Genomic DNA, 72,089 nt, shown 5'->3' with positions numbered 1-72,089 from the left:
TTGCTTATTCCTCAACTTAGAATACTAGTACTCTAGCCACTCCACCTTCTGCTCAACTTATTAAAATGACTATCCAAAGAAAGCCTGCATCATGGAAGATAACCATTGTGAAGTTAGATAAACAAGGAGGCCGTCACGTGGCTCCCAGGCTGTGGCAGCTTACCTAAGCCAACCCAATTGTAAGCCTACAAAAATGCCTCCAGGTTACAAACTCAAGGCACCGAGGACAAGGGGTGACACACAGCCAAGGGGGCCTTGAAGCTTAGCTACTCAATCATTTCCTGAGTTTGCTTCCGCCTTTTCTCCTAACAGCCCCTCCCCGAGCTCCTGCTGGTGGAGCACTCCTGACTGCTTTCAGATTTTGCTCCAATGAAGTATTAAAATGTTGATCTTTGAACAGTTCTGATGTCAAAAGAGGAAACCGAAGGCGCACCCCGACAACCCCCAGGAGCACCGAGCAACTGGACACAGGTACCTGCTGAGCCCCTGAGCTCACTGTGTTCTTGGCCCCGGAGGTCACAGGGAAGGTCCTCGCAGGTCCTGGCGCCTGGCCTACAGCCTTCTCATCCCGAACCAGCTTTCAGGCTTCGATCCAGCATTTCTCCCTCCCACTGACTCCAAAGCGCACGTGGAGTTCACCCGGGCCCCACTTAGAAACCGGACAGGCCCAGGGTTCAACTAGGACTAGGTCCTATTTAGAAGCTGGACCTGGCCCAGGGTCCAGGTGGGTCCAATTCATTAACCAGAGCGGGTCCAGGATTAGATTGGTGTGCATGTGAGGCCTCAGGTGAATACAATTTTGTTTTAAGGCTGAACAAGCATGTGTACCTTATCAGAGATAATCTTGTTTTTTAAATCCTAGCCTGAGGATTCATTTTTTTTATCATTGAATTTTATTTTATTTTTTTAATCCTCATCCGAGGATATTTTTCCATTGATTTTTAGAGAGAGTGGGAGAGACAGGAAAAGACAGAAAGAAATATCGATGTGAGAGAAACACATCGATTGGTTGCCTCCTGCATTCACCCAGATCAAGGTCCAGGCCATGGAGGAGCCTGCGACAGAGAGAGGTATGTGCCCTTGACTGAAATGGAACCCTGGACCCTTTGGTCTGCAGGATGACACTCTATCCACTGAGCCAAACGGGCTAGGGCTCATTAATTTTAGAGAGAGAAAGCGACAGAAAGATCAATGTGAGAGAGAAACATTAATCAGTTGCCTCCCACACACTCCCTGGCCAGGGATGAAACTTGCAACCTAGGCACATGTCCTGACTAGGAATCAAACCCACAACTTGGTTATGTACCCTGACCAGGCAGGAATAGAACCCTCAAACTTTTGGTGTATAGGGTGATGCTCCAACCAACTGAGCCACGAGGCCAGGACACCAAACATAACCTTGAGTTACAGCAGGCACAGTGGACAAGTTTAAACCACCTCAGGTTAGCTTATCCATTTACCAGGTGCCGTCAGCCAGGTTCTCGCTATACAAGGTACATGGGAAATTACTGTTCCTCCTCTGGTTTCTGGTAAGCAGAATGAAACCCGATGGGAGACTCTATCCACTCCAGAGCCTGCAGATGGGATCCTGGGAAAACTGGCAGAAGCTGGCAAAAGGGTGAGAATTCTTACTAAAGTCAGTGCTTCCAAATTCAGACTGGCAGGCAGAAAACATTGAGTATCAACCATTTCTCTCTCTGGGATGGCTATTTGCCTCTTTTTTTTTTTATCTCATTTTGTATCCTGATAAGGTGGTTTGACAACCATCAGGTTGGGGGACCCCAAAATATAACCAGTCAGAAATGTGGGTTGCACCCCACTTGCAGCTAAGGGTCCTACTGAGAGTTGCCAGCTCTCAGGGGAATGGTCTGAGTCTTTCTTTTTATCTTTGGGAGTGGCTCAGAGTCTTGGAAAGGTAGTATCTTTTGCACCCTTGTGTCCATGGGGTTGTTCAATACTGCCAGGAGTACTTCCTGTTTGTCCTGGCTGAAACCTGAAAAAGGGATTCAAAAAGTTGTTTCTTTTTTTTAGTTTTGTTGTTGTTGACACTTGGAGTGCGGGTGAATTTCCCGCCAAAATATAAGATGGCTCTGTCTTTTGGTTTTGTTCCATCCACCAAAAGGGTGGATTACAAACAAATATTTGGTAATACGCAGTTACAATCGGCCCGAGTTTACACGTTTCCCGCACTCCACCGCAAATCAAATCTATATGAACCGAGTTAAAGACGGCTCCCGCGGAGTACTCGCAATTCACGCGAGCCGACTTAACTCGTTTCCCGCACTCCAAGTGTTAAGTAGCTCTATGGTCCAAGTTTGCCAAATTAGAAGCTGATATTCAGAACCTGGGTATCATTCGGGTCACTACCTGATTCCCTGAGAAATTAAACACACATGTACTTGTCTTACAACTCAAGTCTGCATGAGACTAGAAACTAGGGCTGTACAAGCAGTTCACAGCCCACCTGTCCTTTGTACCGACCCCCAAACCTCTTCTACTCAAAAGCTGCAGATATTGTAAAAGATCTGGATTTAGGAAACAAGATCCCTTCTTGGAAGAACTTACATTCTTTCTCTGTGCCTTTGAGATTTAAATGTTCTAACTGGTCTTCTCTAGGAACCCAGAGCCATCTACTGAAACGAAAACTTTAGGGAGAAAATTCTTATCAGGAAAAAAAGGGGTGGGGGCTATTTGGAAAGCCCGTGAATGAAAAACCTTAAAAGTCTTTTTCACAAATATTAGTAAAAAATTTAGCCATCTAAGCAGATAACTTACTTATTTATTTATTTATTTATTTATTTATTTATTTACTGTTAATCCTCACCCTAGGACAGTGGTCGCCAAACTCATTAGTCAACAGAGCCAAATATCAACAGTACTTCTTCAAAAGAGACTCGCCCAGGCCAAAAACCGACTTCTGCGCATGGGCCACGAAGTTTCAATCGCACTGTACGTGCGCCCGCATGTGGTATTTTGTGGAAGAGCCACACTCAAGGGGCCAAAAAGCTGCATGTGGCTCGTGAGCTGCAGTTTGCCGACCACGGCCCTAGGATATTTTCCCATTGATTTTTAGAGAGAGTGGAAGGGGGTGGGAGGGAGAGACACACAGAGAGAAACATTGATGTGAGAGAGACACATCGAGAGAGACACACCGATTGGTTGCCTTCCACCTGCTCTCTGACCAGGGCTGGGGATGGAGCCTGCAACACTGAGCAGGTAACTTGAAGTTTTACCTGCCAGAGACATAATTTGATCCAACTGTTCTTTTGTAAACAAGTGAGTTTACCAGATTATAATTCATCAGATCACATTCTTCATAATAAAACGTATGTTCTTCTCTAGAATAATCCCACATTTCTGCTTGTCTAATAAAGTTCAATCGGTGGGTGCGTATATGGACTAACAGATTGGACTAAAACATATGGTTCTTGACCCTCCTTAGCTGTGCAAACTTGAGGGAGACATTTAACTGCTTGGACTCATGGTTTACAGAATTAAAATGATTTTGTTTTATGGTTAAATTACTAATTTGTATTTAAAAGAAAAAATAATTTAAATGCGGTACATGGCATGTATTAATAACTATTCCTTTCTACTTTTTAGTCCCTTCATAATTGTTCTATTAAAACACCACATGCATCATATATTAATTCTGGTTCCATAAGTTCTATTTCATTCTTTAAATCACCAAGAAAATGTTTTGTGAAGTATGTAATATTGCATGGCTTTATGTGCGAGGCTGTGAAATATTTAAAGAAAACCTGTTGCGAATCTCACAATGTTAATAGGCAACTCAGGCATGTAGTGTAAGGGAAAAAGAATCTCAAAATGCACTCATCTTAAAGGTTAGCTGTTGAGTAGGAAAGGGTGTTTCTATGCTGGCAAAAAAGGAAAAGGGAGAAGGAGCTCAGTGTAATACTTGCAACACAGTGCTAATAATTCCAGGTCTTACACAGAAGTGGATTTTCAACCAGAGGGAAAAATGTGTTCTTCTCATTTTTTAAAGAGACTTGGTCACGTATATATTCAGCACATATTAATTGCTATGAGCTCTTTAAATGGGAAGGGAAGTGTAAAACAGCAACTTGTTTTCTACCGATGGGAAATTAAATCCACACTTCACCCCCTGAGGATGTGTTGCTGAAAACACAGACTTCGTATCAGTCTGTTGACATTCCCAAAATGTCTACCTAAAATAGGGTTTCATTTTAATATCAGAAATCACAAAGCCCTGTCTTAGCCCTTATCAAAGGCAATCTTTAGAAGTATCAGGTGTTTTTCCTGTGATTTTTAAGTCTCTTTCTCTTTTATCTTCATTGTTTAAATAATAAAAAGAATAACGAAAAAGCATATTTTTAGTGAAGGACAAAATCCCATCTTGCATTTTATTTTGGCCTGGTTGAAAACAGAAAAGAATGTCCTAGAACCCAACCTGGATTCAGAACAATGTTATACACAACTTCCAATTAAGCAAAAGAAGACCCTTGGGCATGTGGAAGGCCAGTCCCCGCTGGAAAAGCTGTGTGCCTCGGGATACTGCCTCTTATAGGCAAAGGGAACAGAATTAAAAACTTCAGGCATAAGCCTAAGTGGACAGGAAAAGCCAGAGAAGGTCTGGGAGGAAAGGAAAAACCTGGGCAAACACCGGCCTATGTGTATAAAGCCTCCTATCACTGGGCAGAGCCAGTGTCATTTATTCTATTAAAGTTGAAAAACGACACTCAGGTGAACAGCAGAGGGCAGAAGGCTTGCAGCGTCCTTTCAACACAGGTAGGTATTTCTTGAAAACAGGTTCAAGAGCGTGTAAAAGAGAATACCAACAGGTAGCACAAAGGACTTCAAACAGTTGATCGTTTTCTGCCAGCCAAGCCCCGCCCAAGGAAATGGCTTGTTATTTAGCCAAAATTGAAAACATATTTTGCTGCAATAGTAAATTACCAAAGTGTGGGCCCTAACTGAAGGACAACAAAGCATCATGAGAGCATTATGCTGGGAAACCCTAATAAATTTCAGGCCAGCATGTTAGGCAGATCACTGAGATCTGCATTTATGATGAAGCGATTTCCCACGACCACGTGGCCTCTTCTCTTTCTCTGCCCACATTGACGTGCTGTTCTCATTATTCTCTGCCTGTTTCCCTGATCCCCACGTACCAAAGACCTTCGATACCAGAAAACTGAATCGGAAGATTAAATTAGATGCTAAGATTAGAATTATGAGCAAGAAAGAGGGAAACCAGTGGGAAATTGTTGGATTATAAGGTCAGGAAACCCAGCTTTGAATCCACAACACAGCCCACCTCCTCCATGGCAGGCTTCCTTCTTCCAGGTCCTTCCCCAGCAAACTCACCTCCTCTAACTGTGCCATTTTCTAATCTGACACTTGCTGTCGGAGAGGACAGATGGGCTAGCATAGGATATGCCAGAATCTTAGGTCTGTTTCACCATACGCCCTCCTGTTTCTTCCAAAATTGACAACTCTACATTTATAATGGATTTCCTAAGCACGCGATGATATTTACTTAAGAACAAAAGCAATGATGGACTCACATTTCCAAGACAGAACCAGGGGATGCTTCTGGGAGAGGATGGCACCCGACCTGTGCATGAGCGACTTTGGAGTCAAAGGTGTGTTCTAACCAAGTCAAGCTTTCCTGGCACAATCCAGTTTGGATCTGACCCCCAAGACGCCAGAGACAGCTATGCTTCAGAGAAAGTGAAGGCGTTCTGAGCATGATTACATCAAATGCCTTTCTCAGAATCAAAGCCTAATCAAATCCAGAAAGAAGCCCCTAATAGGAGATTCTCCCCTCTCAGACCACATGCCTAAGGAAACATGGCGGCGGCCAAAAAAATGCAGACAGCTAGCTGTGATGGAGAGGTGGCTCTCAAACAGGTTGCCTGAACTTCAGTTTCTTCAACAGCAACATGGAGCTGGAGCAGCTCATAGCATTCATTCATCCCTGTGTGTCCAAGCACCAGGACAAGTACCTTATTGCAGCATCTACTTGAATTGTCAGAGCCTCAGGAGACTCCCATCCAGGCGTGGTAGTCTCTGCTCCATAAGTACTTTCTACACAGCCTGTTCCGAGCAGGCTGTCTGATTATTATATTAAGCCCACCCCCTTCATCAGGGTGTTCACATCATCACCCCTACCCTTAACGCCATTCCCACTATCTTGGCTACCTAGGACTTGCCCTTGACTCACTGCCTCATTTTGACAGAAAGCTTCTGCTAACAATCATTAATAAAGGGAAGAAAATTAATCCAGTAGCTTTTCCCTTTATCCACGTAATCACTTACGAGTCTTTGTTCTACCTCCTCTCAGACCTTATCCTTGGCCTCTCTATTCACATGACTGAAATAGGGCTGTCACAGATGTTTCAGCTCAGGCAGCTGCCCCATCTCCAAATCAGAATTGCATATTGCGCCAGTTGTCCTCACAGAACCTTTCCATTGTCCAGCCCAACATGAGCCATCTCGGTAGGATTTGACCTGTACAACTATGAAAGCAAGCTCTAAAAAGCATAAATCTAGAGAGGGGGGAAAAATAAAAAAGAATGTACGAGGCTCAAGAAAGAGACTTAGAAGGACATTTGATATATGGCACTAGATGCTGTAGAAATACACGGATAATTCCAGTTCAGAGGTAATAAGAGCAGAAAGGATTCTACCAGCAGCATCGGAGAGGCTTGCTGGCCTCCTTTTGGCCTTCTGCCTGCGCTGATTAACAACATTACACAGACCGAGGGGCCAAGCTTTTCCATCCAAAATGTCTTTACAGACTACAGTGAGATGCTATGGTCCAGCTAATCACAACCATCCCCTTTAATTTCCATGTGTACATAGCAAATAAGAAAAGTGTGGGAAATGAAGTATAGCAGCCAGAGGATAGGGAGGGGGCATGGGAGAGGGATCCATCCAGGTAGAGAAGAGGCAGGTGCCTGACTGAAGAATTGCAATCATTCAGTTGGGTTGGGAGGGGCAGGGGCAACCGCAGATTTTGGAGAGAGAAAATGACAGTGCAAATTACTTCTGTCCATAAGGAAAAAAAGGAAAAAAAAATCCAGCAAAACCCAGCTTTCCAACGCAGAGCTGGGAAAGCCCTATTTTGTGTGTTCCGTAGGAAAGAAAGCACTTAGGTCAGTGGTCGGCAAACTCATTAGTCAACAGAGTCAAATATCAACAGTACAACGATTGACATTTCTTTTGAGAGCCAAATTTTTTAAACTTAAACTATATAGGTAGGTACATTGTTATTAACTTAATTACGGTACTCCTAAGGCTTAGGAAGAGCCACACTCAAGGGGCCAAAGAGCCGCATGTGGCTCGCGAGCCGCAGTTTGCCGACCACGGACTTAGGTCAATAATGCAAACGTGGCTTGAGGCAGAGCAAAATACAGAATCGTAGCTGTGATTCCACTCACCAAAATGTGGATCTTCGATGTCCAATTCAATGCACGTTACTGGAGGGCTCCACAGCAAAGCCCTGTGATGAAGCAAGCGCCAGACTTTGTAGGCAATGAAACGCTGATGTGACTGCTGAAAAGACAAAAGAAAATAGATAAGATTCAAATGAGCACATAAAACAAACAAACAAAAGAATAAAAATGCAAATAAAAACCATACATCTTCAAAATGTAGAAACATCAGAATTAGAAGCTAAATAGCACACCTTACCCTTTAAAATTTCTTTCAATAGAAAAGTGTAAAATATGGTATAAAACATACTAATTAGTTCAGTCATTTTAACTATGGCACATAGTTACCATTAAGATCCAAAATTACCACAATAATAAATCCACTTTTTTATCCTTCAAATGTGACGCTGTTATAATATAAACACTGAAATACACAGTATTTGAATGGCAGAAGAGTTGAACTGCTCCTTTCTAGCAATATACAGTTTTTAAGGTTGCTCTGTGCATTTACAAATAATTTACTACATCTTAAAATTTACAGTTTGCTTCTCCAGTTTGAGCATTTATTTTGCCAACTTTTAAATTCAAATACGTGGAGTCAGCACCATGGTCAATAGGAGTTGGGAATATATCAGGGAAGTCCCACTAACCCCAACACAACTTGCTTTGGGCACATATCTTAAGCTTTAACATAAGCTTTTATCTAAAAACTGGGACATCATAGCACCTATTTCATAGAAATGTTGTGAAGATTAAACATCCAAGCCCATCAGAAGCAGGTAGTACAGTGCCTGACACACAGTCCTCCTTCAACACATGTCACCTGCCATCAGCATCGTTGTTACCATCATCCCGATGCCATATGTCTGAAATGTCCTCCACAGATTTGGGACTCATATCCTAATGATTAACTCTTTAGAAAAACGTAAACATCCCCTCTTTTCCTCAAAAGCCTAAATATTAAATGAATCCACAATAAGACATTTGCTATTCATTAGGTTCCCTTCTCTCCTGGCCAGAAGACTGGGACAGTGCCCAAGGCAAAGGGTGATTTCTTAAGTTGGCAAAGGGTTCGCTGTTAGTGCAAATAGAAGGTCGACAAAGAAGGAATGACAAAAACTGAAAACAAATGGCTCTAATTTCCCAGTTTTGCTCGTCATTCTTATCTCGGGCACTGAATGTGTACCTCCACATGTAAAGAAGAACTCCTTCCTCAAGCAGCATCTCCCAGCTGGTAGGGTGTGACATTCTCTGGTGCACTGGAGAGGTGTCAGTTTGGCTAAACCCATCTGCAGTTCCCATACATGTCACTGCCAGCTACCACACTCTAGGCCACACTCCGTGACGGGCAAGCAGTATTTTCAAACTGATGGCTCTATTCCACCTTACCAGGAATCTCTGGAAAGATTTTCTGCCCTCTACAAAGATTCCTCCTAACACAGAATAAATATTGGGTGCTAGTATCTTCCAGACAGTCAAAGGGCTTGTCACAATACAGAGGGAAGTATGGGATTTAAATCACAGCAGATGTGAATTTGAACTATGTCTCTATCACTAATAAGTAAAACCTCATGCAAGGCTCCTAAGACCCTCTGAACCTCAGTCTTCTTGTCTGAAAAATGGGAATGTGGCAAAACACCTACTACACAAGGATTGTGTAATAAGGGAATAAATATTTCTAGCACATAGTAGGCATCCAACAAAAGTGAATCACAATATCAGCTTTCTTTGCTCTGCTATCGTGCTTAGTATGGTACTTTAATAATCTGATTATAAGAGAATGATAGATATAGAATTGTCGTATCAGGAGTATGTGTCTTTAAAAGACAAATTGACAGAACTGGACAGCATTATTATAAGACCTCTTGAAAACTTGCTCTGTTTTTCTTTTGTTTTATATTTTTCAAGTTTTCAAGTGGTAATCAGAGCCCAGCAAAACAATAGGGTTCTTTGATTTCCACCTTAGAAAGTCTGCAGCCTTTATTGTCTTTATGTCGTACGACTTTAGCACTTAATTATATTCTACCTTGTAATCATTAGGTGTCCTTATAATCAAGTCTGTTTACTCACTTGTACAATTCTGATCCTTTAATCTCTCTAGAATATTAGTTTTAAATGCAATTAAGAGCCACAATTTAACAAGCTTATTACTAAATAAAGTTGCAAGAATATTTTGAAGAAGACTCACCATCTAAAACTTATTTTTTAAAATTAGGGCTAGTACAAAATCATAAAAGTAACCTCAACAGTAGAAGCACCTGGGGCTTATGCCTTCCCACTGACCACCTGTGTGGCCTCGAGCAAGTCACTAACCTTCATCTGTAGACCTGCAGCTGGGCTTGCTCTTGAGGCAGATACTTGTTTTAGCTAGATCTCACGTTCATTTTAAAAATTAAATTTTTTATATAATAAGAAAGCTGTAAATTTTAGGCAGCAGAAATGTTACTTGCTTTGTTATTATTTTCTATCATGTTAATTATATATTTAAAAGCCTGCTGCTAGAATGTAAAACAAGACAGGTATGGCCAGTATACATAGTGCACTCAATACAATGTAATGATTAAATCTCTGGGCTCCACAGTTAAACTGGTAGGTTTTAACACGGGATAACAACAATTATGTGATCTAAGACACTTCATAATCCTCTATATTCCTTAGGTTTTTCTTGGGTAAAATACGGATAAGAACAATATCTAACTCACAGGACTGCTGTAAAGACTACATAGATAATTCACTGAACCCAATGACTGGAACTTAGTAATTGTTAATTGTTATTGTTTATTTTTATTAGTGAAGTAGAATTATTAAAAATGCACTAATTTCCAAAGTATTTAACTCACCCCATATTTTATTATATGCATTATGAATATCTGTCAAATGAATACATGAAAATGATTTTTTAACCAGCATATTTCACTCATTAAATATTCAGTAACAAATGATACATGCTTTATTGCAATACATTTACCAAATGTTATTATTTATTATGTTTTCATCTGTATTAAGATACATCAGGTAAAGCCTATATGTTGATTGAAATTAAATACCATATTCATTAAATTATGATGAAGTTAAACAAATCAAACTTTATCTTTTTTTCTGAAACATACATTTCTGTTACATTTTACACATGGGATTTTATGTGAGATCTATATTTTCATATTTATTTTTAAATATTGTAAAATAAAATGGTATAGTTAATAAAAAGAAAGAAAGCAAAAGTCATCCAAGGGCACAGTGATAACCACTGCTTACATTTGGGTAAGCATCCTTCTAGACATCACTCTATAAATAAATTCACCTTGAGTAGACAAAATTGTGCATAAATAGGATGATGCCATCCATCTATTTTTATTCCAAACCCTTTTCTATAATAGAAAGGCACTTTCTAGATTATTGATGGCAGTTAATCTGGGTCTCCTTAAGATACAATCAAATTACTTTAACTTTTCATTTAATGTTTATAGGAAATATAAGAAATATAAATATCCTATTTAAAAGCATTATGAATGAACAATTTAAATGAATGAAAGAGTATTGACACCTAGGCAATAATTTAAGAATGTTTCACGTTGTGTCTTTTAGGTGGATTTTTCCACCATTGAACATATAAATTAAAAAAATAAGTAAATACCAGACTACATATTGTACACATATTCCACAAAACAAAGTGATATAGACAAACCTATAAAAAGCCAGACAATAGGGATAAAACTTACAAGATATCGTTATCTTCATTCAAGCTACCCGTTCCCTTAATGGAAATTAAGTTTATGGGCTTCAAAGAAATATTAACAATTTTCCCTTTAGATATAAAGAGAGTGCTATTACAGTATGAGGAATGGGAGATTAGTAAATGCAAATTAATTGACTTCTTTCTAATGAATAAAAATAAAGATTTCACAGACATAAAAATATGAGCTTATGAGTTTCATTCCACACAGCCGAAGAAGATGAAACGGCAAGTTCAACTGAATGAATTTCAGAATACTCAAGCCGTTTGCATTTCACTATTCATATAACTGTTTAGGAACTTCAACATTCTTTTTAAAAAAAGGAATATTCTAAGTCCAAATAAAAGCTACATATATTACTTAATAAGGAAATTTGATAAGGATCATTTGGACCTGCAATAAAATAATTTGCTGTATGTACTAGATCTAGTTAACTAGTATCATTCACTCATTTATTTGACAGGTATTTAATTGAGTAGTGATCATGTATCAGATATTACTTCAAGCTCTAGGTCTATGCTGTCCAATAGAATAGCCCCTAGCCCTTTATGGCTATTGGCTATTGAACACCTAAAATGTGGCTACTCTACACTGACATACGCCATCAATATAAAACCTGATTTCACAGATTTAGTGTAAAAATAAAAAAATCTCAATAATATATTTTTATATTGACTATATATTGGAAAAATAATGTTTGCTATATTGAGTTAAATAAAATACTTTAATAAAGTTAATTTCACCAACTTCCTTTTGTTCCTGATAATGTGCCTATAAAAAATTTTAAAATAACATCTGTGGCTTGCATTCTATTTCCATTGGACAGCCCTTCCCTAGGTGATGGTAGAAGGTAAGGAAACAGGTCTCTGCATTCATATTTGCATGTTTATGCTTAAGCAGTAATGCTGTTTCAAGACTCGTGTGAGATGCTGAGGAGGATGAATTAAACTATAAGCTTCAAGCCAACCACTAAAATTTGCAATCTAGGAATATGAATCAGAAAGACACACCACAGGAAAGGAGGAACCAAGATGGCAGCATAGGTAAAGGCCTATACTTGCTGACTCCCACAACCACATCAAATTTACAACTAAAATACAGAACAACCATCATCCAGAACCACCAGAAAGCTGGCTGAATGGAAGTATTACAACTAGAGAAGTAAAGAAGAAAGCACACTGAGACTGGTAGGAGGTGCGGAGGTGCGGAAGGGACTGGTCTGGCACTCACGTGTATTGCTTTTTAATCAGGAGGGAAATCGTCTCTGCAGAGGCTGTCCAGAAGAGCAAGGGGTCCCAGAACCACACCAGACCCCCAGCTTAGGGTCCCAGAGCTGGGAAAAGAATTCCCTATGGGCAGTAAGAACTACAGGCTGTAACAACAAGTGCGGATTGGGGCTCCGCAGAGGCTGCTGGAGACCAAGATATTCCTCTTAAAAGGCTGACACTATGAACTGAACTTACAAGGTCCTGCTTCCTCTGAGCTCTAGCACCAGGGCGAGGCTCTGGGGAGACAGACATATACAAGGAGGAATGGATTGTCTGGCATCAGGGCAGTAGCTTTCTCCCAGACAGAGGTGCTCCCAGGGATCATTGTTCCTATGCTGGGACCTCCCTGGTCCCAGGGCTGACTGGCAGCCATTTCTGTTTGCTCTGCCCTCATGATTCCCTAAGACCCTGCCCCATCCAATTTACAATCCCTGTGTGCAGTGGCTTTTGCATATGTATGGCCTATCCTTGCTCAGGCTAAATCTCTCAAACAAGCTGCAGCTGGGTCAGGGAGTTCCAAACCTATCAGTAAATGGCCCAAGACTGGCACCAGCACTAACCTACCTTGCTTCCTAGCTGGGACTTGTCTGGGCACTTCCAAACCCAATACAAAGAGAAGGAATCTGCAGACCTCTGTGTAAATCCTGCTGGGTGGCCCAGGCAGTGGCTGACTTTGCACCTCCCTGGAGACTCAAGAGCCAGTGTACCCAGTGCTCAGTGTCAGACCATACCAGATTACAACTCTACACATCCATAAGTGACATACTCAAGGGGCAGATTCAGTGAACACCGAAGCCACACTGAAGCAAGTCCTGCTCCACAGGGGTGTCTCCTGAACAGCAGCTCTCCACTATAGTCACAGGTAGTCCTTGCAGCCAATTGGCCTGGAGGTCAATTCCTCCCACTGACACCAACAGCAATCAAGTTTCAATTACAACAAGACTGTGCTCACAGCCCACAAAGGGGTTCACATAGAGCTCCCAGCTCAGGTGACTTGGGAGACTGAGCCACTGGGCCCTATAAAACATCTACTACACAAGGCCACTCTATCAACTCAATGAGACATAGCAGCTCTACCCAATACATAGAAACAAACACAGGGAAGCAGCCAAAATGAAGAGGCAAAGAAACATGTCACAAATGAAAGAAATGGAAGAAAGCAAACTACTGGATATAGAGTTAAAAACCATGGTTATAATGTTACTCAAGAATCTTTTAGAAACCTCCCAAAAAATGGAAAAGGACCAGTCAGAAATTAAGCATACACTGACTGAAATAAAGAATAATACGCAGGGATTCAACAGTAGAGTAGAAAAATCTGAGAATAAAATCAACAATTTGAAATATGAAAAAGCAAAAAACACCCAACCAGAAGAGCAAAAAGAAAAAGAGAATCTAAAAATATGAAGATAGTGTAAGGAGCCTTTGGGACATCTTCAAGCATTATGGGGGTGCCAGAAGAAAAGAGAAAGAGCAAGATATTGAAAACCTATTTGAAAAAATGATGACCAAACTTCCCCTACCTCATGAAAGAAATAGACTTACAAGTCCAGGAAGCACAGAGAGTCCCAAACAAGAGGGACCCAAAGAGGACCACACCAAGACACATCATAATTAAAATGCCAAGGGCTAAAGACAAAGAGAGAATCTTAAAAGCAGCAAGAGAAAAGCAGTTAGTTACCTACAAGGGAGCACCCATACGACTGTCAGCTAATTTCTCAACAGAAACTATGCAGGCCAGAAGGGAGTGGCAAGTGATGAACATCAAGGACCTACAACCAAGAGTACTCTACCCAGCAAAGCTATCCTTTAGAATTGAAGGTCAGATAAAGAGCTTCACAGACAAGAAAAAGCTAAAAGAGTTCATCACCACCAAACCAGCATTATATGAGATGTTGAAAAGTATTCTTTAAGAAGAGGAAGAAGATGAAAAAGATCAAAACTATGAACAACAAAATGGCAACAAATACATACCTATCAACAATTGAATCTAAAAATCAAAATAAACAAATAAGAAATCTAATGAACATAATAAACTGGTGAATAAAATAGAATCAGAGGCATGGAAATTGAACAGACTGACAATTCTCAGAAGGAAGGGGACTGGAGGATGGGAAGAGATTAAACAAAGATCATATATGTATATATGGATTACCAATGGACACAGACAATAGGGTGGTGAAGGCCTGGGATGGGTTGGGAACTGGGTGGAGGAGGGCAATGGGGGAGGGGGAAGAGGGACATCTGTAATAATCTCAACAATAAAGATTAAAAAAAGAAAGACACACCACACATCTCATGATAGCAAAGCTATAACATACAAATACCCTAAAATAGAACACTTTTATGCAAAGAAATCTAATACAATTATGGTTGTTCCATACGGCTCCCTTTTATATCATGAGGAGAAAATTAGGGCATGCTGCTGGGGTTGTGGATGTGTTCCTCAGGGTTCAGGGGGAGGGGTACTCAGGTTTCATTAATAGTAAATGTGTACAGTGGAACAAGGGAATGGCCTCATAACAAATGCTATTTGAAATGTATGATATCCCCAAGCTATAAAATTAGACCTTGGGAGAAGGGAGCCAGGAGAAATACTTTCAAAACATCCGGAGCTCCCAAAAGCATCCCTCAGAATCTGAAAGCCCACTATGGTTGAGACAAATGGATTAGAGAATAGATTGGGTTAGATGTTAATCAACAGACGATAATCTTTGGTGGCTCTGACCAACATAGCGAAGAAATTATGGGCAGCCAAAGTAACAACAAAGTATGCTTAGAATACATTAACAATAGCAAATTTCTACTTTTATAATATGTTTTATTCCCTCCAAAACCACTCTGGCTGAAGAAGTCTCTATTTCTCACTATACAGAATTTCTCAATTTTCACTCTTTAGAATAACATTTCAACTCATTTAAATCATCTTCTCTCTCACATAAAGATTTCCACAATAATCTGACAAATTCTGGCACAAATTTTCTCGGAATACATGGTTTCTATCACAAAGATGTGCCAAATCAATGAAAACAATGGCATTTTCAACATTGAAATGCAGGATCTGTGTTCCAACCGACTCAGTCAGTTTTGTATTAGAGTCATTATCAAATTTGACTTCTTTCCATGAGCAACTACTTAATTGTTAATCTGATCCCCTCACCTACTACAAAACCCCTCAAAGGACTACCTAGTTCTTGAATATGTTCAGTCCAGATATGGAGACAGCAGAACCTCTTTCCTGAATTCTCACCGCCCAGAGAGGGTTATTCAAGTGAGCAAGTGGACAAGTGATCAGGTGAGCCAACCACCTAAGATGTACACCAAGGAACAGGCATCCTTCCAGCTCTGGCCAGGTAGTCAGTTGGTTGAAGCGTCTTCCCTATATGCCAAGGTTGTGGGTTTGATCCTTGGTCATGGCACATAGGAGAATCAACCAATGAATGCATAAATAAGTGGAACAACAAATATCTCTCTCTCTCTCTCTCTCTCTCTCTCTCTCTCTCTCTCACACACACACACACACACACACACACAAAAAAAAACAATAAATAAATAAATAAATAAATAAATAAATAAATAAAAACAGAAAAGCAGTCATCCCTGGTGAGAGTATGCCCTGAATACAGAATAAACCTAGAATACAGAAGAACCTCAGCATTCTATCAAAAGCTATACAACAATATAATAAGCCAGAAAGAAAGCTTAGGACATTCCATTTAAAAGGAATTTGGTTGCCAAATATATGAACTGTGGCCAGTGCTGGTCTATGATACATTTTCAAAGTAAAGACAGAGTAGAAAATTTTTTTATAAATTAATAGAATTGATAGAGTTATTCATTCTGTGAAGCACTTTTGAATTTGCTTTATTCACACTCAATTTGAAATGATCAATTTGCAAAAATTCATAATTGATTCATATTTGCATTAAAAATAACTGCCAGTGGACTTCTGTTTACCAACACATTGCCAGCCATCGCTGTTTCACTTGCAGTTGAGTAAAATTCTATTCCTTTAAAAATTAATACATATCTCTCCCTTTCATTCACACTACTCACACATCAGTCTGTACACACATCCACATATTTTCTCCCTTACACAGATGTACAATTCAACTCAATACAGGCCACTAACATCTATGCAGATTGAACATTTCAGAATAAAAGTGGAGAAGGTGGTAGAGAAATGTGGAAATAATGTGTTCACAATATTTTGAAAATTAAATATTCCACATACCAAATGTCCTGTAGATATAATTATTCTTTTGGATTTTCTAAAAGTATACTCATTAAACAGATGAAGCTATTAGAATATTAAAATAAAAGGTGATGTTTTAAATGTCTTAAACACAAATAATGCCTATTTTAATCGTATTGCTGTCAGACCTAATGACATCAATAAAAGTTAAGGATACACATTCAAAATCAATTTCAGAGCTAAAATGAACTTACTGTATGAGGTGCTAGTAAAAATAATGCCTCTCTTCCAAAATAAGAAGTAAAAACCAACTGGTTTATTTACTGTGTTGGTCTCACCAATATGAACTCTACCCTTTAGAATATAAATTCTCCATTAAGAGTAAATAAAACCACACTCAAAACAAGAAATCAGTATGATTAATAAATATTCAAAATATTCCCAGAAAATTATATTAAGTAGCATGCAAATGCTTTCATCCCTTTCGTTAACCCTCTACTAATTAATTCAAGATTGGCACAGTCTAAGAACTAAATTTATTTTCAATTAAAATAAGAAGCCCGTATGTCATGATAATTTTTTGTTGTTGTTACTAGTATTTCTAATGTGCAAAACAAAGGTTTTCTGTTAGCATTTGAACACAGCAATCAAAACAAATCCTTTTGTTTTCAATGACAGTAAGGATACTTGAAGAGTTGTTCTCTGAGGAAGGTACTACCTCAATGGTTAATCCTATTAAGAACTGAGCCTCACACAGCCACTAAGTCCTCTGGGGAATTTGCAGAATCAAAGGCTTACTGCACACTCCCAAGGTAATGACTTTTGTAAAGGGCTCTATTTTATGAGGAACAAAAGAATACCACTTGCGTCCTTAAATATCATCTGCTTTTCCTTCCAAAAGACTCCATTTTTAAGTAAAGATATGTGATTTAAATGTATTTAGAGTTCAGCGTTGGCACCACTCTCGCTTCTGAGTGGAGCTGCCATCTGCGGGCCCCATGGCTCAGGCTTAATGATATGCTTACAAGCTGCTTCCCTTTTCTGCACAATGTACCCTTTTCACTTTAACATACATTTTCCATAAATTTTTGAATAACAAATTGGGCCCTGGAAGTTTGGTGAAACGGGACAAGGGAAATGCCTGTAGGCTAGAAAGAGGCGATTTTACTAAAGAAATTGGTGCAGTGGAAAAATATCCACTCCACCTGCACCCCCTCGCCCAACCTCTCCCCCACCCCCCAGGCCCCCGCCACTGCCGCATACCTATCTTGAGCTGTGATCCTTTAAAATTGCACAGGGAACTTCTCCCCTCCATACACTAGGTCTGTACATTAACTTGGGCAAAGAGCCCACATGCCTGCCATCCATTACACCTGCTGGGTGACAAACAGATGAGAGTCAGCACGCAGACTCCCAACGTTTGATCTCCTGATATTGCCAGATGTCCCCCATTTTCATTCAAACACAATCACGGTCATTAATGCAACTCGCCAGGCTGGCATTTAATAGGGGGAGAAAGTTGAATTCTAATCTAAAATCCTCGCTATTCAAAGCTTTCTGGAAGTGAATATGTGCACTATTAAATCTGCTTCTATTTGTCTGAGTTTCTGGCTATTAAGAGAACTAATTTCATTGTTCAGGTGGGAGTTGATGCCTACAGGCTGATTTTAACCATATTTCAAAAGGGAAGACCTGTATCTTACCCCATTTGGTTTCTGAATTTTGAATTTAAACAACAAAATGGACCTTCACTTTGTCTTCTGTATTCTTAGACAATAAGAATAGTCTTGACTGTTGGCTCCCATTCAAATACACCAGTTACTGAAAGTAAATTAGTAAACAAACAATAAAAGCCAAGGCAGCTATGAACAGAGTAAAGATTCTTAGTTTCTTCCTTGCTCCCTCCCCCGCGGTCGGCAAACTGCGGCTCGAGAGCCACATGCGGCTCTTTGGCCCCTTGAGTGTGGCTCTTCCTAAGCCTTAGGAGTACCGTAATTAAGTTAATAACAATGTACCTACCTATATAGTTTAAGTTTAAAAACTTTGGCTCTCAAAAGAAATTTCAATAGTTGTACTGTTGATATTTGGCTCTGTTGACTAATGAGTTTGCCGACCACTGCTAATAGCACTTACGAAACTGCTTACTGATGAATTTAATTGGACTCTATTATCCAACCAAAAGGTTGGTCATCAATGCATCCTTTGGATTGATTTATGACCAAAAGGGGGATGTGTGGACAAAAGGGGCCACATGCTAACCTGACAAGCTCAGGGAAGGCCTGCATGGAGGTCTTGCAAACTCAGAGACCTAAAGTAACCAAAAAGGGTGGTATGAAATTAAACTTTAATTAAAAGCAGTTAGGGTGAGTAGTTACATCCTAAGCTGGTATCTTCACTGACAAGGTCAACCTTTACCTTAACTGAGCCTATCTGTCTTTTTGCATCTATAATAACATATCCTTGAAATGTCTGGGTAACTTGTAACTTCCCTTTTTCTGGACCCCTTGGGGCACAACCTAAGGTGCCTGGGCGCCAGGACAGATACCACAAATTCCTTCATTGTTATCATGTTAATTGTTCCTGCACCCACCTAAGTATGTGTCTATCATTTTACTTTTTATCCAATCCCAGGGGTTTCCCCCTCACTTTGCTTTCTCCTGCCTCTCTAGTCTATCACCAATGGATTTCATGTAACTCACCTACATCCCTTCCTTTGACTGCAATGTATAAATACAGATGTAACCCGCCATTCTCCGGAGCATTATCTCAATCCGTTGAGGTTCTGCTTCCCTGCAATTCTCCACAATTTGGCTCAAATAAACTCACAATAATTCTTTACAGGTTTGAATGTTTTTATGTTAACAATTCTTTTGAAATTCATCCTAGACCTTGAATGTGGCAACTCCTGGAAGTATATGCAGGAACGATTCTTGAGAACATGATTTAACAGTTTGGCTTTTTGTCTTTCCTGTTCTTTTTTACACAGAAACATTTACAGTGTGTCTAGCCTGAGCCTGGCACTGGGCACTTGGTACACACAGAATCAGTAAGACTAAGGGTTTTCTCTCTGTAGAGTCAACATTTGACTCTAGGAATAGACAAAAATTGCCCAATATTATAAGGGCAGAGAGATTCTGATAAAAAACTAAAGGGATTGAAAAAGCCTTGAGATTCTTTCCAGAAAATCACAATGTCTCCATCAGTTGGATATTTCCAGAGGATTTGGGGAGGAGGATACCACTAGACCTCCTACAAAAGCTCATACCTATGCCTGGTGGGGCTCTGACTACTTTAGGGAAAATGCTGAATTTAAGGTTTAAGGAGGAAGCTAGAAAAGATCTTAGCTTCTTTCTGCATTCTTCCTCTATTGATACTTAAATCCATTTAAATTTTCTGCCTTCTTCTAGCTTCCTCTCCCTCTGGATTGAAAATACTTTCTCTTCAGAGGTGTCACTGAGCAGTTGCTCTGGACCCCCAGTCACTCTCCCACAATGGTGTGTCCTCTCTTCATCTCACTATTGCTATGTGAAATTATTGTGTTCTTTTGTTTATTCATCTTTTGTCTGTCTCCCTACTACAGAGCAGAGGCCTTGCCTGCCATTCACAGGTCCCCATGACTTAAAATAACATCTGACATGAAGAAGTGAGTATCCAATACATGGTGGATGAATAAATGGATAAGCCAAATAATTATAATTACTATTCCTTGATCTCTTCTATTACCAGACATAGATTTTTTCTTCTCAGTGTATCTTCTTGGATTCATTGTATTAATGAATTTTCCATTTGCAATCCAACCTGATTCTTTTTTTATGATTCTTTTGGCCTATCTGTTATCTAGCCCTCATTCACTGGGGATGCTTGCACTTGGACCCCACTCACTAGCTATGCGTTTTTATGCAAACCCAATACATTTGTGGCCCATCTCTCATTTTAACTTATATAATATCATATTGCCCCTCAGCAGGGACAGAATTCCAAACCTACTCCATACTTACATTCCATACTAAAGAAGAAGAACAATAAAATCCTCTCAGAGGAACAATACTTGAGCAATTTCTGTTTCAAGGTCAAGGCAAGAGAGGATAAATCCTGACTATCAACACATAAGAGGAATTAAGCCTTGAAATCATTGATTTAAGGCTTTTGGTATCACTGGCAAAACATTAAATTCGGCTTAAAATTACTAAGTACTATCGGGCTACTTTTATTTTAGTTTTTTCTCCAGCTGCTCAGCACATCCCTGCAATTTCATGGCACCTACTAATGGAAAGTGAGCTCAGATTCCATTGACGATTTCATGACAAGTCATACTTCACCTTCCATTGTCCAGTCTTCTTAGCTGCTCATTATCTTGACTGCTGTGCCTACCAGATAATGATACAGTCTGCTTCTACCCCTGACTGTAACACATTTTTGCTCCAGGGTTCCTTTTAATTGAAACACACTGTCTGTGTTTCCAGTGTTTTTTTGTTTTGTTTTTTGGTGTGTTTTTTTTGGTGCAAAAGTGAACACATTAACACAAGACTTCAGCTTGTATTTTGCTTCACCAATGGGAAGTGTGTAAAAAGGCACCTGCCCCCAGAAGAGGGACTGAATGATCCCTTTTTAGTTTTTTGGCTCACTTTCATTATCATTTGTCACTTCTGTGGATATGATAATTATCTCTGTGAAAAAAAATATTATGGCCATCCTTACCATTTCTCTAAGTGCCCCAAACCCATTTAGGATATATTGAGTAATGTTTCATTAACCCTTACGCATAAAATTGACTGAAAATACTTTAACTCTAAAAAAGGGGGTCCAATAAATTGTGCCTGTTAAATTATGTGTCCATTGTAAAGCCCATTAAGTAGCCACCAATTGACTAGAATAGAATTGCCCATCTTCAGGATTAGTGGCAGCTAAGCATGGCCAAAATGCTGCTCTGGCCTAACAGACATTCTCAGATTTGAACTCTTCCAATGAAAACAACTGAATTCATTCTGCTGACAAATACATTTGAAAAAATAAATACATGTGTAAGGAGCATTAAGGTTTATTTTCTCATTCATTGGCTGGCAAAAAAGAGAAAAAAAAGAAAAAGAAAGAATGACATGCTAATATACATACCATGTTAAGCACTGTGCCTATGTTCATTTTATCCCATTCAATTGTTACAATCATACCCGATTCTTAAATCTTAACATGCAGAAGAATCAGCCTGAAAATTTTTTAACTTTTAAATTTAATTTAAATTTTTTTTTTAAATTTCAGATCAGTAGACCCTTCCTCAGAGATTCTGATTTAATAAGTGTGGAATAAGATCGAAGAATATTAATTTTTAACAAGCAACAACAGGTGATTCTATTATAGGTAGTCTACACCTGTATTGTTCAATATAGTAGCCATTAAGCATTTAAAATATGGTTAGCTCTAGCTGGTTTGGCTCAGTGGATAGAGCATTGGCCTGTGGACTGAAGGGTCCCAGGTTTGAGTCTGGTCAAGGGCACATGCCCAAGTTGCAGTCTCAATCCCCAATAGGGAGTGTGCAAGAAGCAGCCAATCAATGATTCCCTCTCATCACTGATATTTCTATCTCTCTCTCCCTCTCCCTTCCTCTCTTGAATCAATAAAAAAAAATTAAAAATAAACAAATAAAATATGGCTAGTCCAAATTGAGGTGTACTGAATATAAAAATTCACATTAGATTTCAAAGACTCAGTATGAAAACACAAATATAAAACATAAATAATTCTTACACTGATTACATGTTGAAATGACAATATTTTAAATATATTGGGTTTAATAAAATGTATTCCTAAAGTTAACTTCATGTATTTTTTTTTACTTTTTAATGTGAGTTTTTAAAATAAACTATGACGTTTTACATTTTCTTATATTTTTATAAGCTATCAAGTCTAAATTACATATGTACTTCATATTGGTATTTCTATTGGACATAATATTTCTATGTGAATTTATTTTTCTTTTGAGCAACATTGGTTGACACTCTCATTCCAAGGCAAAAGAAGTAAAAGAATTCTAAGTTTAACCAGAACCAAGATGTGTATAATAAAAGTTTTAGTATGTAAGATATTTTTGAATACTTCTAAAGATTAGACAAAGATATATGCATTGACTAAATTGCCACATGCATAAATTACTATATCCAATTAAGTTTTTAATTAAAAAATCTTGAAATAGTAACAAACTATTCTTAACCAGCATTCAGTGATTTTTCAAATCCCATGTGTGGCTGGTACTTGCATTCGATTATGAATTCCCCTGGGCATGACACAGGTATGTATGCACGTTTGTATGTATGAACACTGTTTATAGAATCCAACATGAGTATGACTTTTCATTCAGTGCCTCACCTACAGATCAGTAGAAACATTAGGTAAGAAAACTTTTCAATATAATCCAGTATGGTTATAACTTGCATTAGCTATATAATGAGATAAATGGGTTTATATGGCTGGGTGGGATCATAAACATCCTTATTAATAATCTCTCAATTGACCATGGGCTATCTCCAGATTGACACTAAGCATAGATTACTCAATCAGTTGGTCAGGCAACAAGTACTTATAGAACGTATAGTATTATACAAATCTCTACTCTCAAATAGCTTCTGACATAGAGCTTCTAAAGTCAACATATTAGGAATTACTACTTATATTCCTAAGTTATCCATAATTCTACTAAAGTGAGGCTCATACTTTTATTTCATAGTATTCTGTATGCTTTAATAGTGAAGGGTAAATTTCAATCTTGACTTTCTTGACTCACATGCCATATATTGATATTTTGATGATGGGTTAAATCAGAGGTCCCAAACTTTCTCAGTTCATGACACCCTTAGTGTCTCAGCAATATTTTCATGGCGCCCCTACAGCAAATGGTTACGTAACAGTTCCAGCTATTTAAATAGTTAGGCATAAACAACTTAATAGTAGTAGTTTAAGCAAATGTTGCTGTTTTCCTTGAAATGTTTAAACTATATCTAGAGTTCCAAGTGAATGTGCTGAGGTTTGCACAGGTGCTTCAGCCCAGTTTGAGAAGCATAGAACTATATTTTCATAATGATCTAGAAAATAAAAGGCAACGTTTTGTGCATTCTAAGGGAAAGAACACACCTAACATCTATAGCTATTTAGAACTTCTGTTTCTTTTAACACATTTTAATAATCAGAGTTTATAAAAGTGATTATGTATTGTGCCCCCATGGACTATCTTCAGATTGACACTAAGCATAGATTGTATCAGTCAATCAGTTGGTCAGGCAACAAGTATTTATAGGATGTATAGTATTATACTGGTATATACAAATCTCTACTCTCAAATAGTTTATGTCCTATAAATAATCTACACATGTATATTTCCATCATGATTCTAAAGGAAACAATCCACATGCCTCAAATAGGGAGCTCAAATGGTTATTGTCACCTAAATTCTTCTATTTCTTATCTTTATTGATTGTGATTATTTTTATTAGCCTGTGATTATAAACTCTTGTGATGGCTGGGAAATCTTGTAAAACTCCGAAAATAAAGTACTTAAAAAAAGCGCGTTGCTCTCATTTTAAGCACACAGATAGGGATAAGGAGTCAAATAGTGACAGACTCAGCAAAAATTAAAAACTGACCCTCCACTGCCAGTTTTCTGCCTGGCATGTAAGTTGCTTAGAAGTCACCACTCTGTTCTAAAAACAAGTAAAATGCTGAAAAAACAGAAAAAATTACAACTTGTCCTAGATATGTCAGAGAAGCATGGTCAAAGGGCAAACCTCTGCCATCAGAAATGGGAGAGACTGGTGAATACAGAGAATTACAATTTACCAGAGCAAAATCCCATGATCAGAAACCTTCACAGAAATTAGTGTCACAGTAAGATCTAAGCTGTAATTAACAAATTACTGGAGATTCAATATGCACAAGTCTTGCAGTTAAAAACTCCCCGTTATAGGAAGTCCCCCATACTTTTGCGTTTTACCCCCAGGAACTCTTATCAGATTCTCACAGTAACTACAGGAGGAAAATTCCCTTGGTTTCTCGCAAGGAAGAGGAAAGAAAGCATTTTGAAATATACCAAGAGAACTCTGTGCTTCTTAATGAGATCTGACCTCAGGAGAAAATATTTTACCAGAACTTAACCTGGCAGGACTTACCAAGGCCTAACGTATTTGTGAGAAGGAAAATAGCAAATATCACTCTTAGGCTTCCATATGAGGGAAGTAAACTACGCAATTCCAGCCCCCTCCAGCCATCCTGTTGCATCTAATGGGGGAAAAGAAACTAAGAAATACTGGTGACATTCACAGTCCAAGTATACTGAGACCTAATCACAGGCTATAGAATATATACCCTCTCCACACCTTACCACGACATTACTAAAGACCGATTTACCACAATTCATTTTATTCAATACATCATGTCTGCCTATCAACAAAAAATTACAAGACATACTAAAGGGCAAAATGCATAGTTTGAAGAGATTGAACAAGCATGAGAACCAGAGTCAGACATGGCAGGAATATTCAAATTATTAGAATTTTATTAGAATTTTTCTAAGAAACAATGATTAACATGCTAAGAATTTTAATAAAAAGTGTAGACAACATGCAAGAATAGGTGGATGATATAAGTAGACAAATATAAATTCTAAGAAAGTATCAGAAAGAAATATTGGAAGTAAAAAATACTAGCATAAATAATATCATTGTTGAGTTTGTTAGTAAACTGGGCATGACAGGAAAGACTCTCTAAACTTGGGACCTTCACAACAGAATCTTCCACAGACACTGAACCACAGATCCAGGAAATTCAGAGAACACTAAGCAGAATAAAAATCAATCCAGGCTAACAAAGGAAAACAGAGAGAAAAACACAAATTACTAATATCTGAAAAACCATATTCAGATATATCATGTCTGAACTTCAGAAAATCAAAGATGAAGAAAAAATCTTGAAATAAGTTAGAGCAGTGGTCGGCAAACTCATTAGTCAACAGAGCCAAATATCAACAGTACAATGATTGAAATTTCTTTTGAGAGCCAAATTTTTTAAACTTAAACTATATAGGTAGGTACATTGTTATTAACTAAGGCTTAGGAAGAGCCATACTCAAGGGGCCAAAGAGCCACATGTGGCTCACGAGCCGCAGTTTGCTGACCACGGAGTTAGAGGAGAAAAAAAACAACAACACTTTACCTAAAAGGAGCAAAATAAAAATTACACCCACCTCTCAGCAAAAACCATGTTCAAAATATTTAACATTTTGAGAGGGGAAAAAAACCCCCACCAATCTATAATTTTATGCCATGAAAAAATATCCTTCAAAAGTGAAGAACTAAAGACTCTCAGATAAACAAAAATTAAGAGAATGTCACCAGTACACCTATTTTAAAAAGATTTTCAGAGAGATTAAATTGCACACTTCTAAATAAACATGGGTCAAGAAGAAATCTGAAATTTTAAAATATTTTAAGTTAAATGAAAAAAATACAACTTATCAAAATTTGTGAAATGCAGCAAAAGCAATGCTGTAGTAAAATTCCCAGTATTGTATGCATATATTAGAAAAGAGGAAAGATTTAAATTCAATAATCTAAGCTTCCACCATAGGAAACTTTAAAATTCAAAGCAAATAAAATTCTTAGAAGAAAATAAATAATAAAAATGATAGCAGATGACAATAATATTAAAAACAGAAAATCAATAAATAAAATCAACTAAACTAAAGTTTGTTCTTTACAATAAAAATCAATCCAGGCTAACAAAGAAAAAGAGAGAGAGAAAAACACAAATTACTAATATCAGACATAAGGGTAAGTGAGAAAGGAGGGGACATCACTACAGGTTTCAGCATGCTAGAAATCTTAGATAATGCAATAAGATAAGAAAAAGAAAGTTATACAGATTGAAAACAGAGAAATAAAGATGTCTTTTTTTCTACAGATGACATGATTATGTAGAAGATCTAAAAGAATTAAACAACAACAAAAAAACCCATCTGGAACTAATAGATTACAGCAAGGTTGTAGGATATATGGTTAACATAAAAAACTTGATCATTTTCCTCTATACCAACAATTAACAAGTGAAAATTGAAATTAGAAACACAATACCATTTACATTAGCACCCCCCCCAAAAAAATGAAATACTTAGGTAAAAATCTAACAAAATATGTATAAGAGCTTTATAAGGAAAACCACAAAGTTCTGATAAAATATATCAAAGAAGAACTTAATGCATGGAGAGATATTTCATATTCATGAATAAGAGCACTCAATATTGTCAAGACTATAGAATCATGCAATACCAGTCAAAATCTTATTAAGTTACAGTGCTCAAGACAGTGTGGTATTGATGAAAGAACAGACAATTAGATCAATAGAACAGAATAGAAAACCAATAAAGAGATTCACATAAACATAACCAATTAATCTTTAAGAAAGGACAAAGGTAATACAATAGAGCAAAGATAGTCTCTTCAACAAATGGTGCTGGAACAACTGGACATTACATGAAAAAAATTGTATCTAGGAATAGACCTATTCCCTTCAAAAATCAAAATGATCATAGAGCTAAAGGTGAAACACAAAACCCCTAGAGGGTAACATAAAGTAAAATTAGATCACCTTGGGTATGGCTATCACCTTTTAGATACGACACCAAAGGCATGATCCATGATAAGCTAGACTTCATTAAAATAAAATAAATAAAAACTTCTGCTCTATGAAAAACAAAGACAAGAGAATAATAAGACAAGTCACAAACTGGGAGAAAGCATTACAAAAGACACATCTAATAAAAGACTGCTATCCAAAATATACAAAGAACTCTTAAATCTCAACATACAAAACTAAACAACCCAATTTTAAAAAATTTGGCAAAGGACCTGAGCAGACACTTCACCAAAGAATATATACAGATATTCAACATCATATATCTTTAAGGAATTGCAAATTAAAACAATGAGATACCACTAGACACCTATTAGATGGCCACAATCCAAAACATTGACAATCTCAAATGCTTGTCAGGATTTGGCACAACAGGGGCCCTAATTCACTGCTAGTGCGAATGCAAAATGGGGCAGCCACTTCGGAAGACAGTTTGTCAGCTTCTTACAAAACTGAACATACATTCACCATAGGATCTAACATTCACACTCCTTGGTATTTACTCCAAAGAAGTGAAAACTATGTCAACATAAAAACCTGCCTATGAATGTTTCTAAAGCGTTATTCATGATTGCCCAAACTTGAAAGTAACCAGGATACTCTTTAGTAGGTAAGTGGATAAACGGTGGTACATCCAGACAATAGAATATTATTCAGCATTAAAAAGAAATGAGTCATCAAGTCTTGAAAAGACATAGAGGAATCTTAAATTCACTCTACAAAGGGAAAGAAGCCAGTATGAAAAAACTTCACACTGTATGGTTCCAAGTATAGGACATTCTGGAAAAGGCATAATTATGGAGACAATAATAAGACTAATGGTTGCCAGGGGTTAGAGGGGAAGTGGGGAGAGGAGATAGGCAGAGCACAGAGGATTTTAAGGCAGTGAAACTACTTTGTATGGTGGATACATTATATATTTGTCAAAATCCACAGAACATACACCACCAAGAGTGAGCCCCAAAGTGAACTATAGACTCTGGGTGGTAATGATATGTCAATGAAGGTTCCTGAATCATAACAAATGTACCACTGTGATATGGGAATTTGATAGTAAAGGAGATTGCATATGTGTAGGAACTCTGTACTTTTCACTCAGTTTTGTTTAACCCAAAATTTAGTCTTAAATATGATTATTATTAATTTAAAAATAAACGATGACTCTCAAAATAAAGAGCTATGTCTTAGAATACCTGTTAGCCACGCAACCCTACAAAATGATGAGGTGGTTAAGATAAAAGACAAATGCATTGTTGTGTAAAGTGGATGGAGAAAAACAATGCTTCAAACCAATTAGGAATTTCTAATGATGGAGGAGTCCATGGATAGGCATCGGGGGTGTTTACAGCTAATACTTTTGAGAGTACAACCCATTTAAATGGAGACAATAAGTAAAATGTATTTAGAGGAGAGGGGAGTGACCTCCAGCAGTCACTTTCAGCATATGCAAAGATCTGCTCCAATGGTGAATCTACTCATTCCACAGGAACTGATCAAGTGGCTACCACATGGGACACACTGTGCAAGCGCTCCGCTAGATGTAAAGTCCTCTAACAAGGACCTCGCAGGTTCATAGGGAAATGCCATGTGTATAAAAAAAAATCTTCTGTCAGTCTAAGTAAAAAGGGAAATGAAGAATGAAGTAAAGAAAACTAATGTTGGAGAAAAACTTCTGTGGGAAGAAGGTAGCACATGGGCCCAGTCTTGAGAGATGAGCAGTGACCAGGTGGGACTGGGTGGAGAGGGAGAGGCCCACCAGAGGCAACAGCAGGAAGCAAAGGGAGAGAAAAAGGCTCCTGCTCTGAGGGCTGGAGTTTGGCTGGGGTGGAAGATATGCAAATGAAAGTGGGAGAAGCCAGACTGGAGAATTGTGAATGGCAGTTTGGACTAGATTTAGTCAACATTGGGGCAGGAGGCTTTGAACAATGTTAAGCAGAGGAAGATAACATAATTCTCACTGAGCTTTAAAAAGATCTAATCAACTGGACTTTGGGTTAGATAAGAGAAGAGAGAAGGTGAGTGATTAAAAACAAAACAAAACAAAACCAAAAAAAACCTATCTCCAAGGGTGCCCAGGAGAAAGAAATAATGTTTACTTAGAGGGAAAAAAAAAGTCAGAAAACATACATCTTGGCTTGCAATGAAAAAGTTACAAATGCAGTTTATGTAACAGTAACATCAACATAGCTGCAATTCTGAGAGGAATGCATATTTCAAAGCCAGCTAATCCAGTAATCTGGTACATTAAATTACTTTAAGTGAATTATGAGAGTTTATTCTCTGTATCAGAAATGAAATGCAATTTAAGCAATTCATCGTTTTCCGAAGTGTCTTTTAAAAGCAGCATATTTGGTGTATCATACACTACAGTGCTCAAAGCACCTTTTAAAATAAACCTCCACCAAGTCCTCTCAGTATGTGGAACAACGTTAAATTCCAGCTCTGCTCAGAGCATAATTAAGTACCCATAACACCATAAAACTTTTATTAAATTATGGTGTTGGGAATGAAATGTAAATTTGTCTTCCAATATGATGCTGGCATTTCAAAGTATTTTTTGCAGCCTGAATATCATTAATAGTAAAAGTTCAGGGAATAAGTAAAGCTGAAATGCTGGGTGGAATTCAAGGTGTCACATAATCATAAGTGTTATTGCAATTATATTCTTGAGGTATTCTCCATCCCCCCTGTTTTACCTAATTTCTAAATAACCATCATTGATATAGTTTACGACTATAAAAGAAATAGTAAGAGGGGGTTAAACTGCGAAGCACCATGGATAAACGAGCTTTATCTTTTGTCATATTATATGGAAGACATAAATGGCTTTACCTGTCCATTGTTTATGCTACAAATTGTGAAAAATATAAATATGATAAGCAGAAGATATTCCTTGAGATTCAAAAGTGCAAAGAAAATGCTGCAAAGAGAATACTAGTATAGATTTCTCTTAAAATGCAGAGGAAGTAGACAAATCTATTTAAGCTTTAAATCAATTGAATATATATTTTATAAAACCTTTGATCTGCCCTATGGACAGGCAGGACATGGGCAAAAGTCAGGGAATTCAGCTACTTGTAGGGGAGGTTTATTATTTTCAGTATTTTAAAAAAAACTGTTTTGGGAACATCCTGCCTGAATAGAAAAATCTTTCCATCTTAGAAAAGGAAAAAGATGCTTGCATTTCAGAAAATTCACCTTGCCCCACTAGAAAAAGCTGCCAATGCAAATCTGTTCAGGGATGACATCTGTCTGGAATATGTTGTGAGCAAGCAGAAGTTTCTCCCACCTTCCCCAGGCCCCCGGGAGATGTGGCCCAAAGAGAACATGAATAGAGTTTTCCATTTTGTTTCACATCAGAGTCTCCTGAGAGGCAAAGGGGCTGGGAAACCATGGCCACCGCACCCAAAGCATCCTTCAAGCGTATGTCCTAGTAAAGGAAATGCATACTTTTTTTTCCCCCAACCCACCACTTGCTCCAAAATGATAAAATCACAGTCTCCAGGAAAATCACACCTTCAAAAAATTGTTTGTGTTGGCTGTTCTCTGTAGAGAAGTTGAATTTTCCTGGAAAGTTAACATTCCTTGTCAGAGAGGAAATAAAAATAAATGTGGCGCAGGCAAAGATGACATTTGAATTCAAACAAAAGTTTGCCTTTTGCTTCCCCCACCCGTCCTGATCATACACTGAAGTGCTAAGAAAAACAGTCCCGATTTAGCTTTCCAGAAGCCCTTCGGAGTGGCTCACATATATAGTCTCTCTCCTAGGGAGTTCGCTTGCACACCCTTGTCAAAAAAGAAGCAAATATGCCATGTGAAAACCGTGCGTTGGATAGAGGAAATGGATCAACAGGGGGACCACAGGGGAGAAAGTGCCAGTGGCTTATTCATTGAATGATTCAATGTTTTAGACAAGGGGAGACCAAAGTGTGCCTCCTGAGCCAAAACCACCTTCAGGCTGAAAAACTCACAAACCCACAGAACTTATAAACACTAGAGTGTGATACATTAAGTTCGGGGTCCAGTCATACGATTCTTTGCTAAACCTTGGCCAGTGAACAGCTGCAGACTGAGGAATCCAGAGCCATTGGTCTGCCTCCCTTGCTTTTCCACTGGACCTGGACAACTGTCTAATATCCAGTAAAGGCAGCAACACCAACCACTCCAGACTGAAGAACTATGCAGATAGAATAGAGGAAGAGCCCCAACATTCTGAGTTGAATTTTGAGCAGGATCACCTTCCCACCGGATTCCTGCAAAGACCCCAATAACATGGCTCCCTGGAGGCAGTGCTGCCTTATTCTCATCCACTCCCCACAGTGTAACTTCTCACTCTCCTGTTTAAATGCGTTAATGGTTCTCCATGGACCACAGGATGCAATCCAAACTCCCTATCACAAGGTGGTTCAAGGCACGCGGCCTGCCTTCTGAAGTCTCTTCTCCATAATTTCACACCTTCTGACTCCAAGTCCCAGACAAGGAGGCTTTGGGTTTCCCATGCCATTTCCCCTTTGTGTTCTGTTGTGTGCCCTCTGCTGGCCCTCAACCGGGAGCCCTCTCCTCCCCCATCATAGCCCCTCCTTGGCCCTCATGACCGGGTAACCTTTATTTCCATTATATCCTATGCTGACTATTATTTTTACACAACAGACTGAAGTACACTGCTCAGTTTTCTCTGACATTATAAACACTATCAGTCTCTAAAGACTACCTAGCACAGTATCTGGCGCCAGCATGTCTAATTCCAGCATGTCATAATTTCAAGAGTTTCATCAAAAGGTTGATGAGACTTGGGGACTCAACAGGGTTGAGTCACACATGTAGTCACCTGTTGGGAATGGCTGAAGGCATTTCCCCAAACCTGAATAGGAAACTGATTGTGGCTGCCAGACAGCTAAAAGGGCATCTTAATCTACATGTTATTGCCTCCTTCTGGCCAAACACTTGAACAGCCGTAGGCTATTCCCCAAACTGACAATGCTTCTGTACCCTTTGAAACCTTACCCTTTGAAGTGTATTATCTCCACCTTGCCTTAGGACAAATTGTGTTAATGAAAGCAAGGGTCCTAGACAAGGAGGCGCTCTTCAGTTCCTTTAGCTGAAGGTCCTCTGACCCCCAATGCCTTTCAAAATTATAACTCATCTCCGGACTCTTTATTAGTCTCTGGATTCCTATGTCATCTACACACAGCCCCTTCTCCAGATTCCTGAACCCTTCTTGATGCTGGGACAAGAACCCCGGCAATCTGGCCCAATGGAGACATTTTTTTAAAAGTATCTTGAATAAATAAATGACTAAAACAGAGTCACCTAGCTTCCAAGTTAAATAAAATTCTCACAAAAACATTAGGCATGTTGAAATCTGACCATGAATCACCATGGTAAAATTAGGAGTAATTACCATAATGTCCCAGACTTAACAAACATTCAATAAATGTTAGTAGCTACTAATATTGTTTAGATTGCTAAAGCACTTATGGATTAGAAAACACAACTATTTCCTTTCTACTCCAAACTCATATAAAGATTATCACTTAAAACTCATTGAGCCAGGCTGGCATGGCTCAGGGGTTGAGCGTTGACCTATGAACCAGGAGGTCAGGGTTCAATTCCAGTCAAGGGCACATGCCCGGGTTGCAGGCTCAATCCCCAGACTGTGGCATGAAGGAGGCAGCCGATCAATGATTTTCTCTCATCATTGATGTTTCTATCTCACTTCCTCTCTTTCCCTTCCTCTCTGACATCAATAAAAATATTTTAAAGAACCTGTTGAAATATGGGTTGGTATATGTGTACATTTCTTGCAAAGTAGTTTTGTTTAAAGTGAAGAAAACCTGCAAAGACAAAAGGGTCTTGGCTAACAATCTGAGTACATGCTACTGTCACAAAAGTAATTATCACTAAAAATATCTCATCTGTAACTCTATTTATGTGGAGATCAGGGAATTTTAAGACAGAAGGCAGCAATGAAGACTCCCAAATGCTCCACAAATACTTAAATAATCATAGTGCTATACATGTATGTGGGGGATGTGTCATTTGAATAAAAGTACCTAGAGGGCGATGGTTTGCCATGTTTTTCTATGGATCTTTGTGGCAAGTACTGCACATATATGAGTAATACTTGTGGGTAAGCACTATTTACTCTACAAATAAATTACCATGTAGCTTACATTGTTAGGGTTGCATGATAGCCCTATAGCCGAAAAGACTGAAATAACCATGCATTTATCTTGTCACTACAGGTACTTACAGTGTAATTACAAGGTCAACAGTTACTATGTAATTACGCAGTTTCAACATTGTGGTTCTGAAAAAAAAGTACACTGTTCTCCCAGTACCTGCTGAGAACCCCTATCTCTGCTCCACCATCCTCACTTGCAAATTTTAAATTGCTGCAAATAACATTTTTAACAGAAATAAATCAAAGCATCATTATTGGAATAATGGTTATCTTAGAATTATTATACAATTGTGACACTAAGATCTCAGACATCTTCTGGTCCTATGTCCTTGTTTTCTCAAAAGTTTTGTTTTTCCTTTCTTTTAATTTCTTATAGAATTATACATGGTTTAGTAAGTAACTTAAAATTAAAAAACCACAATAGACATTTTTGTTTAACTACAATTATTTTATGATGGTTGCTTATGTATACATAGTAATGAGATATGGCACATTTTTTAAAGGATGTATTTCCTGATTTGATATAATCAAAGCAAAATAGAGCTAAATTATAACTTATAATAATTTCATTTTTTTGCAGTTCAAATCTTCAGTTTATTTCTGTAGGTCTGATTAACACTGGCATCACATTGTATAGTTTGTGGCTGGTTGTATGTGTGTGTGAGTGTGTGTGTGTATGAGTGTGTGTGAGTGTGAGTGTGAGGTGTATGTGTGTGTGTGTGAGTGTGTGTGTGTATGGTATGACTAACCCTCTTGTTTCTTTTTGAATGTCTGATGATACTGAAATCATGAGTTTCATTAAAACCTTATAAAACTCTTCAAATTCTTCCCCCCGCCTTTATTCAGAGAAGCAGAAGGACACTGCTTTGATAGTCAATATTTGAACAACTCATTCCAAATTTATTATAGGTTACTATCATACAGAGAATAATAAAGATTTTTTTAATTACTTTAGCTCATAAGAATGGGCTGATAGATATTCCATCAATGTTATGATTCCCTTGGATGGAGAAATGCTAAATGCTAACCCAAACAGATTTTAAAACCATAATTACTTGGTAAACAAGGGAATCATAGCCAAATAATTATTCATGAATACAGATTAAATTCATCTAGATTTAAAATAAAATTCTTATTGAATTCTTTTATCTGTGGCAAAGCCACTGAGCCCAGCACTGTCAGGGTGGTATTGCTTTTTCAATATGTTTTACACAAGAGCAAGCTGTGCACAGGTTTTTGCTATAGGGTCTTCTTTCTCTCTCCAGCGATGAAGCAAAGATAAGTTGCCCAACACTAGTGTATGTGCTTCATATTACAAGAGGAAGCTTGTTCCCTGATGTAGCAATTTATTGGGAAGAAAAAAAAAGGCAATCAAACAGGGAACATCACCACACAATTAGTTCTCACAACTGGAGACTTCCTATCATGATAGTCACCAGCAAGGAATGCCCACTCTAACAGATGACTCTTTTCAAAAGATAATGGCAGAAGAGGAGATTGTCAAGTTCTCAAGAGAAAACATAAACCAACCTCTCTCTTATCACCTAGTAAAGCCAAGAAGCTCTCCTAAATAGATGCAGATTTTACCTTCTAATATTTGCACATAATTCATTTACATGTGAAGGGTTTCTTTTTTTCAATAGCTTCAAATTGAATCTAAACATTTTTGGTAAGTCGCACATTCCAAAGTAAGAAAATAAAATAAGCCATCTCTAGGACCTATGAGAGGTTGAAGAACGTGAGGTACCGATAAATACCAATACTATGATGCTTTTATGTTAAAACAAAACGACTACATATATATCAGGCTGAGTAGAGAGCTGGGAGGGGACCTAGATGGATGATGAAGTTCAAGAATGACTTTAGTCTTATCTGTGCTGTTTCAATATGATTTACAAGAAGAATATTTAAATATTAATATAATGTAAAAACAAATATGAAAGAATATAGTAACCTATAAAGATAATAAAGCATACACAAAGAAAAAGAAGAGTATTTCTCCATTAGTCTAGAGCACAGTTTTTCACTTTGTTGGCAAGAAGTATACCGACCCAGTCTGTTGGATAGAAGAGGACAGAGTGGGAAGTATTCTTCAGCCTGCTTAACAGAGAGATGCATGGGGAAAACTATAAACGGGAACACTCATGCTGACCTTGTAGTTGCTAGAAGTGAGAAAAATGTATATGATTAGTGGTGTACTGACCCATAGGATCTAACCAGGAAATGATTCACACTGTATTTATTCCACACTTTCAGTAAGCATGCATTTCAACGCCTGCTCTCTTTCCATTTTTTGGTGGTAATTTTCAGTAAGGAAGAAGCACTGTACCTTTAAGTTTTAAATATAAAAAATGACACTGATTAACCTTTAAAATGATGCCATTTAATCAAAGCAAGTAGATCTTTAATGGGTTTTAAATGGACTAATAAATCACAAGATTCGTTTTCACCATGGAAATAAACAAAATATTTGAAAAAAATATCCCATTACACCTGTCAGAGTGTCTGTGTGTGAGGATGGGCATGGGGAGAGGTGACAGGGGCCACGCATGGCTATTCTCCATGTCACTATGATTTGGAAGGTGACAACTTTGCCTCTGTTCCAGTGAATTCGTTATTTGTTACCTATGTGCTCACAGGCAAGACTGGAAGTGACTATGACAGTATGTCTTAAGAAACTGATAAATTATGAGTCCTGAGCTAAGAAATGTAGTTGAGCCTCATGTTGAAGAAAATTAACCGTTCACTCTATAAGAAGGTCATCCTAGAACCTAAATATGTTTTACTCTCTCCACTCATTCCCCTGCCATCACTAATCCTCCTTAGAAATAAAGAACCAAGCAATCAGCAATCTCAGAGAGGGCAGACTAGACTCCCTGTGTTCAGGGTCAGTGTTTTGGCAAATAACCCATTCATTTGCCTCCTGATGCTGCCTTCCCCCTGCTTCCCATTGGCGTGCAGGTCTGTCTCAGCCCTATAATATATCCTCTACTTGGCTTAGAATTGCTTATGCAAACTAGTTGAGTGAATGAACTGGATAAAAAGGGACAGCTTGGTAAAGTAAAGTAGTTGTGCTTTCTGTTTGAACCATGTACAAACTTAAGTAGAGGATACAATCCATTCATAATAAGTCAACATTCAACTCTAAGTAGCCACCCCAGGATTGGCTTAGGAAAATGCCAGGATAGGGTCAAAAGTTGAAAGAAGGAGATTGGAATGGAGAGAAGCTCCACCTACAGAAGGGGATAAAGAACATCTGGCAGGATACAGAAATGAAAGAACTCTACATGCAGCTCTTCATGATAGCCACCATTTTTAAGCACTTACAATGTGCTAGGTATAAAACTGAGAATTTATTTTTTAAATGTTTTTATTGATTTTCCAAGAGGAAGGGAGAAGAGAAACATCAATGAGACAGAATCATGGATTGGCTGTCTCCTGCATGCCCCCTACTGGGGATCAAGTTCACAACCCAGGCATGTGCCCTGATCAGGAATTGAGCCAACCATGAGCTCCTGGTTCAGAGGTTGATGCTCAACCACTGAGCCACACCAGCCGGACAAAACTGAGAATTTTATAGGCATCATCTCATTGAATCCATCTAACTCAATAAGGTTTAGATAATTAGTGTTGCAGTTTCAAAGATGAGAAAACTAAAGAACAGAGAGATAATAAAACTTGCCCAGGGTCACACAGCTGGTAAGGCAGGATCTCTATTCAGAATATTGCTGTGGTGGAGCATTCCCCAGGTCAACTCTTCCCCATGAATCAAGTCTCTTTCCACACTATGCTTCTCTGCAGTCAGGAAATGTGTGCTGTCTCTCCTCCTTGTCGAAGGCAGCTTTCCACCCCTGCTATTGATGACATGGCACCCAGGAACATTCTTTAACTCATCCCATCCCCTCTAGGTCCAATCTTTGCCATTCCAGTGTCTTCTTCAGTCTCTAAACCTGCGCAAATCTGACCCCTCCAAACCCATTCCTTGACCCCTGTACTTTCTCTGAACATCACCTCTTTGTGCTGGAATAGTTGTCTGCACTTGGTTTTGCCTACCTCCTCTATGGCCTTTGCACTAGACCTCAGCCCTACCTTGCCAGGGACTGACTCTGCTGATGTCACCAATATTCCACTAGTGGACAAGTCAGAAGGACACTTTTCAGCACGCATCTTGCCATGACCTGAGGCTTCTGGCTCAAATGACCACTCATTGAAACGCTTGCTACCCACCTGCCTGCTCTCCATTCCTTAGCAGACACCAGTGGCTTTTCCTTTAAATGTCTCAGAAATGTTGGTGGCACTGAATTTCATCTTTGGCCATTCTTTTCTGCTAGCTCTGCATGCTCACAACCTCTTGGGAGATTAAACACCATTGTGTATACACTGATGAGTCCTTTACCTATATAGCCAATCCATATTTCTCAACTGGAAACCAGAACCGTAGATCCCACTGGGTATGAGACGCATTAACCTCGTGGGTGCAGGCCAAAGCCAGAATCAACATACTCCAAACTGAGCTCACAGTGGCCTTACTCCTCTTCTCCACCACAAAGTCACTTTTCATCTGCATTCATAGAAGCCAAAATTCTGAAAGTCATACTTGACACCTCAGTCGGAATGACAGCCTTTTATTCCTCCTAAATAGCTTCTCAGTCTACGAAATCCCCTCTAATAAACCATCTCCCTTTGTCATTGTTCAGCCCTTGCCACTTTTTCTTGGGCCAAGGAGAAGGCCTAGGTTCTCTGACTCCAGTCCAACTCCTGCTCCTTTAAATCAGATATGTCCTTTGAATAGTATATCTGAAACAGAAATCAGATCATGCTTTCCATCTGCAAAAACCTTTGCCTGGCCTCCCTCTGCCAATTTCCTTAGCCAGTCTTGCTGGGATTTGGCCATTGTCTCTCTCTTCAGTCCCATCTTGTACCACATGCATAATTATCTCATATCTCCGGCACAACCGAAGGTCCTGAGCATGCTTTACTTTTTCACATCTCTGATATTTGCATGCTCAGTTATTTTTTCCACTTTAAATGACTTTTTCTTTGTCAGAAGAACACACATTTTTTTCTTCAATATCTCATACAGACAAGAATGATCTTCTTCTTAGGTGTGGTGCATATATGCAACAGAATATTACTCAGCCATTAAAAAAGAATGAAATCTTGCCATTTGTGACAATACGGATGGACCCAGAGGGTATTATGCTGAATGAAATCAGTCAGACAATGAAAGACAAATACTATATGATTTCATTTATATGTAGACTCTAAAAAATAAAATCAATGAACAAAAGACACAGAAATAAACTCAAAGAAACAGGGAACAAACTGATGGTCACCATATGGGATGGAGGGTGGATGGAAAAGGTGAAAGGGATTGAGAAGTACACTTTGCCAGTTATAAAAATACATGAAGATGTAAGGTCTCATAGGGAATGTAGCCAATAATATTGTAGTCACTATGTATGATGCCAGATGGGGACTAGACTTATCGGATGATCACTTGGTAAGTGTATAAATGTCTAATCACTATGTTGTACACCTAAAACTAATATAATATTGCATGTCAACTATAATTTAAAAAGCGGTTTAAAAATAATTACATTTTTCTTGAAACAGTTTTTGATCTTTCCCAGAAACAGACACTCCCTCCCTTGAATGCACAAACAAATTGCATCAAGTTTCTAGCACTGCATTCTATACTACACTGTAATTATGTGCTTGCCTAAGTCTGTCTACCTCACTAGACTCTGAAATCAAAAGCTACCTTTGAAATCATTGTGATAGTTCCAGCAGCCGGCACAGGGCTTAGTAAATAAATATACTCCCCACCGTAGATGCTTAGTAAATAAATGATTGTTCAACTCGGTTTGACAGTTGATGGACGAGGACCTTCGGGTTAAAGTTCAAGCAAAACAACAAGCAATCACAATTATTTTGAAAATAATCAGTATGCCTTAGAAGTAATTTAGTCAGATAAGAACGAGATTTATTTTTATATCAATTAATTGGAAGTCAGAAATGTATAATCCAGAGCCTCCAGTGTTACTGGCCAACTGTATGTCCTTGGACAAAACTTGATCTCTGCTACGTCTAAGGATTCTGCCTACAAAGTGAGGTGAGCAGTATTACCTCTAAAATCCTCTACCTTTCAAATATCTATTTTGATATATGAAGTCAAAACCAACCACATAGGGCAGACATTCAAAGAAAAGGACTAAATGGATCTAACCCCACAACCCCAAATCCTATTTGTTATAAATAAACAGAGATGTACGTTGAGTCAGAAGACAACAACTTATTTCCAACCATCTTCCCCAAAGTACATATATAATTGAATCTTTTCGTACTTAGCTCTAAAATATCCCCACAGAAACTGTCTTGAAAAACATCATTTGGCCTGGGAATGTATGTCTTATGCATCAAAGGCATCTATCGGTTTCCTTACACTCAAATCAAGTCCACAGTCCTATTATCATTTGCAGTTCTAAGTTTCCCCCCAAAATATCAAATTTGTCTTTGATTCCACAGATCCTGAATATTTATATGCCTTTCAAGTCGGTGTAGTTTATTGAGGAAAGAACATAGCTCAGTCACATCTATTAAATATTAACTATTTTGCTGCAAAAGCAGATACAGGTACACAGCTGTGTGATCACAGCCTCCAGAGATACAAGCATGATGCTCCCCCCGTTTGGTTGCAAATGAGGAAAAAACTGTGGTGAGAGAAAAGTTGCCTAAGTAACATGGTGAGCGGTAAGGTGGTGTTAAAATGAAATGTGTTTGAAGTTGCATATTACATCCAAAGAAACACCACCTATAATTCACGGTGATTAATGTTAATGTCAAAAATATTAAAGAATGTAATAATGATTTGTATCTTTAGATAACGGGCTACCCTTTCTTTGATCTTTTATTCCCTTTGATCAATGAAATGAACGGGCAATAAATTTCAAATCAATAAAAAGGAATTCGCCTTCTCTCAGCATAGGGGTCAGCCTGTGGGAATAAGTGCCACATGAGGTCAGAGAGACACATGGGAAGGCTGATGTGAAAAAGGGATCCCATAATTTTATGACCATTAATAATATTTGTCGAGCTGCAAGCTCCTGGGCAGATGAGAATAATCCAGTCAGCCTTCTGGGTCCAGACCAATTACCTCTGGGTCACAAAGACACTGCTGGCCAGCACAGGGCAAGGGTCACTTGGGCACTGTCAGAAGGAATGGGAGATGGGTGGAATTTACTTCCATTTCTGTGGAGAACAAGGTCAGCTAAAGGCCTTTAAAAAGCTCTAAATCCTGAAAATATCATGGCACTGCCTCCTAATTAAAATAAAAAAGAAAAATATTAAAGCATTAAACATATAATTTCATGCATGTGCTGAAATTAAAATGTTTTTTTCCATATTCCTGAGGTTGCAAAGATCAAGTCTTTTCTTTTTCTTTTTTTCTTAAGCTGAATGGTTTCAAAACGTTTCGAAGTCCCTGCTTTCCTAGGACTCCTGACAACTTTCGTAGTTTGCCAATTAGGTCATTGGCTACTTGGTGGACAGAGTGAAGATGAATTTTGATCGAAGGCAAGGAAATCAGCTTACACCTGGTTCTTTCGCTCATGTCTGAAGTAACAGAGCCTATTACAGGAACTCTGCTTCCCTGTGCACTGGTGCTGGCTGTGCACTTTTGAGACCTTTAGTTAGGCTGGTTGCATAAATCATGGCCCATTTTGGGTATCTTCCCTACCGTAGATATTCTTTAAGATATCTCTTATGTGTTGGTTCCAGGCCTCTAGAGAGATCCGTATCTTCACTGATATTAGGGATTAGTGCCAGACAAATATTGAATATGCTCAGAGAATGCACGCAATAAAGGCTGTGTTGTCACAACTGCAATGCCCACCACTAAGGAGATGCACAGTTTACATGGTTCACGAGCTACATGTGTGTGACTATTTGTTTATTGTGTTCTGCTTCCCTTTCGCCAAATGCCTGAAGTGTCATGGAAAAGAAAATGCATCTTATTGATATCTAATAACCTAATGGTTCCTGAAAACTGACCACCACATCGCTATATCATTCTACCTTCAGCTCTCAACAGCAGGAAATCATGATTCTCTTAATAGGCTTGTAATCTACAGACAACATTTACATTCATGAAACTGCAAGGGTATGACTCTGGTTGGCTTTGGTGCGAGAAATTCATGAGCATCAATCATTTATTTCAAAGATTCATTAGAGTTAAATGTATTTATAGCCTTTGAACTACAGTAATGCCAGATAAGTGACTGTCAGTGGTGGAAATGTTATTCATATAATTTTTAGCATTTATTAAAATACATTGTATAGAAATCTATTTTTCCCTTTGCATGGTAGTTCAGTTAGTCCTCTACAAGAAAAAATAATTGTTGGAAAAAACAAATTTCCAGAAAAAGATTAATCCTGGAGGGCTAATTGGTATAGATAGATGTTTACAGTCTCAAATACACTTAAGTGTCAACTAGTGTTCCTTTTCACAGAAATGCTGGCATCTCGCCTCTGTTCTACCAACTCTTCTATTGGCTTCTGTGTTCCTGACCCTAATACCACACGTTGATTGTTGTTTACTATTTCAGTTCAGTGTTTAGACTAAGAGACCATCTATCTGACCTGAGATTTCATCTCTGGCCATCTACCAGCCCACTTCTAGCTTATCTAAATTATTAACCTCAACTTCAAACTGTATGCTGAGGCTTATCTCCTGTAAGAACTGTTTATGTTCCCTGGTTTTGACATGGGAAAGATCTGGGATGGTAACATAAATTAGGGATGGTCCGCATTTAAAGCTGTAAGACTACTTTAGATCATCAAAGTAGTGAGTTCAAGAAAAAGCCGTGCAGAAGGAGTTCAAGTCCATGAGCACGGACAGCTCTTGGAAAGTTCTGCTGTAAAGCAGATAGATGGGGTGCCAGCTGGATAGGAGTGCACGATGGAGAAAGATGTGTTTTGTTTTAATATGGTGAAAATAGCAGCATGCTTGAAAATACTTATGGATGAATGAATGAATCCTATAAGCCCGATTTCTGCTGCCAGAGAGAAGGCTGTGTTTTGTGCAGACAGATGAACTCCCATTGTAAATAGCAGAAGCAGAAGATTATTAGAGTCTCACATTGGGAACTAAATCCCCGAAGCGATGCAGGATGCCACCGTGCCTTCAAACATGACTCCCCTCAGCATGTGTGTCGGTGAAGCATTTGCGGAGGAGGTGAGCGTTGGTTTCTTCTTTCTCTTATGGTAATTTACATGGCAAATTCTTTTCAGACCTTTAGATAGTCTGATTACAGATATGCGTGTTATTTTGGAGAAATAAGTCTTTCAAGTGAAACCAATGCTGCCACTGATGTAAGGCTTCTCAGGTCACAGACGCACAGATGGTTTTGGTCGCCTCAACCTTCTATTTTATTAATTAACAATGCATTTGCTTTCTGCTTTGTTTCCATTTGTTACCACAACCAGAAAGCAAAACAAAATCCAGCTACACAACTCAGTAAGGCAGTTTTCATACTAGTCTCGATTGTACCAATGTTACTGCCGGAGCTATTTCTGTGACCACAGGTGTCTAACCTAAAAATTACAGTGATAACTGCAGAGCAATGGTCATCTGAGATTCCTAGCCGGTGACTCTTTGGGAACATCCTGTCAGTACCTGAAATCTGAGCACTTACTAGGGAACCCAAGGTGTAAAATCCGATATTCGCCCCAGAGCAGGGGCCAGTACATCGTCTAGAGATAGCAGCTAACTCTCACAGAAATGCCCACTTGTAGTGTTTTAATACAGCTCTGGTCACTTTAAAGCTGTACATTAGGTTAATATATAATATCTCTCCCTAGAATGCTCCTTGTTTGATTCAATTAAAACACGCAGAATCACAGTCCTTCACCCATGGTATATGAAGATAGGTATCAAGTTCTCTTCACATCTTTCATTTTCACATGCTCAATACTTCCCTTGTGCCTGTACCCATTCTTCGTATAGCAAGGATCTCAGACCCTTTATCACCCTGTCACTTTCTCTTGATGTTTACATTTCTTACTGAATTTATCTGCAGCCAGATCTGGGCTTCAATTCCACAGAGCAAAGAGACAAAAAGTAGATGTCAAATAAAGGCTCAGTGTGACAACTCCAAGGGGATTCTGGGTTGTTTCACTGAAAGAAAATCTCATCACTTAGTTTATATTCTCAGTAATCTCTAAAAGCAATACGGTACAGGGAAGAGTAGAACTATACAATGTGTAGGTGGAAAAAAACCCAAAACAACTAGTTGTGACCACCACCTCACTTAAGTCCTGTGGGGATGGCTTTTCTTTTTCATTTAAGGACACGCTGGCCCAACCCCATGATGCTTCTAATCTTTCTCAGATAATAAAAGTCCTTAAGTGACTTAAGTTAACAAAAATGCTCTTCCTCAATAATTAAACTGCCCCCTACATGATCCTAGTTAAAACATCCAAGGTCGTTGAAAGTTAATTACCTCTCTCCAACTTCAGGGAACCTGGGTCAATCAGACTCTTAAGGTCTAAGGAGAGAGCCCTCACTGCTCCTTCTCAAGACCCTGCAACTCTCGCCAAGAAACCTCACCCTCCATTTCCAGGTCCCCTGTCAGTCCCTCCAGCCTCTTTGATAGGAGTCTTGGTGGTGGATCAAGGGGGGCAAAAAAAACCCCAAAATAAACAAACAAAAAAACACATTTCTCAGACATCTCTTCTGCAAGTTTGGCTTAGTTGGGCTAGGATGCTATGTTGGAGTGGGAGAAATTGGGGCCAAAATGGAAAGGGAACAGAGTCCCCATGTAACTTCCTACAATGGTTACAAATGGAAAATAAGTGGCCATGAGCCATAAAAAAGATTTCTGATTTTAAAATATATTTGAACAAGTGTCAAAATGAACATCTTAAAAACAAAAAGCTTCAAATCATAGAACCTATGAAACAGTAGTTATGCATTCAAATGATTTAGAGGACCTGAGATCAGTCAAGAAAATTTTTGTCTTGAAATGATTACCTAAGTGCCTCAAGAAATCAAATTACCCTAACACAACATGAAACTCCCAGAGCCATGGTGTTGAGGTGTTGCTTTCTACAGAGAGGAAACGAGCAAACTCTGAAGTGATTAGCTAAAATCTTCCATTTGCAATGCAAAATGTCCCTACAAGACCTGAAGAAACCAATACATCTCTATATTGATTCATTATACACCTAAGTTTTTAAATAGAAACTAAGGATTCATGAAATTTGGTTTCCAAACAGAATTTATATCCAGGAAGAGATATTTTATTAAAAATGGGATTGAGGGCCCTGGCCGGGTAGCTCAATTAGTTAAAGCATCGCCCCAATGTGCCAAGGTTGCACGTTCGATCACCAGACAGGGCATATACAAGGCTCAACCAGCAAATGCATGAATAAGTGCAACAACAAATCAATGTCTCTCCCACTCTCTCACAAAAGCAATAAATTAAAAAAATTTAATGGGACTAAGGATCCCACAGCAAAATGGAATTTAAATGGCAAAGCATAATCAGTGTGGGAGAGTCTGCCAGTTCTCACTTAACATCTTCATTAATGGTCTAGCCAGAGAAATAAACAGCAGGGTAATTAAACCTACAGGTAATATTAAATCGGTATGAGGGGCAAGAACTGGTGAGTGATAATAAGATAGCATTGGAGGGTTAACAACAGAGGAGCAAATTAAAAAGAATTTGAGAAAGTGCATATACTTAACAGGGCAAAGCCCTCAAAAAACAGAACAGCTAAAAGCAAATTCAACTGATTATGCAGACAATTAAATGACTCCAAGATTCAGTGCCTCAGGAAAATAATCACCAACATCATTTGGCCTTCCCACTCAGAGATATGAAATAATAATAGGCAGGGGGAGAAAACTATATGAAAAGATAGCTCAATTCTGGGAGGGAAATAGTGTATGTCTAAGTGGAATGTCAGAATTCAAAACAAGGATATTTTATTGACATAATTTGAGAACCTGTGATAGAACTTAGAGAAGAAATCAATATTACATATTGAAATGTGATAATGGCTTTATTGGTCTACACAATAGAAACATTGAGATTTTGGAGGATAAAATTTGTTTATAAGCAAATTATCTCGGAAATGCTTAACAATGATTCAAAACAATGCAAGCAAGTCTCAGTACAGACAAAACATGGCCTGATGATAGCTGATCCCCACCTACCTGTTGAGCTCCATCTCTTTCCCACCTCATGGATGTGATTCTCAAAACAAACTTCCAAGCTTAGTCCTGTCTGAGGCACTTGAACTTGGTCTTTCCTGGACCTAAAGCACGCTTCCTTCCAGACTTCCCCCTGGCTGGTGCCAGGTCAGAAGTCCCTCCCCACAGAGGCTTCTCAGACCATCATATTGAAAGCTGACCTTCCTAAAAGTCAGTAAGTATCTCCTTTTCACCCCAGTTAATTTTCTTTTCAGTATTTACCACCATCTAACACTCTCCTAGACTAGATTCCTCATTTTTTTACTTGGCTGTTTTCTGTCTCTCTGTTCCCTCCCCTGGAGTAGAAGCTCTGTGAAGGCAATATCCTTTCCTCCTTCACTACGCTGTCCTCAACTCCAATAATAGCTCATGGCATTTGTCAACCATCCGCACGAAATCCCCGAATGAATGAATATATATAACCCAGCAGATAGGAGATTGTTAAAAAAAAGGAGAAAATAGATGTAACAGAGAATATGTCAAAAAGCAAAGAATCTGAATTTGGATAAATAAGCAGACTCATTAACACAAATTCTTCAGGGTGGTTAAACCTGCCAACTCTGTAATTGCACTTTCGGTCATATTAGGCCTCAAATAATGACATTTCGAAGATCACTCATCCAATAGCATCAAACCGATGCTTATATTTATTTACTCATGAAAATTCATATGAAGTTAACTACCATGTGGTTCCTTCCAGTTTTCTTTTTCCCCCATACGGTGGAAATAATGTGTGCAACCTAATGAAGTATGCTGCAATTAAAGAACTACCATGCATAGTAATATCTCTGTGCATGTATGTTTCAGATAAAGTAGAGTTTGTGGTGACATTTCAGGAATGTAAAGAATGAAACACAACATTAAGTTGCTGTTAGATTTCAAATTGCAGGTGGGTACCTGAATACAAAGTCTGTCTATGAAAAACTGATGGTTGAATGTACTCCTACCCATCCTGAATATGTACGTAGGTTTGCTGTATAATCATAAGGAAATATAACTTGGCCCACGGACCAAGAAATATAAAAACACCTTCATTTATAACAGAAAATCACCATCACAAATGTCTTTAACGTACTTGGAAGAATATTTTCCTTTTTGAGGAGAAATGCTTGGGGTCTGAGAAGAAAGAACTCCCCCTGCAGCTAAGGGTCCCTGTGACCTAAGCTGTGACTAGAGCCCTCTATCTCAAATCAAGTGAAATAGAGTAAATAGCCAACCCACAGCTCTCTCAGCCTCAGAGAGACTCTAAAATTATACCACAGTTAGAGAGTCTCTTTGAGCAACTCTTGGAGGAAAATAATACTTCAAACTCATTTTTCTAAAAATAAGACTTAAAAATAATTTCACAGGTACACCTGCCCCTCTTTATGCTATCTTTTCTTCCTTACTCCAGAGGAAGGAGTTCAGGGATGGGATATCAATTCAGGAGAATCTAATTAACCAATGTCATCCCAATAAAGTCAACAATAATAGTAAAAAACATAATAATAATAACTGTGAAATCAACTAAAACTAACATATCTAAGTAAAATGAACCTCGGACAGGATGAGCTAGCTTCAGCTGCTGAACCCTCAAACTTTCATTAGACAGCAAGTTGTCCACAGATTTTGGGGGAGTAGGAAGCCACACAGAAATACACAATGTGATTTTCTTATTTCCTGATATAGTTAAGAATTACCCTAGGTTTTTTCCATAGCGTTCAGAGCAGGTTTCTCTCACTTTCCTGTACCACCTATCCTTATGACTCTCCCACCTATAGCACCTAAATCCAAAATAACAAGGGGCTACTTTTAGACAAAGACAAATATCTATTTTCATGATTATCTTGGTGAAGGTACAGTCAGAAAGATATGCACATTGATTTACTGAAAACACATGAAAAATAGTTTATCCAAATTATTTTTCTCTTGTTTCTTGAAGTTTTCTTTAAGTAGGGAAGTTATTTTAAAAACTGTAGGTCTTACAACATAAGAATTCAATACTGCAGTATCATTTATCATGTCTGAAAAAGCTGAACTCCATACCCTACCTCCCCAAAATTTTATTGAGTTACAAATGTTAAATGACAGGTATTTGCAGTATGTCTACTTGTATCTGCTCAGAACAAAAAATGCTCCCCCTAATGAGTATTAATGCTACCCAGAATAATCTGGTTAAGTTGCTTATATTCATATCCTTACCTTCTTTTAAATGATACAATTTAAAAAGTTTCATTGTAATCTCTTTTCAGTATTAGGAATAAAAAGGTTCATAATATATTTTCATATAAAGACAGGAAGAGAGCTATAAAAACCCCTGTAAAGTAAATTGAAACTGACTAGCTGGCTTTCACTTTTTAAACTGCATCTCTAACAACAACAACAACAACAAAAACCAAACACACAATCAAGTCAAATTGGAAACAAGTGTTTCAAAGGCAATCTTCAGTGTTAAAGACAAAAATGAGCTTGTCATAATTAACTTCATAACTAAGGAAGACAAACATGAGCACCAACATGATATCCAAATCCACGGCTTAAAAGATAAAGTTCAAGGGCATAAAAACTGAACTTGGGCCAAACTGCTTCATTCTATTCACCCCATCCCATAAATCAAGTAGAAGGATAGCTGCACATCTGTATATTAGTTTAGTTTTATTGTATTGAATGCATTAGTACATGAAGTGAAATTTCTTCACAAAAAATGACAAGAACAAAGAGATGTGAATTATATATGGACTTCCCATCACCATATGCTATAAACTATTGACTTTAAGTTTATTGCTCACCTTGCGGATATTACTAACCTACATCCTACTCCTTGATCTAACATTCGTCAGAAAATTATTCCAGCAAGCCCGTGTTCTTTCTACTTTCAACTTCTGTCTCTCGCTGAAGTTTCCCATTGAACTGCCCTATAAACCTACTTTGTATTTACTACTTCCAATAATTATACATCTTTTTTTGGCTGAAAAATAAAGTAATTCAGGTGAGACTATTTATTATCTGTAGGAGCTCTGTATTTGCCACAGAGAAACTTCATATACATATATACTAGTACATACACACACACACATATGATGGTAGGATATAAAGGTGACAAAATCTTTTAGTTCAGTTAGAAATAAAGTATGTAAATAGCTCTGTAACATCCCACAATTTGCACAAATGTCAAATGCAAAAAGAAAAACCAGAATATATAGGAACCACAGGTTCAGTGTGGATGGAAGTTACCACCCTCGGGGGAGATTAGAGGAGGGGGAGAGAGGGAGAGAAATCCAATTCAACTTTTCATTGCAGGACTCATATACATACATATCAGAATAGTTCTCTTGGCCAAGAATTTATTAAAAATCCTCACGGGGTCTGTGTATAAACAATTTGAGGACTCATACACTACAATATTCATAGCTGTGTTCAAGAAGTGACCTTCTGAGCTGACTTTATTATGAGCTATAAAAAGTGCTAGCCAATAAAACACAAGGGCATTTAGCTTATTTCCAAGATTTTACTTTCTAGGCTTCTCGTCCCATTCAAAAAAGCCTTCCCCCTAATGATCAGAACTGTTTTGTGATCCACACTTGAGAATACAGAAACCCAAAAGCAAAGACAGCAAAATATACAGATATCCCACTGAATCCTATGGCCAGGCTTGAACATTATGCCACTGAGTGTCTCTATTGTGGCTTATTTCTTGTTTGGGTACATGCATAGAGTATTTTGGTGGCTTTACTCTCAAGTATGTATTCTACAAAAGCTCATAGATTTCTTGAAATTAGCTATACCCGAATCTTACAATATTCCCAGACTGTGAGCAAAATGGTACTTATTCACTTAAAATTAATGTCCTTTTCTTGATTCTCTGTGGAATTCTGACAAAACATTGAAGGTAATGTTCACACACCTACGCGTTTTAATCCAGTGATTATGGCTATCTATCTTCCAACCATGGCAAAGCCAGGTTAGAAAACGCCTGCTGCTCACAGCCTGAACCTATGAAATGAACCTGCATGCGGGTCATTTCAGCAGAAAGAAGAACTGAACAATGAACAAGGCTGTTAAAGAATTCAAAATGTACAATGGAATGAAAGGAGGAAAAAAACCTTTCCAAAGGAGATATATATATATATATATATATATATATATATATATATATAACTTATTTCAGAGAGGAAGGGAGAGAGAGAGAAATTAAAAAACTCAATGATGAGAGAGAATCATTGATCAGCTCCCTCCTGCACGCCCCCACACTGGGCATTGAGCTTGCAACCCCTGGCATGTGCCCTGACCTGGAGTTGAACCATGATCTCCTGGTTCATAGGTCGACACTCAACCACTAAGCCACACCAGCCGGGCCCACTTATTTTACTCGTAATAAAAGTTGAATTATATACTATATAAAAGGTTGTACTATTCCAAAATCAACTACTGACCCAAGCACGCAAATGACGGCAAGTTTACAGACATAAGTAATGTTGGGTGGGAATTTAGCATTGCCCTTCCTCAAAAAAAAAAATCAAGACGTCTAGATTTTTTTAAAATGTGAAACTTCTAACATTAAAATTCCCTTAACCTTTGTCTCAAATGAAAGCTAGCCTAAATTAGATATTACACTGAAAACAAACACTCTGGTACTTCCCATGCATGCTTATATGAGTAGATGTCTTGGGTCCTGGATGTAATAACTATTCTGTAGGATGAGCCTCTTAGGATATTTGCCCTTGTCTGCGTCTCATACTTCCTACAACCAAAGTGAAGTTTTTATGAGTTCCCAAGTGTCTTTCTGTGGACTGACTCCTCAGAAAAACAGCATCACTTTTAAAAATGACATATTCCCAGGTCCCATTCAATGATATTGAATCAAAAATGCCAAAGGTCATGCTAAGAAAGCTCCTTGGGCAAACTCTGGATGTGGTTAGCACAGGACCAGATGACCTGGACCAAGGCCCTGCAGCCTCTAACACTCAATAATATCCTGAGGACCAGCAAGAAGCCACGTCCTGTGCAACAGGAATGAGGGGGTGAGGAACGGTAAAGGGTGTCTGGTTGGCACCAGCAAAGTTTAAAGGAGGACAGGGTTGCCATTTCTTTGTACAAAAACTGTCCTTCCCCTTCCCTCTCAGGATGCTCACACCCCCTACTGATACTACCCAGAATTGATCACTTCCCTGCCTTGTTTCTGTTTCCATAGAGACTGAAGTCAGAAGGAGCAGCAAAGATGCAAACACAGAGTGGGATCCTAAAAGTAGGGAAGGAAGGAGCAAGGTCAGAAGGAAGTCAAGCAAATGAGAGGTAAGAGGAAAATCAAATCCTGGCAGGGCAGAGTGCACAAGCACACCGTCTATAGGGGCTAGGCAGGTAATAAAAATGAAGCTGGTAAATACGAAGGAAAGAAAGCATTGGTCATAGTGGGAGATAAGAACCTGCAACCCATCTCAGAGCATCATCAGCCACTTGAGGATAAGAGCCAGGGCTGCCATTTCACCAGTTTGTTTTTTTCCCAAGAAGAGCCAGAAATCTAGATTTTATTTGTAATTCCTAACATTTAAGTGTTTATAATTAATTAAAATAAAAATGTAAAACCCCACCAATCAAACTGGCCTCTGTCTTTCATCTACTACCCCAGGAGCTATGTGAATTGTGAGATGATCATGAAGAAGGAAGGAGCCCGGGGGTAAAAATGATGTAGAACAAGTGAAAATTGAATAGAGGACTAGCAAAATGTAAAAGAATGGCGGGGGTGTTTGGTTGACCTTGAGACATCATAGATTTTTGTTTGATTTTAAGAAACCACTGCCTGTTTTTGCCCAAATCAGAGAGATGCCGGCAGCTGTTGCTAAGTCTGCCATGGTAAAGATTCCAAACACTAGCTACCAGGATAGGGCTGCCCACAGAAATGAGTGACCAGGTAACTAGCAAGAGCCCAACCAGGACCTTAACCAGCACCCACTTGACTTTCCTCACTAGTGGAAGCTGTTATATGAACTGAATAAAATGATTCATTTTTTCCACTCCCTCCTGGAAGATGCTTGTGAAAATAATAAAGTTACATTCATTGAGGACCGAGTACTGAGTGTGTAAGTATTGTGAGAACAATAGCACACCTACATCACAGTATCTGGCACATGGCACTGGGTAAAGGTCAGCTATGATGAACATCTCAGTTATCCCTGACAACAACCTCTTGGGGCAGGCATTAATGTATCCTGGTTTTAGCAACGAGGAAACAGATTTAGAGAGCTTGCTAAGTGATTTGCCCGAGTACCTGTGGAGCCATGGAGCCGAGTTTGGGATCTTCTCATCACTAGTCTATCCTCCTGGTTCTGAGAGTAGAGCCTGGAGAGAAAGGGCAGGCCTCCAGCACAAGAGAGATGGTGAGCGACTCTCCCGCCCGCCCTTCGAAATGTTTCAGATACACCAAAGCATAGATTATACTGACTCATTGGAGCACATAGGGGTTGTTTAAATATTACAATTGTTCTTTATTCTATTTTAAGAAGAAAAGGATGTACTTGCTATATTTATGACCTTGATAATTCACAAAGGTCAAGGATCTGGACAATTAGGGAAGAAAAACATAGCTTCCCACATTGGAAGTTACAATGTAAATATCCAGCTCATATAAACCACACAAACAAATGACTTGGCTGGCTTGGATGAGGAGAATAAAATGAGCCATAACTCTGCTTAACCGATCAAACTAGACTGCCGAGTTACAATTTTTGATGATCAGCTATTAAGAAAATTAAGTAATTTTTTTTTCAAAGCTTCGGTGATAATACTGAAAAGCCCAATGAAAGGCAGATATTCAAAGAATTTTAGACCTGAAAGGTTTTTATAAATAATTTTACATAACCCTATCCTCTGATATGCTAAGAAATTTAGGTCTAGAAAGAATGAGAATACACACTATGAATCACATCGCCTCATTAGGGGTAGAGCTTTGACAGCTGGGGTAGATGTCATTGACCATCTCATAGATGAACCAAGGCAGAGTCCTAGTAGACCTACTAAGTTTAATTTCATTTTCTAAGAAAAAAATATATATGAAAAAATACATGAAAGAAAATGACTACTTGCTATCCATATTCACTATATATAATCCTATATATTATTTGATAGTTCTAATAAAATGAGTTTTTACACATTTATAACAAAATGTAAATTCATGATAAAACATATTATTGGTGAAAACTTCACAAAATATACTCTTTCTGTGGAGAGAATTTTTATAATTTATATAAAAATATTTAATGTGTATGTATACCCTTAGGTTCACTCATTCTAATTCTAGGGATTCATTTTAAGAAAACAATTAAAGAGGTGTCTAAAACTATATGAGTAAGGATGCTTATTTTAATGCGTCTAGTAAAAAATTAGAAACAATTTAAATGTTATATTAGCAAAATGAATAGTATATTTATTCTATTACATTCTTATAACACCATAATAAATTATACTGCTCTATATTCATGGCCAAAATGGTAAGTTTCTATAAATGAAAGGGCAAAATAATGATTAAAATGTAAATATATGATATCATTTAGGTAAAATTTTACATGCCATGAATACAGAGATATCTGGGTCAATATGCAACAAATTATTAACATGAATAATTTTTGGATGTAAGATTTTAGATTACATTTATATTATTCTTTATATGTTTTGAATAATTTAAATAAAAATTATATGACTATGTATTATAATCAGGAATAAACCCAATTAAAATATTTTGCTTGATTTTTTTCTGATGTAAAAGTACTTTTTTCTTAGGAAAAAAAGCACAAGATTATCTATACCAACAGCATTAGTTTTTCTAAATATCTTTTAATATCATTTTTTAAAAAGCCAGCAGAATTATCTTTATGAACCAAACGTAATCTTGCATCTAAAGTAAGTCCTAATAGATAAGCATCTCCAGGGCTTTCCTGAGAGGACATTTGATGTAAAATAGAGACATTATCACTACCCAGCTTTGCGAACTGGACCCAGCCAGTGAGCGCTCTCTAGACATCCTTTCTAAAGCATTAAATGAGAAATTGGAGTATGGTGACCCCTGAAGGCATTTATACAGCAAAAATGTACTCCCCAAACCTGAAAATATGAAATAATGCCTTAGTAATTTACATCCCCTCAAAATGTCCCCCAACCCCTATCTGAAGACAACTCTGTGTTATATAGGATAAAGTCACACTTCAAAGTTTCTAAATGGAGCTGTGGAAATGTGAACATTTTCCCAGAAGTCTTGAAGAGACGCTTAAGAACTCAACAGCATATAAACTCCTACTTAGGTGTTCTCATTCTAGTGATAAAGATTGGCAAGGGATATCTGCTCTTTTGCTTTCTGAAGACTTTGCTAGGATCTTAGACATAATCACACCATCAAAAATGTTGACTAATCAGAAAAAAAGCACACACAATAGCCCAGCTCTGCTTCAAGTAGCTCATTCACTATGTTGCTGCCATTCTCCAAAAATCCTCGTTAGAACTGATAAGAACATGGCTTGTACTTTAGACTTGAAGATCACATTGTGTGGGGTTTCACCAAAAGTGGAAGCTCTTCGCCTACACACGTCTGTAGGTTAAAACACACACATTTCAGGACGCCCACTTTTCTCGTATCAAATATAGCATTCAAGTCCTATCTCCAAAAGTCTAGAGCGAGCACTGGGAATCAGAAAAAAAATGATGAGATGTCTGTGTATATAAGGACTCCAGCTGCTTTGGGAGGGACAGGAAGGGTATGGGGTTGAGGAGGGCAGATTTAACATGGAAACAGACCAGAACTCATAAATTCATACTCTAGCTAGTATAATAAAATTGCTAGTATAAGAGTGATGATAAATAACAACTGACATTCAGCTTCAGAGTCGGAAAGACAAGAATGAATAATGGACATTGCATACTTTGAGAATACAAGTTGGTTAAAAGAGAAAGCTTCAACTCAACTCAGCAGGTCCTCCTTATGTGGAAATGGATATGCAGACCCAATACCTCTTTTTCTTTTATTTTTTCATCAGAAGCTTCCAATTTAAGTTCTATTAAAGTCTACTTGATTCTTTTTTGTTTAAATTGAGACAGAACTGACCTAAAACATTATGTGAATTTCAGGTGTATAACATGATTTGATTCTCATACATATTGTAAAATGACCACCACACTAAGTCTAGTTAATATCGGTCACCATACATAGTGATTTTTTTTTCTTGTGATGAAGACTTTTAAGGTCTACTCTCTTAGAAACTTTTGAATTCACAATACAGTACTATTTCTACTTGATTCTTAAATGTAAGTAAATTATGCTTTAATCTTATATGGACCAACAACTGCATTGGGCAAAATAAAACAGGACTGTGGGCCAGATTTGGTCTGCGGGCCACCAGTGTTTAAATAATGAGTTGGATATAGAATATGCAATCTGATGGGAAAAGATATTCACATCAGTGTCCAAAGGGTCTTAAAACATGCACATCAACTTGTTTGGTAGGGGGTTCATGGACAGTAAGACATTAGAGAAAAAAAGAAGGAAAAAAGGATAGAGATGAAGGACATTTAGAGAGAAGAATGATCATAACCAAAGGTGTACAGACATGAAAGCCTTTGTCTTTTCATTTCTATTTTTGTAAGTTAGAGACTCAACTGAGTTGAAGGATTGGCTCTGGGATAGGTGGAGTGGGGTATGAGGTAGAAGAAAAATCTAGCTAACCGAAAGCCTAGCAGGCACTACAATAAAAACTTGACTTGTTTTCATATTTCATTCTCATGATAATAAGGTACTGTTCTTCTTTTATAGATGTGGAAACTAAGGCTGGCAGACATTAACTGCTCTATAATCGCATAAAAGCTTGTAGCTGGATTGAAGTTCATTAATGTTTGACTACAAAACTCAAGTTCTTTTTTTTTAATCATGCTGGAAAACAGATTTAAATTATAGTCTAAAGCTTTACTGTCCAGTAGAGAAGTCACTTGCCACATATAGCTATTAAATGAGAAACTTAGCTTTCAATTTTATTTCATTTTAATTAATTTATAATTAATCATTATAAACAATATTCAATTATTTGGAATTATTGGAAAGTTACTGGAAAACTTTTAAGGAGATGATAAACAAATTACTTATCAGAATGTACTTTTTTTAACCATAAATTTTTATAAACTCCAAATATAAATCAAGTACGTCTGATGAACATTTGCCGTCAGAACTGAGATGAACTTTAAATGTAAACTACATACTGTATTCCAAAGATTTAGTGTGGAAAAAAAGGAATTTAACACATTTCTTAATTTTTTGCATTGATTACATACTAAAATAGTGATATTTGGAACAGAATGGATTAAACAAAATATAATATTAAAATTAACTGTTTCTTTTTCCTTTTTGATGTGGCCACTAGAATATATATAGCTTGCATTATATTTCTTTTGGATCACATAAGTCTAGATCAGTGTTTTTCAGCACTGACTGTACCTTGGAATCAACTTGAGCTTTATAAAAAACATCATTGTCAGTGATAGCTTGGGATGAAACCTAAGCACTCCTATTTAAATAAAAATGTCCCAGGGATTCTAATGTGCAGCCAGCATTGAGGTGCCAGGCTAAAGAGACTGCACTTCATTGTGCCGACAGTGGGAAGATGCTGAAGGATTTTCAAAGAGGAAGTAAGATGATGCTGTGGGATGTTGTAGAAAGGGAACCTGGGCATCCTGACTAAGAGGAGTGTATGCCTGGATGCCTTCCATGGTCCAGCCCACTACCTCTCAGCCTCCTCTTCACCACTCTTCCCCCTGGATCATTAGCTTCCAGCTACAATGGCTTTCTCTCAGCTCCCTAAGTAAACAAACTAGCCACTTTAGGACTTGGATACTTGTGGCTTCTGCCTACAAAGCTCATAGCACAGATCCTTACACGGATGGCTCCATTCGTTACCCATGTCTCCTGCTCCAACCCGATTCCATAATAGAAAGTAGTCTCCCCAGCACTGACTCTCAGGGCCTCTTCCTCCCATCTCTTAATGACCCCTGATGCTGCCTGACAACCTCCTGTGTATTGCTTACCTTAGTCTTCCCTAAGCAGCTCCAGAAGAGAAAACTTGTTTCTATTGACACTCTTCTATCCCCCGTGCCTAGAACAGTGGCCAGCAAATATAGCGCCTCAATAACTACGTAGTAAAAAAAAAATTTTAATGCACATTTAATATTTAAGAACAAGTTATAACCATGATGCTAAAATTTTCAAATAGTTTACTAAAATTTTGAGATTTTCCCCCAAAGTATTAAAGATAATGATTAAATTCAGAAGAAATAAATTTTGATTAATATTCACATCTAGCAAATTTCTGTTCTTAAGGATAATTTGATTGCTTGTTCATTTATTTGTTTTGTTTTATTGTTTTAAAAATATTGTTATTGATTTGTTTAGAGAGAGAGGAAGGAAGAAAAAGAGAAAAACATTGATCTAAGAGCAGAACATCAACTAGTTGCCTCCTGGACACCGCCTATAGGGGATCTAGCTTGCAACCCAGGCATGTGCCCTGACTGGGAATCGAACCAGCAACCTTTCAGTGCATGAGATGACAAACAATGGAGCCACACCAGTCAGGGCTTGTTCACTTATTTGAATAGCCTATTACCTCAGTTTTAAATGTTGATATATTAAAGATTAAATTAAAGGTGGGGTTTTTTCCCCCTTGAGTGAAATGTCAGACTTGTGAATTTTTAATATTTTCAATATATAAATATGCATTTATTTGCTAATGGTACTTCCCGTTAGCAATCCCTCTTGAATAATTTGTTTTTAGGAGAGAAGTCCTGGCCAGAGGACAAGTCACTAAGGGAATTTTGTTTTCTGCCCCAACAATAGAAAAGGAAAATGCAGCTGGATCTTGACTTGTAGACTTATATTCATATGTGGCTCATTTACTCCCTGATAATAACTTGGACACCTTCCCTTTGCCATTTCTATTTTGGACATATAGATGCATCCTCAGTGAACATACTGGCTTGGGGGTGCATAAAACTGAAAAGATAACAGAGAGTGGTTTTGAAAAGAGACCCTTTTAATTCATGAACTGTCTGATTCTACTGCTGTTCCAGTCCACAATGTAAATATAAACAGTCACCCTTCAGGGATACAGGGACGAAAAAGAACATTTTTATTAGATGCCTTTCACCTTTGAAAATTATCTACATTCTTACACTCACACAGTGTGTTCACAGTACTTATACCACATCTAATTTCCTTGAATCGCAAAAGATTTTCAAATAACCGAAACCGGTTTGGCTCAGTGGATAGAGCGTCAGCTGCGGACTGAAGGGTCCCGGGTTCGATTCCGGTCAAGGGCATATACCTGGGTTGCGGGCACATCACCAGTAGGAGATGTGCAGGAGGCGGCTGATCGATGTTTCTCTCTCATCGATGTTTCTAACTCTCTATCTCTCTCCCTTCCTCTCTGTAAAAAATCAATAAAAAAAAAAGATTTTCAAATAACCATCTGATGGTTTGGGTCTACACAAACCAAGAAAATGATTCCATGTATTCAGGTAACTGACTTTGTCATCTGTGACAGACTCTTTGAGTAATAGTCTTCACCTATTAAGCTAAGCCCAATTCAAGAAATTAATAATGCAGGTTGATATCCTCCATTTTTTTTTAGCCACTTCAGAATGCCATGCATTAATACACAGTGAGCTAGAATCGCTAATGAAGTTCATCTGCAAGGGTGTTGAAGAATTCCTGTTACCAAACTGGGACTGGACCGAGTGTTAGAACTATTATTGCTCCTCTGTCAGTTGCCAGAGACTTAGAAGCTCGGAAGGGGGATGGAGCATGAAAGAGGGCCTGTGGGTAGTAAGTCCCAGAGGCACTGTTAGTGGCTCACAGCTCCCAGGGAAATGTTTCCATTTAGGAGACAATGCCTTGGCAAGGTATCCACGGATCTCAGAGGAAACCGATTCAGCGTTAGTCTTCACTAATTTGGTGTACACTGGAAACTTTACTAAAGACATTCATGCTAGAATGAGCAAAATATAGCAAAGTTCTGAATTCCTAAATAGGCACTCCAGTGGGGATCCAAAGCCAAGGTCTCCAGGAGAAAGTGACCTGAATTAGAGGACAATGAGGAGTGGAAGGGACTGGAGGCTGGAGTACGTGCCCCAGGTAAAGGGACTGAAGCTATATCTGCAGTTTGTTATTGCCACCCAGGGCCAGTTTTGCCAAACCTTTTAATTTTTTAAAGGAAGATGAGAATTCATATTGCTACATGAAATTTTCTGAATTTTAAAAGCAGGCAGTTAATACCCATTTTTACAAAGACACGGTGGGAAGTGAGTTGCCAGAATTAGAAAATAAAAACTACAGGACACCCAATTTATTTTTTATTCCAGGAAAACAATGACTAATTTTTTTAGCCTAAGGATATCCTAAATATTGCACAGGAAATACTTATACTAAAATGATTGGTTGTTTCTTCTGAAATTCACACTTAACTCTGCATCTCTATTGTATCTGGCAATCGAATGTGTGAACCACACATTTGCAAACTAAATTCACCACTTGGGCTGCACAAACTTTAAAAATATCCTGCCTTGATGAATTCAAATGGACCTTTCATTTGGGTACTCAACTGGAACCACTATATTAGACTTTGTCATTCAATTGCTGCGTTTCTACTTCTTGGATGTGTGTGGGGGGAGAGGGGGGGCTTGTTTAACAAGTAGATGTTAAAGTCTCTTGAACAGAAAGAACCTCCTTTTCTCTTTGATCCACAGAGGTAAGTTCAAGAGCAGATAATGTGTGCTGTAGAGACTTTGCATATAGGTGTTGAAGAACATAAACGTATGTGAATTTCTATTGAAAAGATGACTTAGATAATTTAAAGCAACAATAATAATTAGCATCCTCTAAGCATACAATATGCATCAGATCTTGTTCTGAGCCCTTTCTATACATTCGGTTACTTAATCCTCTTGTTTCTATGAATTGCTGGTACTCTCATTTTCCAGGGGAAGTAATGAGCCCCAAGAAAGTTAACTATCTTGTCCAGGGTCACATGGTTAGTACAGGGCAGAACCAGAATTTTAATCCCAATGTTCTGGATACACAGTGTACATACGTACTTTTCAAATTTTCAAAGAAGAACTAAAACCAAAGGGCAGGAGCCCCTCAAAGAGTAGGCAACTCTAGGCAAAATACCCATCACTTGTACAAAAAGCTGAGACCAAGAAATTTGATTAAGGTTTAGAATCATGAACAAAAGAATCCAGATCCAAAAGAGCAACATATGATGTGATTTGTGCAGCCCTTTGTACATGCAGAGACAAAATAAAAAATTAAAAACTGTTCTTTCAAGATAATTGCTTTAAAAAAAAACAAAACAAAAAAACTATAGCAATATGAAGGTGAGACTACAGCCTCACAGTCAGAGAGTAAAGTATAGCACAGGCTTTATGACTCGTTCTGTGAATTTTATGTTCTGTTCGTTCCACAAAGTAATGGGAAATTAAATTAACACAGTTCTTTACAGCATTTTACATTTTTACCACAATTAATTTCCTGTACCACTGTATTTTGGTTCTGCAGCAATCACTAAAATACATTTAACTGAGATAGATAATGCCTTCCCGAAATCAAAGAAATAGTCTTTTCTTTTTTCCTTACTTCACCACCGCCCAGCTTCCTGCCTTATTTCAGGGGAAAGGTTCCGGGGCATAAGCCACTTTTGCACTTTAAAGTGGGACGAAGTTTAGGTCTCCTTTTAAGGGTGTTCTCTCTCCTTTTAATATGTCTTTCAAAAAAGACATCTTCATTCAATGAATAAAACATACTGCAGACACGGGATATATACCATCTTTCATCTTTTTCTTGGTTGCTTCCCTGAGAATTCAGCCATCGGCACACTTGGGTAAAAGCGCACAGACAGGGGAAGTAATTCACCTTGCCTCTGACCCAACCCAACAATCACCCACCCCTCCACAAGGAAGACTTGAATCAGCTGATAAGGGGGGTTTTTATAATTCATCTGATCCACACTCCCTTTATTTTACAGATAAGAAATTGAGGTGCAAGCGGGTGAAATGACTAGTAAAACCTTTTGCCCCATTGTGGAGAGGTTCTTTAAGATTTCCTTTGTTCCGCCCAGTGAGGCATGGTCTGCTCATAGTCCTGGGATGGGAATGCTTGAGCAGACCGAGTACACGCAGGGAATGCAGTATGTGAACCTCTTTTTCTTTTTTCAGTTACACAATCAGAGAAGAGAAGAAGTTTTGCTAAATTCCTTCCTGGTATTCTTAATACTCTGTAACTTCCAAAATGATTTCTGATAACTTACATAATCAGGCATATAGAATGTGGGCTTTTAACTGCCTCAGTGTAGAGGGCACAATTCTTCTTAAATTCAATGCTGACTGCCTACTCACAGATATCTTCCAAGAGTGAATCTGAGTAAAATTTTCCTTGGAATTATTTTCTCATAGAAAATGCATTATATGTGGTGATAAGACAAGATAGGCCAAAGGCAGATACCTTAATACTAAGTGAGTATTTACTATTGCAGGGCAATATATATATATATATATATATATATATATATATATATATGGTTTAGAAATGGGGAAAATCATCTTGACTGTCATCTATATTTGATTATTCTTCCTACATTTCTCATCATTCACTTTTCCCCCTGATCGATGCCACCTTCCATCCCCAAGGACTAGAATTTGGGAAATTACCTACATGCTCTTGGCCCACATAGAAATAATTTTTTCTCTTCTTTTATTAGAAGAAATAAAAGCTTGTTAAATTAATTTACTGTAATTCTGAGGGCTTGAGAACCCCCTAAATCAACATAGAAGAAATCTAAGTTTTTAGAGCCTGTGCTATTTATTCCTGCTATGAAAAGTCCAATTTTCTCAACAGGCTCTTTCAAAATCTTCCCACAGGCAACCTTAGTAGTCAATTTTGAGATTCATTCAGTGGTCTAACCACAGCAAATGGCTTGCTAGTCATGTTCTTTTTTGACCTCGCCTATATCAATTTCTCTGGTGGGCCCTTCTGGACCTGAAAATAGCAAAAATATTGAATCACATGGTATCTCTGAATTATTTCTCACACCTTAATCTCAAAATAAAACCTTTTTTAAAATTGAAAACCCAATAGTTGAGCCCTGGCTGGGTAGCTCACTTGGTTAGAGTATCATCCCAATTCCCCAAGGTAGTGGGTTTGATCTCCAGTCAGGACACATAGAAGAAGCAACCATTGAGTGCATCAGTAAGTGGAACAACAAAGGATGTTTCTCTCTTTCTCTTCCTCTCTCTCTAAAATGTCAATTAAAAATTAAAAAAAAAAAAACACAAAAAAAAGAAAAGCCAACCGTTGATTCACTGCCACTTTTTGGAGATTTACCTCAATCCCTCTCAGTGGCAGAAAATAAATATTGAGTGGTTAGATAGGTGGATAGATGTATGCATGAATAAATAAAAAATAATATTCCCTAATCTAAATCTGTAATATACAGAATGTAGGCAAGATAAATCAAAGAGAAGAGAATATTCAGTCTAGATAGAAAACATAGGTGCTCCTTGACTTATGGTGGGTTTACGTCCCAACAAACCCATCATACATCAAAAATATCATAAGTCAAAAATGCATTTAATACACTGAGGTAGACTAATCTAAGCATTTTGGCTTAGATTAGTCTACCTTAAACTTGCTCAGAACTCTTTCCTATATTAGCCTATAGTTAGGCAAAATCACAATACACTCTTGAGAATTGGTTATTTACCCCAACGATGATGGGCTACCTCAGACCTGTGTTTGCTGCCACTGCCCAGCATTACACAAGAGCATCATGCCAAATACCAGTAGCCTGGGAAAAGATCAAAATTCAAAACTTGAAGTTTGGTTTCTACTTAATGCATATTGCTTTCTCACCATCGTAAGTAAAAAAATCGTTAAGTCATACCATCATAAGTCAGGCAACATCTGTAATAAGGCAGAGTTCACAATGAAAAGAGCTGACCAGACCTCAGAAGGAATCTACTCTGGGCAAGATTTTAAAATCCTTCATTTCCTTATAACCACCTTAGATTACAGAGCATTTTCACATATAAAATCTCATTTGATTTTAACAAGTCTCTAAAGCAGCCAGGGAGGGTATTATTTGTCTCATTTTACAAATGTGGGAATTGATGCTTCAAGAACAAAATTGCTTGCTTTTTTAGAGATCAACTGGACTGCAGTACAGTTTCCCAGACCTCTGTCACCTGGTTGCCTCCTTCAGATCATCCTTAATTTTTCTTTCACTTCTGTTGGCCTTAGATGCTCTAGATATTTCCCCAAAAATATTTTCATGATAATGAGGGTGAAAGGAGATCCAGAGATTAGATGGAAGCAGAAATCTCATATCCTCACATGTTATTTGCAATTTCACACATGTGGACACATGAATGAGTGATTATTTGTATGCATTCCTATAACTGAAATCTTTTCTTGTGGGTTATTATTTTTAGTAGAAGCAGAGGGAATACACCGTAATCATAATAAATTTAATTAATTTTTTTATTCTATGACTCAAAGTCAATGTCTGCTTTGTATTTCATACTTTTTAAAAAGTGAAATAAAAAAAATAAGGCAGGTAAGATGGTGTTTCAGCTATCAAGCTCTCTGAAAATTAGTTTGATTGTTGTCTGACATGCAGGGCTGAGCACCTGCCCCTTTGTTATAGGTATAACACTGACCCACTAAAACAAAACACTAAAACTGACTTATTTTACTCACGGTATAACAAGAGATGTGATATATTATTCCAGGGGAAATTGACTGAGCAAGTCTTCTTATCTGTATTGTGGCTCATTTAATGTTAATAAAGGTGATGGAGTGGCTATATATACCTTTAATCTACTTGCACATTTATAATTAAGAGGAGAATATATTATGAAGATGATTAAGAACCTTAAAAGACTATTCAATGACATTTTCTATGTGCAGTTTTGCTTTTCATAAAAGATAAACACCTGAGAATCATATGTTGATAAACAGTTAAGTGTCTCTCCTATATGAGTATTTTCTGTTTGCCTAGGCCTTTTTTCTGCCTTTATTGACCTTTACTTGTTGTCATCCCCAACAACACGCCAGGTAAGACAGGTTGGTACTTTCCTAAGTAACTGTCAACTTGGTGGGGGAGAGGGACGGTTTCTAAAATGCTGTGGCAACCCCAAATAAGACAAATTTTCTGACTGTATTCATATTACAAAGAATAACTTTTAAACTTTATACTGGAAAATATCCATTGTATAGTTTTAACAATTATGAATTTTAATATCTCTTAAACCTATAATATATCAAATATAGAAATTCAGATAGTATAAAACTTCCTGGATAAAAATACATATTTCAATTTCAACTAATGTATAAAATCAGAAGCCTACAATTTTAGAGTAGGGAGACATTAGAGACCATCAAGTTTGGGGATTGACAAACTAGAATCTATGGGCCACCACCTGTTATTAAAAATAAAGTTTTATTAGAACACAGCTATGCCCATTCATTTCAGTATTGTCCATGGCTGCTTCATGGTATATTGGAGGAGTTGAGTAGTTGATTGTAACAAAGACCTTATTGTCCACAAAACCTAAACTATTTCAGTTCCCTCTTTCTTGGTATGCATTGGGAAACTGAGGCCAAGAGAGAATGACATGTCTAAGATTGGACAGATTATTTTTAAAGTTTTAGCCCATGGACAGAGACAGTAGTGTGATGAAGGCCTGGGGTGTGGTGGAGGCTGGGTGAAGGGGGGCAAAGGACTGGAAATGAGGGACATTTCTAATGCTGACAAAAATAAATAAAATATATATATATATATATATATATATATATATTTGAATATACATATATGTATATTCAAATATATATATTCTTATAAATAAGTGCTGGTATTCATCACAAGAGACAGTATAGAAGCCTGCACTTCTGAGATAAACAGACATGGATTCAATTATAGGGACCACCAATAAATAGTTACAAGGCTTTATAGATTACCCAGTCCCTCTGTAGTGAACAATGATTTTTTTATCCAGAATCCATTCACGCCTTCCCTCTTCTCCATGGAATCTCAACCATATTGTTATCCCATCTTCCCCACTGTAACCAAAGAAAGGGGGGAGCTGACCCCCAGCTCCACCTTCAGGCAGAGCTCTGATTTGTATCAACTTACAGTGATTCCCTTTCCTCTTGCCAGTGATTGGCTCAGGAGTGGGCATGAGATCAGCAATGGCCATTGGGATTTGAATAAAGGCTTGCTATGGAAGTGTCTTGGAGAATTCTCGCTTTCTCCAGAGAGCAATAGGGAGCTCTCTCTTCCTCTAGACCTGAGGGAGCTGGTGTCTCTCTCTTCCCCTAGACATGAGCAAGGAAGTAGTTCACTCCAGTCAATCTTGGAGGCTCTTTGCTGAAAATTAGAGAAAATAGTCTGAGGACAGTAACATTGACATTGAGATTAGAATAGATCGAGTAGAATGATAAGAAAGTAAGCCAAAACTCTAAACAGATCCTGCCTGAATCTGATATATTGCTAGACTTCCAGTTACATAAGACAAAATGTCCTTAACTGCTTTCCTCAGTTTCAATCAGACTATTTCTTACTAAAGGCCTGATGCATGAAATTCATGCAAGAGTAGGCCTTCCTCCTCCCAGCTGCTGGCACTGGGTTCCCTCTGGCACCCGAGACCTGGGCTTCCCTCGCAGCCCCAGCTTCGTCTGGAAGGTCGTCTGGTCTAATTAGCATATTATGCTTTTATTATTATAGATAACAAAAAGCCACTGAATATTTAAAACAGTCCTCTAAATTTCAGAATAAGAATATACCTATCTTACAATGTTTTTCTGAGGATTACATGACTTAAAATATCAAGTGACCGGCACACAGAAATTATTTAATAAATGTTAGTTAATTTCACTGATATCAGTGAACATCAGAGTCCATTGGACAAAACTATTCAGAAAATGAACAGACATTTACTAGCATTGTGTAAGATATTTTGGCCTCTGCATACATTTATAGTAAAAATAATATCACTTTTCTGTTGCAATAAAAATAATTATATTGCAGTATTTCTGGATAAATAATTCAGATTTTCTCCTGACATTCTTTAGCTATATGGCTAAAAAAATAATAATAACAAGAACATTGGGTTGGAAATGGGTCTGTTTATTTTGTCAAAATTAACCTAGTTGAAATATATTGATTCATTTCAGTAGACATGAAAAAGCCCACAAGTATTTTATTCAAGATGAAGAATTTTTATTTGTAATAAGACCAGAAAGGGAAAATGCCTACTACTCAATCAAATCTCTGAAGGAAATACTTATATATAGTTGCCACCTCATAAAGTCATGATGGGAAGTACAGACGCTGAGAGACTTTAATTTGGGGCATGAATAGGTTTCAGAATCGGAGGCATCACTATTAGCCACTGACAGATATCTCTAAAAAACATCCCTGACAATACTCTCCTGGAAGCCAGCTCTCCCCTTTGGAGGAAACAAAAGTGTCTCGCTCTCATTGGGGTACTTTTGGCCTCACGGGGGTGAGTGATGATATTAGTAAGAATGGAAAGAAGCACCGTCCTTTATTCATTCTTCCCAGGAGTTATAATAGGCAGAAGGGAGTTCACGGCCATAGTGAAAGGATCCACCCTCGTGGCTTAGGTTTCATCAGACAAGAATTAGCTCAGGTTTATCAGCCTTTTTCATTCAACCCAAACAATGGAGAGAAAAACTATTCTTGCTAATGGAAAGTCAGTTCATGTATTCATTTTTTATTTTTATTTTACCCACATAATCAGGAATTATTTTGGTTTTGGTCCTATCTCCCTAGAAGGACCTAATACACCCGGAAAAGGTCATGAAACAACTACCACGGGAAGCGGCATTCGTCAATATGATGAACAGCATGAGGCAATGATTCTTCAGGAAAGGACAGTGGGCAGGAGGCCCCATCTCTGTTCCAACACCCGGATGCCCCTCCCTTTATGGGCCTCTAGGGCTTATTCCTGGCAGAAGAGGAAAAAGTAAATTGGTACAAGAGAGACAGAAAAGGAAATGGCCTTGGTATATTTGGTATATACATGATGACTCAATATCACAGACTAGAGAAGCAGCAAAGGTCTACCCAAATCAAAGGGGGGAAAACTTACATCTTGTCCTTGTAGCATAATGAGTTGATTTATCCACCTGGAACAGGTGCATAGTGGCACACATTGGGGTTCTCACCATGAAAACATAGACACTGTGAAATGGCCAGATGTCAAACAAACAAAAACAAACTACAATATGTAAATACAGGAATTATGTATTATCTCATTTCATAATAATTTTCTAAGTAATGGGGAAGAATCCTTTCAACTTTTTTTTTATAAACAATTCACTAATAGGAAGACCATCCAATAATCCTGGAAATATATGAATATATAGTAAACATACCACAGAATATGTTCCTATGCTATGATAATAGCATTCCACATGCCCTTCGGAGAAATGCCTATGTTTAAAAGGTGATTTCCAAGTTGAAACCTCAGCCAAACACCCACATGCTATGATATCATTGTGCAGAGAATTTTTACAATCCCTACTGAAAGGTAAAAAAATAATCATAAATATTGTCCTCTGCAAAGATATGCTAAAAAGTAATTATTATGTTCTCTTTGCTTGCGTCACATTTTAGAAGAGCATAGAATTTAAAGAAGAAAAATCTGATTTTTTAAACACTGAAATAACCAGAAATATTTAGATTTTCCAAATATTCCATGAAACCAATAAGATAAATCAGTCATTCATTTTTACACTCACTAATTTAAAGATATTTATAGAGAACCTAGTATGTGCTAGAAAAACATTTAAAACATTTATATACTTTATATATAAACAATTAAATGCACCTAAGAAAGCTTTGCATTCGAGCGAGGGAACAGGTCTGTATAATGATGGTTTATATAAATTTTAGAGCCGTGCTATAGACAGCTAAATCATAAAACAAAGCTACCACAGTTTCCATGCACCCTTTTACAAAGGGATTAATATAGGTACATCCAGCAGAGGCCTCCCACATTCACAAATGCATTTATTTAGGGGAAAAGGTGAAATGTCACATCTGGGATTGATAATGTTTGGTTTCACCCTGGTCTTTGACGATAACTCTTAGACTCCAAGCATCATTGTATCTCGAAAGACGAGTGGGTGTAAGGATGCTCAGCGTAATGAAATGGGCCAGGTTTAATTCCCTTAATCGCCTGGTCAGGGCAACTGAATTAACCGGCCACATCTGTTCACTCTGGAGTACCCAGTCTGGGTCCTTTCTCTTTATGTAACAGGGTTCTGTGGGCTTATTGCACAGTTTAGTCTATTTGGCCTGTTTGTCCCTCGAGGCTTCTCAGCCCAGGGGGGATGAGAGGGGCAGGAGAGCCATTGAGATTCTGAACACGGGCCTGCCATGCTATCACCTTCCCGGTGTGAGTGGAGAACTCATCCTTATAGGACTCCTTTATTGCACCCGGAGATCTTTTACAATACAGTTAGGGAGAGGGGAAAGGACAAGTGAGGGAATTAAAATATATAGAATTTAATGTCTTTTTTTTCCCATGTCCTTCCCCCAAGCTAAGAGCAAATCATTAAAATCTTCTCCTGTGCTGTTAAACTTAAAACACCCCGAGCCTTATTTTACCTTTCTCCAAAAATCCTCATCAAATTCAAACTCTGGGTCACCCTCTTATAAAGCTAAAGATCATTTAAGGGAATCTGTTTTTTTTTTTAGATGGCACCAGACAGCAATAAATAATCCCTAAATCCTACAATCTAATATTTGCTTTTCCCAAACTAAATTTATATAATGTGTTTTAATCCCCATACATTTAGGTGATGACATTGGATTTGTTCTACTTCAGATTTCACGGTATCTGTATTACCTGAGACTAGGTACACAAGTTTGCCAAACTGCCATGTTTTCAAAATTGCCTTGTGAATGTAACCGTGTTGGAAAACTTTATTACACACTTGTCCCAATAATATCTTAGATTATAATCTTACAATCTGATGCTGCACAGAGGTGGAAATGAACTTACTTATATCATGGTCAAGTCTTCCTCCTTCCCTTGGCCTCTGCCAGAACTTTCTAATGTGGGTTGACTTTCCTGAAAAAATGGCATCCATTTATTTCCTGCATTCCCATCAAATCGAATACCACTGTCGAACAAATGAGCCATGTACACAAGCTATGGAGGGGAAAGATGAAAAAAAAATATATGCTTCCTGAACACGGAGTCCTTCTATATTTATTCTTTGACATGGGCACTCCAGAATTCTCCCCTCTTGCTCCTTCTCATCACTTAGATCTCAGGGCAAATGTCTCATCCTCTGAGGGTTCTCTCCTGACATCAATAAAACCTTTGCCCAGCCCCATGACTCGCTATATGCATGCTATGCTTTTATAACCTCTGTAGCATTATTCCCATCTGAAATCATCTTGCTCACTGGTTGTTTATATGTTATGTCCGTCTTCCCCTCCCTCTTCCCCTCCCTCGCAAGCATTTGAGCTCACAGAGAGGGGGAGTCTTGTCAATCATAGTCACCACTGTGTCTCCAGAACAAAGGGCCTGCCTGACAAGTCATAAGCACTTGATAAATAGGTGTGGAAATGATGGCTAGATGCATCATTGTATCTCGAAAGAGGATTGGGTGTAAGGATACTCAGAGGACTAAAGTTTAGGGTGGAAGGAAACAGAATCCATAGACATACTGAGTTTAGTGATCATCTTTCTGACAGCTTTTCATTCGGAGTGTGTTTAATTGGGGACGCTATAAAACTAATCTAAAGAACTATAAGCTTGGCTGGTATGGCTCATAGTGGTTGAGCTTGGACCTATGATCGAGAAGGTCACAGTTCGATTCCCGGTCAGGGCACATGTCTGGGTTGTAGGTTCCATCCCCAGTATGGCGTGTGCAGGAGGCAGCTGACCAATGATTCATCACTGATGTTTCTATCTCTCTCTCCCTCTTACCTCCTCTCTGAAATCAACAAAAATATGTTTAAAAAACTATAAAAGGCTGGAAAACAAAAAACAAAAAACACCAAATGTTAAAGTGCTGTAAGCCAAATTGTTTTTGGTGTCTGTATTCTGATTTTTATGGTTACTGAGAGGCCAACTCCATGAGGACAAGAATTCCCATAGCAAAAGAGCCAGAAGAAGAGACTAAGCTGAAAGGTTTCGTGGCCATCAACTTCCATGACATTCTGCCTTAGTTAACTCACAACCAACAAAACAATCCACTTTACCAGTCAATAACCTTGATCTCCACAACAAAGACAGAAATAACCTAATAACAACTCAGACCCTGAGACATAAATCTACGCTAATAACATTACTTTCTGGGATAGGAAATGAAATCATAATATATGTCACTTGCCAAGTGAGTTCAGCAAAGAAATCAACATAACTCTCAATTACTAATAGAGAAGACAAAACCTCTAACTCCCTGTCTGGCCTCAAACTGTTCTGTTAGCAAACCTTGGCTGCCAGGGCAAGTTCATATAACAAATAAGAATGACTCCCTCTCACCTGGGCCCTACACAGGCTTAGTTGCCTTGGCCCTGCTAGATGCAAGGTTCTCACCTGCCAGCAGCAAGTACCCAAAGAACACTGGGGATTGCTATTATTTATATGTAAAACTCCATTTTCAAACTCACAGAGTGTACCTCTCCATAAATGCTGAAATTCTGTCCTTATCCTTGTTCCTATAAATAAAACTCAAACACGTAAGCATTCACCTTGAGCATCAGAGACACTCTGAGCCATTGCTTCGTTTAAGGTTGCCTATAGATGATGGAGACAGGGTTTATTAAAGAGGAATAATAGTACAAAGAATGACAGAGGTATAATTCATCGCTTGGGAATGTACAAATTTCACTGTTTTCTTTTTCAATTACAAAAGGCTCTTGCTGGAGATGAATGGTGTTAAACATTCCCTTGTACACGAAGAGCAGACGATTTAGTGATGAGCAGTTTAACTTTGGTAAAAAAACACACCAAAAAGCATTAAGTTAATCTTTCCAAGTAATTTATATTTCAAAACGTGCTAAACTTCACATAAGGAATTCTGAAATTTCACTTTATTAGCTGAGATAAATTATTAGGTTGACCAGCTTACTTAACCTTTTCCCCTTCTCCCCCCTGCCCCCCGCCCCCCGCCTCATCTAGGAAACCTAGTGCACACGGATATTATAAGGAATAAATGGTATAATGTTTATAAAGTGCCAGACAAAACACCAGACACATAGTAATGCCTCACATGTATTCATCATTTGCTATTGTATTACTCATTCCTTCATCCAAAAAGCGGTGGCCTTCATGTTGTTACATTAAAATAATAGCCCCAATTTCATAGAGTACTTCTTTGGGGAAGAATATAAAAGATCATGGTGGACATTTTTATAGGAGGGACAATTAGCTGTAATGAAATAGTAGGTTTGCCCAAATAGCCATAAAGTGGCAGAATAGCCAACTCTATTAGGTAACCTAGTAGGAGATTTTTATTCACCTTTCAAAATAACGAGTTATTTGCCAAGATGTAACGCTCCTATGTTCTAACATAACACTGCGATCCTAGTTCACGTGTCCAGGAGGCTGTCCATTAAAATACCCACTGGGCAGTACCTCTGGGCAAAAGGTTTGACCTCCTAAAAGATCTAGTCCCTTTGTAAAATGTTACCGCTTGTTGTGACATCAACTTGTGCCCCATTCTTTACTTCCTGTGGTTCATATCTGAACTGAACAATGAAGAACTATATCCTAAAACCAATAAAAAAATTCAATTACTTTGAGGGATAAATTCCAGTGATATCTTTAATACTAACTTACCAGTTAAGAGGGATAGCAGAAGTCTCTATGAAAAATGCTCCTAATTCAGATACTTTTCTGGTTGATATTACCAGCAACCTAAAAACCAGTGAGACGGATGGAAAAAATTAAAAAATATTTCACTCTGTGGTTCCAACATTTCAGAAGCGCAATCGCTGGGAACTAGATTTAAGCTTTAATTAGGAAGCGTATATATCACGGGGCTACTCCTTTCCCATGATGGGGCGAGAAAAACTTCTTTATGTGCATGAGTTGAAACGCAGAGATCAATAAAAAGCAAGTTTGACAAACCCCAGGGCCAAAGAAGTTTTGAGGAATTTGGAGATTTAAAAGATTACCTCCATAAACCTGGGACCATACCAGTTAATTATCTTCTCACTGAGGCTACAAACTATATACAAACGTCCTTAGCTTAAGCATTATTAAGGAGACACTTTTAACACTTTCTGCCAAAAAGAAAACTGTGCTTCACAAAATTC

The sequence above is a fragment of the Myotis lucifugus genome, unplaced genomic scaffold (assembly GCF_000147115.1).
Source record: "Myotis lucifugus unplaced genomic scaffold, Myoluc2.0 scaffold_172, whole genome shotgun sequence".
NCBI classification, from domain to species: domain Eukaryota; kingdom Metazoa; phylum Chordata; class Mammalia; order Chiroptera; family Vespertilionidae; genus Myotis; species Myotis lucifugus.
This window is presented reverse-complemented; position numbering follows the sequence as displayed.